This window comes from Phyllostomus hastatus, unplaced genomic scaffold, assembly GCF_019186645.2.
Source record: "Phyllostomus hastatus isolate PE091 unplaced genomic scaffold, TTU_PhHast_1.1 phas_contig_196, whole genome shotgun sequence".
Lineage (NCBI taxonomy): Eukaryota > Metazoa > Chordata > Mammalia > Chiroptera > Phyllostomidae > Phyllostomus > Phyllostomus hastatus.
In genome coordinates, this window is record NW_025333709.1 from 34482350 (window position 1) to 34554438 (window position 72089).

Here is a 72089-nt window from a genome sequence, read left to right on the forward strand (position 1 = left end):
GGGTCACCTGTTAAAATTCATGCAAGGGAACCAAAGGACAAATTTGAAAAGATAGATATACTCCTATGTTTATTATAGCATTATTTACAATATCTAAGCTATAGAGCAATCTAGGTGTCCATCAATAGACAAATGGATAAAGAAGATATGATATATATATTGTACATATATATATATAGTACATATATATATTCACATATATATATATTGTACATATATATATTCATATATATATGAATATTATCCAGCAACAAAACAGAATAAAGTCTTGCCATTTGTGATAACATGGATGGGCCTAGAGGGTGTTATGCTAGGTGAAATAAGTCAGGCAGAGAAAGGCTAACACCGTAAGATTTCCCTTAAATGTGAACTCTGAAGACACCAAAACAAGTGAATAAACTACACAAAACAAATGCAGACTGGTAGATACAGAAAACAAACTGATGGTTGCCGGGGGGGTGGGGTGTGAGAATAGGTGAAGAAAAATGAAAGCTTAAAAATAGAGAAATGGTATTCCAGAAAATGACTGTGGTGGCCATGGAGATAAGGTGACAAGTGAGAATACATAAGTGTCACAAGTCTCAAGGGCCAATATGTACTAAAATTTTGGTGGGGGGGATTATAACAATAAAGTTATTACCAATGAACAAAACATAAACAAGCAAAATACATATAGTATGCTTTGAGACCAACACTGTGAGCTTCAAGTAAAACAGAGCTAAGGGGGAATCTGACCTGAGCGAGGGTCAGAAGTGTTTGGCCTCCACTTGCTGTTCGAGATTTGGAACTCCCATAGGTACTCTGTTCTTCTTTCCCCCCTTTTATTTATAGCATCCTTCTCCACCAGTGGGAAACCTGGACCTCATTTTTTCCCATATATTTGCACATTTGTTCAAGCCTATAATACACAGAATGTAGTTTGGGAATTACCACTCAAGAAGCAAACCTATGCATGCGCACATGCACCCACTATTAGGGTACAGAACATTTCCATCACCCTAGAAAATTGCGCTGTGCTCATGCTCCATGAACACATTATCTCTTAGTATATTTCAGCATGCTTTCCTTCTCAAGGTTCTTTGCATCTGGGTAATACACAAAATTGCTTCACACTGAGCTAATGCAGGATTTTAAATCAAATGAATCTTCAGAATTGAGGGACATTCTACAAAATACCTGACCAATATTCCTGAAAGCTGTCAGAATCATGAAAAATAAGGAAAGTATGAGAAATTGCCATAGCCCAGAGGAGACTAAAGAAACATGATGACTAAATGCAATGTGGCATCCTGGGTGGGATCCCAACATAGAAAAAGGACATTAATGGAGAAACCCGTAAAATCTGAGTAAGGTATAGAGTTGAGTTAACAGTAATGCACCAACCAATGTGGCTCCTTTGATTTATCAGATATAAGATGATAACATTAGGAAAAACTGAAAGCAGGTAAGAAGTATACTGGAATTCTTTCTATAATTTTTGCAACTATTATATAAATCAAAAATATTTCAGGCCCTGGCTGGGTAGCTCAGTTGGTGAGAGCATTGTCCCATATGCCAAGGTTGTGGGTTCAATCCTTGGTCAGGGCACATGAAAGAATCAACCAATGATGCATAAAGAAGTGGAACAACAAATCAGTGTTGTTCTCTCTCTCCCTGCCTGTCTCTGAAGTGTATCAATAAAAAAAAATTCCAAGTAAAAGGTTTATTAAAATTATTCAAAACATTGGGTACATAGAAGGCTCATGTAGATTTTGGAGATTAAGAAGCCAGGACTTGAGTAAGACACATCTGAGGTTAAATATCAGCTCTGTTACAAACATAACCAGGGCTGATTTTGACTATATCACAATCACTTGCTTTCAAATATCTCCGCACCTTTTAAGTAGCGAAAGCAGTTTTAAATTAAGCATAGCAGAACATGTACAAGCTGGGACTATCCTGAACATATTAACCTGCCTGAGCCATTGCTTTTACATCTCTGCAATATAAGAATAATCCTTGTTTCATAGGATTAATTTGAGGGCTAAATAGAGAAAATCCATGTAGAGTGCTTAGCTGAGAACTGGATACATAGCAACTGTTCAATAAACAATAGCCAATATTATTATTATTAGTTGGAAAGTTCCATAGTGTGTCACACACACATCTAGATCCCTGTGTTTATCATAGTTTATTGCTCAGTTCCCTCATTAACCCATTAGTTTCTTAGGGCCAAGGGTGCTTTCTTGTTCAATATTGTGTCTCTATAACTAGTGTGACTGCATATTATGAATACATAATGGAAATTTGTTGGTAAATAAAACTTTTATCCACGTGAAATGAAAATATCTCACAAGTTACTTTTCTAAAATCCATTGTCATTATGATTATAATCATAATCATGATTCTGACTGTGACATTTCTGAAGCATCATGGTATTTGTGGGCCATTCAACACTGCAGTATTTTGCCCTCCTTGAGATATAGATGCAGCTGTGCTGTGGGCCAGATCTTTCATATTCCCTTTCCTGATGCAGGATGATTCTGCTATGTCTTCTTAATGACAAAGGTCATCTGGGCCCACGATTGGGCACATTTTAAAGTTATTGTGTCTCTCTTCAAAGTTTAGGCTTGAAAACATTAAAACAGATGGTGGTACTTGGAGGGTAATTAATTTTCCTTTGGAGAAATAATCGCTTTCCTTAAAAATAAATTAATGCCTCCCTCTTTTTCCAAGAGGTAATGGTTTAGTAAATTGAGCAATAAACTAGGCTGCCCTTGACCGGGATTTAGGGGGGAAGGGGAAATCTTTTGTAGTTCTGCCTCTGTCTGGTGTGGACTGGGGAGCCTCAGTTCCTTGGGTGATTGGGAAGATTAGATAAAACAGAACAGTTTAAGCACTTAGCATGTGCCTGATGCAGAGTAAAGCTTTAGAACTGTTAGCCAATATAATTATTGGAGGTAGAAAGGAGACATTATTAATGGATCTGGTTGACTTTGTGTGGACACTGAGAGTCTTATCAGAGCACTACATTACAGCACCATAGATTCTGGTACATAGACTCTGTTTGCATGGGCAGTGTTTTTAAAATTAATTATTAATGACCAAATTATTCTCCTTTTCCATGCTATAGTAAATCAATGGGGAAGTAGTTGAATTTCCCTCTTCTTTCTGAGCAGCAATGCACAGCACATCTCTGGCCAACATGCCATAAAATACAATCTTACCAGGATCCTATGTTTTAATATTGTTAAGATGTTTGTAAAGGTTTCTTGAAATAAAACTTCCTATGTGTTTATATTTCAAAATTTTAAAATCCACCTTTGAACTTCTAACAAGTCTTTGATACCAGGTATTCTGTGAAATGACATCTTGTTTTTTGTTCGCATCCATAGACATATATGTAGCTGTTTGCCATTTGAATTTTCACAGTTACTTAAAAAAGTGTAGTCTAATGGTATCCAGCAGAAAGTTATTGGGAGAAAATTCTCATGAGCTTCTTCTGGATTAAGCTTCTGCTGGGGGGCATATTTATTGGGTGGAATTTATCATGCTATTCATAATTTAACAAAATTGGAGACATATTTTATTTCATTCAAAGCAAGAAGTGATTATTTCTGTAAAATGTATTTTAACTTCACTTTCTCTTACTACAATGCATAGAATAATACTGGCCCCTACAGGGAGAATTGCACTGGAAAAGTACCTACAGAGAAATGCACTTAGCATTCAGCACAGATCTCCCAGGGCTACAGGAACAGCAGCTCTAATTTGCCTTTTGCAGAGTATTAGAGGGGAAAAATGCATTCTTTCAAAATTGTTTGACAAAGACTGTTTAAAGGTTTGCTTAATCAAGTATTTAAGGGAAGACATACTCAGGGAACCAGAACCAAGAAGCAGAGCTGTCAGTACAAATCATTACTGGTGCTCCCAGGACTGGATAGCATTGGCCTGTGACACAGAGGAGAGGACCCAAGATGAAGCTGGACTGTGTCTCTCCACACATCGATTAAGGTGTATCTTCCTTATGAGGATGAATTGGAGATTGATGGGAGATCCCATTGAATATCCTTTTAAGCTCATTTGTATATTGGTCTTTAGAATCAACTGAATTTAATTCTCATTTTCCTTTTCTCAACTATGGGGCAGTAATCCTCAACAAATAGTAAATCAATATCATTTGTCATCATAATAAAGTTTTAGATCAAGGAATCCTTTCACAGATACTGTTTTATGAATTAACTAACACCTTGACAAATGAAAACTTGTAGAAATAGTAGAAATTCAATTGTTTGCTCATTTTGTTTTAATTTCACCTTTCTTTAAAATGCATTCTATGAGGAAATGTCTTGCTAGGCCTCTGGATGAGATTTTAGTCAGTCCCAGAATTTTTCTGAATATTCTTAGACAACAAAATCCAATGATTAATTCAAGGTGAGAAACACAGTCATAGAAAATGGAATTCAGAAAACTCTACATTAGAATTTTAAATCCTATATATGGACTAACTCTTTAATCTTCATTCAGAGGTAGGACTTCTGAGCCCTTTCCGCAGTGAGAGCCAGCTACAGATCATGGCTTTACCCTTTGGGGAAGGTGGGGGTGTGTGGACCTTTGTTTCTTCTCCCAACTTGTTAACGGAGTATTCTGGTTTCACCAGGAAGGTTTGGACTGTGGGAGGGAGAAAAAAGAAATAGGATCCCAGGACATCTTGAGTAAGATGTTAATAAGCTGGCTTTGTTCTTTCTGGCCTAGTTGATGCTTTCAGTTGACACTTTCTCTCCTGGGTGATTCTTTTGGGGAAGCTCACATCCAAGCCAGGCATTGACTGCTCAGAAAGATTTTCCTTAGAGCCTTTGGTGGGAACACAACCCTCCTGACACCTAGACTTTGGACTTCTGGCTACCAGAATTGTGAGAGAATAAATTTCTGTTGCTTTAAGCAACCCATCTTGTGGTAGTGTGTTATGATAGCCCTAGGAAACTAATGGACACGTTTTGGCAGGACATTACCTGGTCTTGTATAGTTACTGCTTAGATACAGACTCGTAGTCTGCTAACGTAGGCTGCATTAGCCAGCCTCTGCACTAGCGACTCCCAAGGCTTGCATCTGACACCTTAATGTACATCCCAAACTCCAGGGAGCAAATTGAACACATTTTCCTTTGAACACCATCTCACCGAACTTCTGGTAAAAGGAAAGACAGCTTTCCTCACCAAACCTATTTCCTTGGGATGTTGGAATGACGTTTACAGCACAGTTCTATCTAATAAACTCTTCTCGAAATCTTTTCTCCATCTCTCCCTTTCTATTTATTCATTTGTTACCTATTTTTCCTTGAAATTTTATCTAGAGTTATCATACCTGTTCTTGGTCACTAATTTTGAAAACTGAATTTTCAAAGCAGTTGTTTCTTAGTTAAAACTACCAGTTCAACATCTTGGATTACATGTAGGTATCTGAAATGTATTAATTCTACTTCCTTATCAAAACTCTAGTGCCAAAGCAGATATAACTAGGTAGCAAGGGTCCTTACAGAATTCTATTTTATTTTTTAAAATACTTTTAAATTTTATTGTTGTTCAAGTACAGTTTTCTGCCCCCCCCCCCAACATCGCTCCCACCACCCCAGCCATCCCCACCTCCCTCCCTGGATTCCAACTGTCCTTAGTTTTGTCCATGTGTCCTTTATAGTTGTTCCTGCAAACTCTTCACCCTTTCCCCTCCATTATGCTCTCCTACCTCCCCTCTGGTTACTACTGTCTGTTCTTAGTTATAATGTCTCTGATTATATTTTGCTTGCTTGTTTGTTTTGTTGATTATGTTCCACTTAAAGGAACTTTTATGGTATTTGTCTTCTACCACCTGGCTTATTTCACTTAGCATAATGCTCTCCAGTTCCACCCATGCTGTCACAAAGGGTAGGAGCTCCTCCTTTCTTTCTGCTGCATAGAATTCCATTGTGTAAATGTACCACAATTTTTTGATCCATTCACTTACCGATGGGCACTTAGGTTGCTTCCAGCACTTGGCTATTGTAAATTGTGCTGCTATGAACATTGGGGTGATAGGTTCTTTTGGATTGGTGTTTCAGGGTTCTTAGGATATAATCTTAGCAGTGGAATTGCCAGGTCAAAAGGCAGTTCCATTTTTAGTTTTACAGAACTCTATTTTAAAGAGACCTTTTTCTTATTGTTGTAAATATAATGCTTCAGAGGAACTGTCTTCTGTGGTGTTTGTCCAGACATTTTAGGGCAGCACTGGAATTCTGGCTGCAGACAGCCAGGTGCTCATGGCGTTCTGTATTCTCTTCGTCCTGGGTGGATGCACTCTTGCCCTATACATTTTCCTGCAGGGCACATCTCCCCCAGTTAAACCACAACTCATGGCTCCTTCAGCAGCAACATTTGTGTCTCCCTTCCCAGGCTCCCTCTGCATCCCAACCTGCCTCCTGACTGGGGAATGCTAATTTGTGGTTGTTCAGGAAACTCTGCAGGCTCTCCCTGGCTCTGGAGCAGCTGGAGGAAGACAGGAAAATCCTCTAGTACCTGCCAAGCTTGCTTTCTTCTCTGTTGGCAGGGGAAGCAAGTAACAGATTTTTTTTATGAGAAAAGGCAGAATTGTAGCTGCATTGAGGTGTGAAGTGCTCTTTAAATAGCTCGATTTATTCCTAACCCCAGGGTCAAATTTAAAATATGAAAATCCATAATAAAATAGCTTAGAATTGCTCTCCAGTGTCGACTTTTGCTGGCTTTCTTTCTTGTATATAAACTTTCAAGTTTATCCTATAAACAATACTCAAGTCCAGACAGAGCTCTCCCTTGGATCAGGCAACATTGCCCATTTAGGCTCAGGCTTTCTGCAACTTTCCCCAAATCTAAATAACAAGCCATTCTAAGATGAGCTTATCACATGGAGGCGAGAGTGCAAAAGAGAAGGGTGATTGGAATTCATCAAATTTCAAAGCACAGTTCATCAGGTCGCTTTTAAAGCCTGGCCCAATGAAAGTTGTGTTTTGATCAATAATATTACCAACTCTCTTCATTGGGGTAGAGTAAGGGAGTTTTGCTACAGAGAAGAGAGGACATAAGGGTATTAGAAGGAAAAGACTTGCCTCCTTTCACAATTATTAATGCTGTTCACACATATCTGATTGCTCAAGTCCCCTGGAATCACAGAGATATCATTTGCTAGAGATTTCTCATGAGGCAGAAGGAGTAATTCTTACTATTAGAGATATTGTCCTCGTGAAATGTGGAGGATCAACTTGGGTTTAGCCAGGCCCTGACATGAATGCCCCTCATCCACTGTACCCAGGGGGCCTTGGTAAGATTTCTTAATCTCTCATGAGTCTCAGGCTCTTCAGTATAATGGAGCAAGGATAATGTCTGGTAGAGCTGGTATGATAGTTACTTGATGTGATTATTCATGAGAAATTCATGCAGATTGCTTGGCATGGAGTAGTGATTCAGTCCGTGATCACATTATAACTATAACTGCCTGATCGACGTTGGAATGCACAACCTTCTTGTCCCTAGTCATCTTCTGTGCTACTCCATGAAATTCAGGTCTTTCACTGTTAGGCCCAGATTTCCCATCATGAGCTTTGGTTCTTGTTAGCCCTCCCTCTGCCTTCCTGGAAACTATCTCTTCTCCTTTCTTGTACATACTCACCATTGCTCTACCTCCTCTCAGGCAAGGAGAGTCTGCAGAACAGCTGTGGACAGAAGACAGGACCCTGGGGAACCAAATGTTTGAGGTAGAGGAGAAAAGACATCTCATGAGGGATTCAGGGAAGGACCAAGAAGTAAGACAAATTCAGAAAAACAAAACAAAACAAAACAACAAAACACATAGGGCAAAATTTTAAAAGGGAGTCTGTAATAAGGAACAAAATGTAGCCCATGGGTCTCGAATGAGAACTGAAAAGGAACTTCACTGGGGCCTTGGAGGCTTTTCGCTCCGAGCCTCTGCGACCAGTGGCCCACGTGCATGTGCAGACGGCAGTTCCCCACAGCCAAGAACACATTCAAATGGGCCACTGAGATGCGATGGCCTGGGTGAGCACGGTGAGGGGGATGGCTCAGGCCTCCCAGACTGGGCCATGGAATATTGGTATCCAGCGTATTTAAAATGAAGATATTTGTGGCATTTGTCGAATCGCACAGACAATGCCCGTATAGAGACTTCTTGCAAAAGGTTTCCTGAGGCCCAGGATTGTAGGGGCTCCAGAACTAAGGTACACAATAAAGGGGAAGTAGGTTACTCTAGGCTTGCTCTATGAAGACCCTAGGTTCAAACGCACTTATCCTTCTCTGCAGAGAATCGTGTATCCCAGTGATCCTAACCCAGTGGCTCAAGTGAGGCATCTATCTTCTGAACAGGTTTATAAAGTTGGGCACATGTACTGCTTTGTGGGCCATAGTCTCTGCCTCTCTCTACCCAGTTTGCATTAATCATTTATGGCCTCTGTCAGGCCCCTGTAGGCATCTGATCAATTTGAAAGCTTGATCTAGTCTAATCTCCTGATATACCTTTGCTTCTGCAAGCTGCAAGAGAAGGTCTTTTCTTACATCCATTAAGGCTGCTGCAGGTGTTCCTTTTACCTCATTTTACCCAGATAAGGTGTTTTGCCCCTGTAAACTGTGATTGGCCTCAGGTGGTGACATTTCCTATCCTCAGGTGGCATTCACCAGAGGGGTGCTAGTGCTTCCTTTTCGTAGGCAAAACCCTAGCGTGAATACCACATCTTTTTCTGTGAAAACATGCTGGCACGGGAATCTCTTCTGTTTTAACAAGAATCGTGCCTTGCACTGTTTTGTGTTGTTTTCTTTCTTTTCCCTTTTCTCAGAAATGCCATGGTAACGTGAGTCTATTTCTCACATTAAGTTATGAAATGGTTTTCTTGACCTACTGCTTTTATAGGAGGCAGTGCTTATAACCCGATTTTGATTTACACAGAGTCACAGGAAAACAGAGCCATACTTAACAAACTCCATTTGTTAAGCAGTGTACCATACCATGTACACTGTTTGCTGGAAGGGGCCAGTGCTAAGAAAATTTCCATAGAGGCATCTCTGGGCTTTCCATCTGTGAAGCAGGATGAGAGAGGAAATAGGACTTATCTCTCTAGGGACCAGTTTCCAATTAATGCTGGAGCTCTATGCTGGGGCAGGGTGGTGCTGCCTCAAGTTGTTATTTAAAGACTGGAGTTTCTTGTGCAGCAAGATGAAATAACTCAAGGTGGGAGCATTCCCCCAAAAGACTTTCTCTTCCCCTCCCTCCGCCTCCTCTTCTCCTACTTCTCCTCCTCCTTCTTTTTTTCTAAGTTGTTGGTGCTTGGTTTAAATTGTCTATATTAGTGGGAACTTTGTACATCTTAGAAATCCTGTCTCCATCGTAAAAAATGCATATGGAAAATCTACTATGCTCTTAGATAAGTGCTGCTCTGGCCCATCCATCTTCCTTGTGTAGATGCTATTGGAGAAGTAACAATTCTCCCAACAAAAGACATCTCTATGGCATTGTAGATGAAGGAGAGAAAGAGAGAGAGAGAAAATAAAATTTATATAGAGTAATCATTAGAAGAATTACATGCATTAAAGTAGCATGAAAATGACTATGAAGTCTGGACAAAATCTCACATAAATGTATATAATGAAGTAAAAGAAAGAACAATGAAAACTTCTCTTTTCTTCTTGAGAGATGAATGGATGCTCCTGTGTTTTCTGTAAACCTCCTGAAAGAGTTAATTTTAGAGGTACATGTTTATAGTTTCAAGGGTCAGAAGGCCTGTGACTTTGCACTATAAAATCAAAAGACAGGGCCTCTGATTGAGTCTATTATGATTTCATGGAGTACCTAAGGCCGTGGCTTCCCTCTTCAAAGAAAATTTTATCATTTCACCCTTATAAGGCCCATGTTAGGTTTGCAAGTTGCTTCTTTGATTAGACACTAAGATAAACCTTGGTGTAAATGGGATGATTTAGAGAATGTCCACATACTATACACCATAAGTTTCTGTTAAACTGATTAGTGATGGTATGTGTCTGCAGGATGTGTGGTATCCAGAGGTCTCAACTGAGTGTCATCCTGAAAATGTTTTAAGGAGAAAGATTAATACAATGTTAGACTACAGTCTGATCTCAGTTCTGTTAGGTTGCAGTGTGTATAGATTCATCTAGTTATTCACCTACTGAAGTCTTCTTGGCAGAAGTTTACTCTTGTCATTCTTGAAGGACCGTTTTTATTCAGATCATTGACTGCACCAGTGATTCCATTGCTATTAAGTCTCAGGGCCTTGTCAGACTGTCAGGATCTTATCTTGGAAAATGCAGGCCAAATAATCTAATCAGAAATTCTTTTAAAAAAGATCTTCTGGGAATGGTCATATGCAATTATAGGTGGAGGCTTTCTTTGGCTTATAGATGAAAGTAAGGAGATGGTAGCATTCATTCATTCATTTATCGAACTGTTTTGTAAGATGTTGTAACAAAGGGGAACACAGATGGAAATTAATCCTTATTTGAAAAAAGCTTATAATTTAATAATGAATATGTTCTATATGCAAATGAGTATAGTACAAGAAAGTCTGTCAAAAATTAGCACCTCAGTAATGCTACATGAGTGGTCCAATGACAAAAAAGATGACATTTCCCCAGCTATTGGGAAAAGCTTTGTGGAGAAGGAGGCATATGAGCATTGAATGATGAGGCTGGTCTCCCATGGAGATGACAGTAGGTATGAGAGGAATCAGCAGTGTACAGCTAAGGAATGGCATACAGTAATTTTGGCTGGAACACAATCAGGGATCCTAGAAAATGAGGCTGGAGATGTATTTTAGAGCTGCATTATGAAGAGTTATAGTCTAGACTAAGATGAAATATCATACATCAGAGTCATCTAAAGAAAGGCAATGGCAACCTGGCCAGTATGGCTCAGTTGATTGGAGAATTGTCCCATAGACTGAAAAGTTATGGTTTCCATTCCCAGTCAGGGCACATACCCAGATTGTAGGTTCAATCCCCAGTCAGGTCACATATGAGAAGGTAGCCAATTGATGTTTCTCACATTATTATTTTTTCTTTCTTTCTCCCTTCCTTTCTCTCTAAAAGCAATGAAAAAATGTCCTCAGGTGAGGATAAAAAAAATAAAGGCAGTGGGTAGGACACAGTCTTTGGAGTTAGAAAACCCTGGATTCAAATTTTAGTTCTTTCATTTTCTATCTATAGAGGCTTGAGCAATTACTGCCATAGCTTTCTCATCTTCAAAATTGGGGTGAAAATGCCTACATGGCATCTTTCTATAAAGTTTAGAAATTACAGTAATTTAGAAAACACCATATAAAATGTCCTGATATTTAGACATTACCTATCTGAGACTTCCTCAATACACAGACTCATTACTCTTCTTCATCTGAGAGGGCAGAGCTGTTGTGATTTATCAGTTTGAAATGAATCACATCAGAGATTAGCGCTTAGCAGAGATCACCTTATGGTGCCCACTAGGAAACAGAAGTACTTTTGACTTGTTTCCCCATTTCAGCTAACATCTTACATTTTGGTCCAGGATATTTTTTTCTGTTTAATAGTGTTCTTACTGTGGCTGAACTAATTTTACTTCTTATGGTTAATCCCAATGTGGTGTTACTTTTACTTTTTGTTTTTCCTACAAGTAGCTGTTTGAATGAATTGACTTTGGAATGAGTCCAATTCCTTTATTTACCTCTTAATCCTTTCATGTCACTCGGAAGTACTGCTTCGAGACAAGTCCCTGCAGAGATGGCATTTCAAGCAGCCTATGAGGGTTAGCTTTGGGTTTATTTATTTTTTTCCCCAGCACACAAAGTAATTTACGGAATTATCACCTCAGGCATAAGGATGATAGTTCTAGAAATGTCAGTCAGAAAGGCATTTGGAATAGTCCAGCTCCGTTTTACCAATAGTTTGGTGGGGAGCGAAATACCAACTCCATCAATGAGGCAGTGGGCGGACAGACCTTTGAAAAGTCTGCAAAACCCTCTACTAACTGCTAATCTTCTCTCTGTAATTTCACTGACATAAGCAATAAACCTTGTAATTATATTGCACTAATCAAGAACACTGACAATAATGGAATAGCAATCACAGCGCTCATATGTAAACCCAGTCAGGTTCAGAGTCTAGCGTTGGCACCATTTGTAGTTTCAGTTATAACCCAACTAAAAGGAGCTGATGGATGCAAGCTGGCTGAATGAATCACACGTAGCTCAACTGTTTCTCTGACCTATCTTGAATATGCTTTTCAAAATGCATCATTCACTAAGTGAAATTTCTTGTGCTGATGTTTGAGCCTGTGCAGTTTTCTTCATTTAGAGTTTATAACAGCAATAACATTGTCGGCACAGGGCATTTCCTAAGGATTAATGGCCAGCTGGGGTTAATGGCTGAAGGTAGAGCCAAAGACCATCAATTCCTTCCCTCCAGTCATTAATTCTTAGGAGATGACCTGTCCTTTCATCATTATTGCTTGAGTCTGACCTTTATATGAAGTGATGTGGCACCATAGGAATTAATCCTGACTTGGGGGCTGCAAAAGACACAGCATCAAGCTGGAAGCTTCTTTTTTTTCCCCCACCTAAACTCTTTTTTTGGACAACTGCCTTTTACCTGCCTATCAAACTATGTCACATCATGCTTGGAATCTGTGTATATCCCATAAGCAGTTGTTCAGAATCTTTTATTTACATTTTTTTCAAGCTTCTAATGAGTGGTCAGAACTGATATTCATAAAATTTCCTTATTGTATGATGGCTCCTTTTTAAAATGTTTGTCTCTGCCAGGCGGCTCCTTTTTTTGAGAACTGTCTCATGACATTACGTTTCATCATTGTGTGAGAACCGTTACATGTTCTCCCCGGAACCCTTAATTCAAATGTGCACAAAGACCCTTCCCCTGGGGTCTCTGTGTGTCTGTTTGTTCTGAGGAGGCGGAGGGAGTGGGTCTGCAGGGAATCTGAGGGTATGGAACACGAACCAGGCATCCACGGAGCACTCTCGGAAGATTTTCTTGTTTGCAGGGACAAGGAAGCTTCTTTCTAATCAGCTCTTCATTATTGTTTCCCTAATTATCACAGTCCCTGAAGATTTTCATTTTTGTATTTTCCTTTGAAAGAATAATAATGGGTAAATTATTTAATAATATTGCTTTGTCTTTTATCTGGTCTGTCACCCAAGCATCTCCAGGTGGTTCACAAAGATTAATTACGATTTACAAGGCTCACAAAGTGGATCTCAGTTTAAAGCATTTTGAAAGTGGTGAGGCCTCAATAAATGAAGGAAATAGAAGCAGAAACCTGGAGTCAGAGTTCATTTGTTTCATTGTAGGAGAAAGAGATTTCCTTTTCAGTAATCCTGTGACATTTATTTTGCTCCAGAATTAGAATAAAGGATGTAAGGTTAGATTCATGAAAGTGAATTAACTTCTCCTAAGCACTCTACCTGTGCTATTTAATACTGGGGGAATGGTTTAGAGCAGTGAATTAATCAGGATTCTTTGGGTCATAAGTAACTGAAACCCAACTAATAATGTTCTAAGTAAAAAGAAAAAAAATGGCTGATGTAACTGGCAAGTCTAACCATCGTTTACAGTCAATGATTCAAATAATTTCTTGTGGACTCTACCTCTGGGCTTTGCTTTCTTGGATGCATTTTATTTTCAGGCTGGCCTTTTCAATTGGTACCCATAGCAGCTTCAGACTTACATATATAAGTTTAGCAAACTTGGTTAAAAGAGCTTCTCTTTCCTAAGAGTTCCAGCAAAAAAAAATTGTGTTAACTTGACTTCAATCATGTATTCACCCCTGAATTGATTTCTATGTTCAGTAGGATAAAATATGTTGATTTGCTGGGCTCTTTCATGGTACTTCTCTTGAAGTCAAAGATAGGACCAACCATATCTAAACTGAGTAGATCAATTTGGTGGGTAATGATGGTTTCCAAAAGGAAAATCAAGGAATTATTTCAAAAGGAGAATGGGTAAGTATTATGAAGCCAGAGGTAAGAGATATATACAGAAGATAGCATGATTTCAGCATTTACATTTGTTTTCAGCACAGGTAATTGAAGACTTTAGATATATAACTCAAAATATCTGTTCTTTATGGATAGAATTTTTCATCAACATACTGATTTCAAAGTATGTACTCTGGAAACCAGTCCAAAGAGGTATTTCTTAAAAAAATTATTCACAGTTATATAAATTTAAGAAACATAGAAAACTATAGCCATCTTTAAGTATATATTATTATTAAATAAGCCAGTAAGTATCCCCTTATAACACAATCAACAAACTTCTCATTCATACCTGTATGAATCTATATATATATGCATATGTATGTGTATTTACTTCTAAATTTGTTATGTCAGAGATCAAAAGTGTGATGTAAGGTATAATGGTACTCCAAGAGAGAAGAAAGCACCAATGAAGGTGGGTTATGGATGAAGAACTAGTTATGGAAAACTGGTCGAGCTGCAGAAACACACATTGGGAATTAGTGGACTCTGCCAGGAAGTGTCCTGAAAAGTACACTTCCAAAAGTGGTTAGCACTGGATTTACCATTGGAAAGAGCACACACCAGCAGGGAATCTGCAGGTCAGTCTTTGGTTGTCAAGAGAGAACATACTCAGTAACCATGAGCTATGGAAAAAATATGTCTGTCTGAGAATAGCGCAGGTTAAGTTCAGGGTCCCAATTCTAGGGAACTGGATTAGCATGAATTAAGAGCAGCTGGGCCCTCTGCCATCAGTTAGAAGTCCATGGACTTCTTGTCTAGTTCTTGTGATTGTGTTAACACTATTGCCATGATATAGTGGATGAACCTTGGGACAAGAAACAACTGAGTGTGAATCTCAAATCACAGAAATTACCAGCTGAACAAGTTGTTTAATTATGTGGAAACTTGGTCTCATTTTTAGTGAAAATTATAAAATAATATTATTTTTCTTGGAGGAATGTTGCATAAATAGTCAGTACGACATTTCACTGTTGCAAAGCAGAGTATGCAAAGGCTTCTTGTTCTTTATTTCTTTAAGACTGAATGTAACTAAATGTGTGTTTCTGCTCAGGAGAAACATAATCAACTTTATCAATTCACAATAACTCAGGTTCTTATAGTTTAAAACTATCTATTCTGAGTAAATATTCAGGTGAAAAAGAGATTTTTCTTCCTCTGTTCACTTTTTTTCCATATCCCTGGGAGATTCTATGTTTGAAAGAAACTTATGTAATATAAAGGCACGCTGTTGATGAAAAGTGAAGCATCTGGTTGGTGACCTTGCTGGCATGGGTGTAATTTGTCCCACTAGGTCTTAGGCATTACCTTCTGGTCCTATACCATCAGCCTTGAATGTGTTCGGATGTTCCATAGCTTCCAGTTTTGGAGTCAGCTCCCCTATCATGCTAACTCTGAGGAACTTTCTGGTTCACCGGTCTTCTTTTCTATTTCCGTGTCCCTCTCACAGGTTTAAGAGCCCTTAGGTTCTTCTCTATGAGGTTTCCAGTAGGTTTTTCTTCTTTCTTTACTTCCTTCCTTTCTTGCTTTCTTTCTTGATTCATTCATCCATTTATTTATCCAGCTTCACTGAGATATAACTGACATATAACATTGTATTTGTTTAAAATGCACAGAATTTCTTTTTTAAAAATATTTTATTTGTTTTCTTTTAGAGAGGGAAGGGAGGGAGATAGAGAGAGAGAGAGAGAGAGAAACATCAATGTGCGGTTGCTGGGGGCCGTGGCCTGCAACCCAGGCATGTACCCTGGCTGGGAATCGAACCTGCGACACTTTGGTTTGCAGCCCGAGCTCAATCCACGCCAGCCAGGGCAGAATTTCTTTATTAAAGGCTGGATAACATTCCATTTTATGCAAATATCACATTTTCTTTATCCATTCATCCTTTGATAGAGATTTAGGTTCCTTCCACGGTGTGCTTATAGTGAGTAATGCTGCAATAAACATGGGGATGCAGATATCTCTTACAGACACTAATTCCAGTTCCTTTGGATAAATACCCAGATGTGGGATTGATAGGTCACATGGTATTCTGTTTTTAATATTTTGAGAAATCTCCATACTTTTTTCCTAGTAGCTGCACCATTTACACCCTCACCGACAGTGTACAATGGTTCCCTTTCTTTTCATCTTTACCAGTGCTTGTCTCCTTAGACACCTTTCTCAGCCACTGCTCTTTTTACTGCTATGTCAGATATGAAGCATTTCTATAAGGCTTAAATCCTCTTTTGGTATATCCTGGAAAGTCAGATAATTGCTTTTTAAAATATATTTTTAGTTTTGTAAAATACACATAACATAGCATTAGCATCTCAACCATTTTAAGTGTACAGTTTAGTATTAAGTACAACTATGCTCTTGTGCACCAGTCTCCAGAACTCTTTTCTTGTGTAAAACTAAAATCCTATACTTATTAAACAACAACTCCCCATTTTTTCCTTCTCCCAGGCCCTGGAAATGATCAGTTTAGTTTCTGTCTCCATGAATTTCACTATTCTGAGCATGTCAGATAAGTGAAATGATACAGCATTTTCATTTTTTTTGAGTGGCTGATTTTACTTAGCATAATATCCTAAAGGTTCATTTATGTTGTAGCATGTGTCATAATTTTCTTCCTTTTTAAGACTAAATGATATTCCATGGTATGTATATACCACATTTTGTTTATTAGGTAATTATCTTTTTAATTATCTTTTATACTTTGATCTTTCAAAACCTATCTGATGGTCTATTGAAATTGCTATCATTTTACCACCAGAAATGAACTTCTGTGTGGTGGTGAAGGGGTCAGGGAACTGGATTTCCCACCTCATCTCCATCCCACCTCATCTCAATCCCAGGCATATGACCCTAGTAAAACAAGCATTTATATCATCCGTGTTTTATTTCCCTTCTAAACAATTTGTGGTTAATGAGTAAATTCTCAGCTATTAACTCTTTTGGATTTGAATCTTGGTAAGTAAAGGCAAATGGTTAGAATTTAAGAAGGGAGAAAGAAGGGCGGGGGAGAGATAGAAGAGGAGAGAGAGAGAGAGAATTTCTCAAACACCTGGCTCCTGCAACTGAAAATTGTAGGTTTCAATATTATTATCTCTGTTACATATTTATAAGAGTCTGCAGAAGTGCTTCAAAGCCGTGATTTTCACTAATTTTTCCTGTGCATCAAATGCATTGCTACTGTTTGAGTGGTAGAGGGAAGACTGTGGGTAAAGGAGATTAAAATAAACAAAAACAAAACAACCACTATATCGATTTTGAAGTTATATAAGAAATGGAGCTAATGCATACAAAGCATCTGACACATCGTAAATATTCAAGAAACGGTGGCTGTAGTTATAGTATATTCACCTTGTTAGTGAGATTTTGAATGAATTTTAACAGTAAATTTTGACATGGTTCAGGGTTATACCCTCAAGTGCAGGCCTGATGGTTTGGAATTTTGAGCTGGTGACTTAAGTATGTGTATGTACTTTGAATCACAGATATGATAGTGGAAAAGATGATGCTTTATTTTCAAAGTTGAGAGAACAGATGCTTTAATCTTACAAAAAGGAAGAACTACCCAATTCTTTTTTATCTGAAAATGGTAATTTATAGTTACATGTAATATCATCTTTGATTATAATAATTTCATGCAAAATATCCATATGTATGATTAGTTAGGTTTAGTTGTATATTAATGACTTATATTCCCCTATGTAAAGACAATACTACTATGTTCATATTTTTCTTGTCTAAATGGAACCCCAGGCTGCAATTAAGAGGCAATAAGTGTACAGGCTGAAAGTATGGGCTCTGGCATCAGAGACCTGTGGGTTCCAACTAGGATTTACTATGTACTAGCTGTATGACTTAGGGAACATTATTTGAACTCTTGATCAATTTTCTTATCTGTAAATAGGGATCACAAAGGGTCTACCTTCTGGAGTTCATATGAGGAATAAATGAAACAGTAATAAAACATTTGTTTCAATACTACAGTATATGACACATGATAGAGGGCAAAGTTAGCTGTTATTCATAACTCCTACCATCAGTTTCACATTGCAGGTTTTAAAATATATATTTTCTTTCTTAGATCTTTGCTCTTCAGAGTATTACACGAGTTCTTATTTCCTTCCAAGAGAGCCATCCTCAGTTACTCCTGTGTAGGTCACCCTTAGCCCAGTGGCTGAAGTTGCCTGCCCTTTTTACAAGACACAATTCTCAAGGTCAAGCTTGAAGGACTATAAAGTACTCCAGTGGTAAGAAGTAAGCCAACGTGATGCTGATAGCACATGTACTGCTTGAACTGATTTGCTTCCAAAGCCATTCTTAATCCTGGATGGCTTCTTTGCCTGGTGCAGTTGTCTTGGTTGTGACCACTCAAGGTTGTGAGTTCTACTAGACAGTACTAGCTCTCTGAACAACTTCTTCACTGGAATCTTTTTCTCAAATTAGAGAAGCATTATGTACTCATGCTTTGCAATGTAGACTGTTGTTATTTGATTGGTTTGATTGAAATCTTCATTTTAGAATCTATCTTTTTTAAAAAGGAATCTCTTTGTTCTATTGAGTATTTAAAGAGAATCAGGCAAAACAAATAGACCAACAATGACAGTAAATAGCATTTCTAAAAGGTTCTTGCCAGAAAAAAAGCTATTAAAGATCATAAACAATTTATTAATTCTATTTTTATTTTGGATGGAACTATTCCCTGTTATTTAAACTAAGTTAGGCCATGGCAATTAATCAAGCAAAGAGCAAAAAATAGCCTGGGAATCAGCTTTTAGTAGGTACACATTATAGTTAATGAAATTTTTTTTGTTATTCAGAACACATATTTTGAATATCTACTATTTATGTAGTATTGTGGCATTTCCCGAGAACTGCCCTAGATGAAAAGAAAATGTGAATTTCCAATAACGTACAGGTATGTAAGAGTATTATACTTGGAAGACAGCAAATACATGGAGATTTAGTTTCACATCATCTCTATTTGTAATCTAGAGCACACATGATTCCACTTGTCTTTGCTTCTGCTTTAGCCTGTGAAGATACCAGTGGGTCAGCAAAACTTAGTTCTTCATTTTAGCATTAAAAAGACTTTTTTGTGTTGGACCTGTAATTTTTAGTTTGGGAGCCAAGTCTACTTTGCTTAGGTAGACGGCTACTATTGTCATGAGTACCCAAAAATGAAGCAACTGATTCTGAACCTAGTACAGTTCAACTTGGAATAACACATTTTGAAGGAAACTACTTGAGAAGAACAATATGAAAATATCTGGAAAGTTTCAAAGAAGATCGGATAAGGGAAGAAGACAATAAAATTGGCCACAGGGTATAGAGGCAAGGCAGAAAGCAAGACTCTTCTCATCCTATTATTTTCTTTACCTGTAGAGTCAGCTTTACTGAGTGAAGTCATAGGGATGATCAGAGTGATATTTTATAACACTAGTTCAACAGAGAGTTTCTACTGCTCATATGAAGTGAAACTTAAGCTTCTTGATTTGAGTGCAGTTTTTTCATATTTGTTGTTGTACAGCTCTGTATATAATAATTTCCAGATACAATGATTCAAAAGCAATTGCTTGATTTGATACATGTGAGACATAGCCTGACACGGATCGAGAAAAGAAGTTTAGTTTACAAGAAGACCTCTGTAAATGGAAAGCTAGTTTATTTCAAAATGACCTCTCTGTGGGAGTTAGGTTTCCAAACGTATGGAGAGATATAGTTATCTCAGCTAAATTGGAAGTTGTCATTTCCCTGCCCCCTATATACCTAATTATGCCTTGTTTTAAGGAAATACAATGACAAGAAGAGTGAATGGAGTATAAGATTAAGACTTAAGAGCTGAGTACAAAAATCTGTCTCAATAATCACCATTTGAGTAATCTTGGAAAAACCATTTGATATCTGTAATATTTTTAGTGCAAAGTGTTCCCAATTCTTCCTTTGCTGCTTCTCCCATTAAGAAGAGGTGTCTATTTCCTCATCCATTGACTCTGAATTTGGCCTTGCAATTGCTTTACCAACAGAATGAGGTGGCCAACAGGGTAGGTGGCTATGTCACAATTCAGAGCTCAGACCTTTCACCACAAGTGAGGAGAGCTGGTGAAAAAGAGGGGTCCCCAGCTGGTGACTGGCTATTTCCTAGATCTAGTCTTCTGGCTGACCTACAATGACCACAGATACTTGAGGGGACCCTGAAGAGATGAGACATTCGGTCAAATAAACCTAGACTCATTATTGACTTGAGGAATTGGAAATAGATAAATTATTATTGTTTTAAACTAAGTTGATTTAGTGAATCTCTGAGATTCACTTACCCCATCTGTAAAATGGAGATAATTATGCCTGCCTCAGGGGGTTGTCATGAAGACTGTGCCACGAGAAATGTTATGAGCCCATCACCTTGGCTGGCACATGGCATGTGATTAATTAATTTTAATTTTCTTAATGCCCCTTTTATCAGCTCCGCTCTCTTCTTCACCCCTTCCCTCCCTACAACTTTTCCCCTTGAGTAGAAAAAGCAAATAGTCAATCTTTTGCATAATTCAGTTGCCACCTAGATGGCTGAGGTGCTATGAATATGTAATTAAAATGATGAATGCTCGGCTCACATTAAAATAACAGGCGTGGTGAGTGCACCAGAACACATCTTGATTAAGCTGTTTGACCCACGTGCTTTCTCACTGGCTGCAGACCAAATACTGAGTGGTGCTATGTGAGGTTGACTGGCAGGCTCTGCGTGACTCACAGAGAGATGATACAGAGGGGGCTGGTTTCATTAAATGTCACCCATTCACATTTGGTATTTCTGGATCAGTTAATTATTGAAATTTGTTTCACAGCACAGCTTTTATTAATTTGCAAGTATACGTTTGAGCTAACTTGGGTATATTTTGAAAGTCAATTAACACTAGTTGATCCTATCAATAATTATATCTTGAAAGCCCAATACGTATTGTGGTGAGGGATACTGTCTGGACATATAACTTTTCCTTATGGAGCTTAACAATGTTCTGTTCCTAAAACACTTTCCAAATGTGGGTCTCTTATCCCCAGGGGCTCTGAGATCAATCTTTTCTGTGGAAGGGAAGACTGAATTTCATTGATTCAGCATTGACTCAGTCTGGTTTTTAGATCTGTTATAACCATATAACCAAAGTTGAAAGTAACTGGCTCTAGTCTTCTTGGGACTAAATTACAATGAGATTGAATAGTGCCTCCAGGGCTGAATAATGTGTATTGTCCAATGACTTCATTATACTTCTATCTGCTGTTAGACAATTCATTTGCTTGCACTGCCTGCTATTTGGAATTTTTTCAGGTGCCCTGAATCTTTTATTTATTTTTATTCATTTATTTCCATAGTCATCCATTTACTCATTCATCATCCTATCAAACACAAGTGCCTTTGATGTGCCAGACATGTGGTCTTTGCTGTATAGTAAATGCTGGCCTAGTGAATTGAGGCAGACATGTAAAGAACAAACTGTTCAATCAGATACAAGTTTTACATATCACTTGAGCTCAGAGAAAAGGAGTCACAGTGACTTTAACCTGGGACAGTTTGTTTTGATCTGAGATAGACTCTCCCCTGCCTGAATAAATTTGTCATCGCCCCAGGAAGCTAACTCTGCAGCTTCTTCTTTTGGTATTTCTATATCCCAGACCTGGGCTTCTCCAAGTGGTAGTATAGTGCCTGCAGTTCCTGGATGTATCAATTCTGTCCCCATGAGGCGGTTATGGCTCTAAAGGTATGAAGCACTTGGCCAGACTTATAAAGAAGACACATGCACAACAACAGATTGTGTTACTTCAGTTTTATAAGAAACCCTCTCAGTTATATTCTCATTTAATTATAGGTGATATTTATGAACAAGTGGTCTTCACAGCAATACCAGGATTTGTATTTAGGAAGCGCTTATTGCCCCACATTCAGGAAGTTAGTAGTTGTAGTAATTTGCCCTGGATAACATTACAAAGTATCACAGACTAGGTAGCTGAAACAACAGAAATTTATTTTCTCACAGTTCTGGAGGTTAGAAGTTTATCAATGTATTCGCAGAGTTGGTTTCTTCTGAGGCCTCTCTCCTTGGCTTGTAGCCTTGTCTTGGCTTTTCCCTGCATCTTCACCTGGTCTTCTCTATCTCTGTGTCAGTTTCCTAATTTTCTTTCCTTATACGCGCACCAATCATATTGGATTAGGGCCCACTCAGAGTGCTTTGTTTTCATCTAATTACCTCTGTAAAGACCCTGTATTTAAAAACATCTACATTTTGCAGTATGGAGGACTAATGCTTCAGCATATGAATTTAGGGGAATATACAACTGAGCCCATATCAGTAGTTTTCACCAAAGTAGCCATTGAAATCTGAACATTCATATGCACCAAATGAACTACCATTTTATTTTTTAACATAGCTCATAAGATGCACCCGACTGTGTTAGGGAAGGGGCCTGCTGTTTCCTGGCACTCAGTGTTTGTTTACACACAAGCTCCACTGGCTGGAGTGTAAAGCAGAGAGCAGTCTGAAGTTTGGAGCACGTCAGAAACAGTGTGAAAGTCCTTAGTTTGTGCTGAGCTTCTACATATTCATTTTCTTAGTCCAGTAATAAAAATGATGGCATATGATTTGAAAATAACTACGTAAAGAATTTTTTCGAGTTGAAAATGAGCCAGCTTTTTTCTTTGTGTACTGTCAGGAGCATTTTATCTTCTTTTTTGCTTTATGAGCTCTCAGTTTGATTTCTGTTCTAGCAGTGCATTCATTAACTAATGGTGTTTCTCCCTGCCTCTGTCATGCATGTGGGTGTGTGCATGAGAGCATGAGAGAGAGAGGGAGAGAAAGAGAGAATATGAATAGCAAAGCACATTTGCTTTGGACCAATACAAGTCAACTGTTGTTATCCATCTGGAAACTTAGAGAGAGACTTATCTGAGAGGGAAAAAAAGGACTTTTATTGAATTCATACACAGGATAAATAATACAATATTTGTGCGGTGCTGCTCTTTTAATTGAATTCATTGGAGTGACACTGGTTAACAAAGGTATACAGGTTTCAGGTGCACAATTCTCTAACACATCATCTGTACACAGTATTGTGTGTTCACCAGCCCAAGTCAAGTTTTTATCCACTGCCATTTATCCCCCTATGACCTCAACACCCTTCCCGTCCCCTACCCCCAGCAACCACCACACTGTTTTCCAGGCTGATGAGTTCTTTCTCTCTTTTTAAATTTTTTCTCGATCCCTCCACCCACATACCCAGCTCCTACCTCGACAGGGGTCAGCCTGCTTTCTATCTATGAGTCTGTCTCAATTTTGCTTGTCATCTCATTTTGTTCATTAGATTCCACATGTAAGTGAATTAAATGCCATGGTCTTTTAGCATTTGAAATTATGCTAACATTACTAACATTTAGAAGAAACTAGAAGAGCTTCAGGAAATGATGATACACATGAAATGATCTTATATGAAGAATTAGTTGTGTCTTATTTCACATTTAGTGAAGTTATTTTTTAGGTTTGTTCCTACATAAACATGTTAAAGATTCAGATGACCATCTTGAAACTATCTGTGATTATTGTTACAAATTTTTAAAACAAAAGGGGTATCATAGAGGAGATGTCTCATAATCAGCTCAAATTGGATGTTGAAAGGCATGTATCTTCTTTTGATAACCATATTCCTGATCCGTTGAACCTTCTTTCTGTTGTGCATCCCTCCACAGAACCTGGTGGATTCAAACTTCTCTCCCTTCACACATGTTGAATTGGGGCATCTGGTGCCATGGAATCACAAAATGGTTCTGACCTCTTTCTGGATCTTAGTTGTTTTAGACAAGGCATCATGATTTTACTTGAACTTCATTCAGCTATTGTCACCAGCACTGAAATGAAGAGGTTCCTCTAAATGGCTTCAGCAATGCCCACATTCTACAACATCATTGGTACTGGTTGTTTGTTGCCTTCAAGGTGTTTTCCTGTGAAAAGAAACAAAACCCCATCAGTTTACTTGTAGATAGGAGTTATAATCAACATTCTATACTTCAAAATACTTTTTCTATCATAATTACCATTATCAAGAATTACACTTTTAAGATCCATTTTCTGAAATTATATCTCTTTTCACACTAGATCCAAGAAGCCCAGACAGGCCTCTGGCCTTTGGCAGACCTAACAGAGTGGCCTTGAGCATGGAACTGCTGCGTTGTGTGGCTTTCCCCTTTCTCTTACTTTAAGAATGCCAACTGTTGGGTTGCAGTGGAGCAGTTGGCTCATGCGATAAAACCCAAACTGCTAGTGTCATTTTCTCTTTACCCCCATAGAAGCGCAAAGACGGCTTGAGTAAATTGGATTACTGCCACATCATATAAGGATAGAACAGTGACAGGATACCATGTGGTGGATTACATTTAATTAGGGGTCTTAGACAAATTTAGGGAGAGACAACATATTTGATCTGGTCACCATAATTGGATTTATTTGATAGGAACTGATATAGTTCAGAAAATGTTATTAATTTACTACCTTAGTGTTTTGCATAGGTATAGGTACACTTGTAGCATAGGCATTAGCTGATGCAAAAGCTATCTCCATTGAAGTTTCAGGAGAACTGAAGGGCTGATGAAATGCTCAGTAGCAGCCTATTGATTTAAAGGACTGAGTAATGCAATAGACAATTGACATTCACAGAAGACAATTGAGGTGCAAGGAAATAAGTCAATGCCAGAATACACATCTCAACATCTGCATTCCTTTTCCTTTCACTCTTTCTAGTCTAGGCCAGTATTCCCTTGGTCGAATAATCTACTTCTATTTTTTCATCCTTCAGTCTATTATCCTTCATTCTCATCACAATAGGCAAGTTGATGTTTCTAAAAGTTACAGTGTCACATAATTCCCTTGTTTGCTGCCATTTGCTACCCATTGCCCATCTAGTGCAAAGTTTTTTCTCTGGCCTATAGGTCCCTGCATGATCTATTCCCTGCTTGTTTGTCTAACGTCACCTAATTCACTCATGCCATAGCTCCCTACTTCAAGTTTTTTGGCCTCCTTTCAGTTCCTAGAACAGAACAAATTCTTTTTAACCTCAGGGTCATTGAGCACACCATTTCTTCTGCCAAGAAATATTTCTTACTGCACCTTTTTTCCCCTCTGTGTCATATTTTTGAATTCAGCTATAGTGTCACCCTCACAAAAAGGCTGCCCCTAGCCTCTAAAGAAGGCAGAAAGGTAGATCTTCTTCATTTTGTTCTCTCCCAGCATTATGGTGTTTTATAGCTTATCACGATTTGTAGTTATTTCCTTTGTGTGTGTGTGTGTGTGTGTGTGTGTGTGTGTGTGTGTGTGTGTGTGTTTTGGGGGGGGTGTCTACCTGCAAGTTTTATGACAACAGAATCCTTGTCTACCCTGTTTTCCCTTGCACCCCAGTATTGAGAACAGTGCCATTAAATAAATAAATATTTGTTGGAAGAACCAATAAGAGAATGTTATTCAGTCTAAGGGAAGACTATTTTATTTAAATTTGTATAGAGTATGAAAGGTATACCAGTAGCTGTAGCAGGGGAGTTATCACCATATACTTTTCCTGATATGAGAAGGTTCAAAAGATGTTGGGCTTAACTTAATTGATATTGTTTATGAAATTGTAGCACCCTAAACATTCAGAAATGAATGGAATCAGCACCCCTGTGGTGAGCTTCAGTGGCAAAGCTGCTCATGGCAGGTTTGGTAACAGCACAAAATAGTACTTGACCTGAAGCATGAAAGGAGAAAACAGGTGTATTCTGTAGAATTGTGAAAAGGACCCATCTGATGAGAATCAGTTTCTGGGGATCCCCGGAACTACCTGGATGGAAATGAAAAAAAGTGTGGCTAGAGGGCCCAGACCTTGTTTATTCAATATGAACAAATGTACTTTAGAAACTATCTGTTGTCTGCAGGTATAAGTATTGTCCAAGCATTACATTACTTTTAGGATCCCAACATCTTCTCTAGTTTTTTGTAATTGTCTGTTACTATACAAAACCATTTTTGCATGTAGGACAGTGAGGGAGAAAGAGAAGCAAGAGGGAACTAAGGTGGAGTGTAAGTGCTGGGGTAGGAGAACAACAGTGTGTTACAGGAGCATGCAGGATGGGCATCTAGGTTGAAGAATAAACAGATCAATGTATTGACTTATGGACAACAACCATATAACTTACTGTTTTCTGGGTCAGGATTCTGAGAAGAACATTTCTGAGCAGTTCTTCTTCATGTGGAATTGCATGAGGTTATGGGATGGCTGGAAGTTTAAGTGACCTTGCTTACAAGCTGATAATTGATGCTCCCTGTCAGCTGGGACCTCAGTGGGGGCTGTCAGCCATGAGCCTCAGTTTTCCCAGCAGTTCTTTCCACATGTCTGCTAGTGCTTCCTCACAGCATGGTGACTGGGCTTCCAGAAAAAGCATTGTAAGCAGTAAAGCTGGAAGCTGTGTAGACCCTTAAAGATCTTGCAAGAGAAGTTACACGGCATCATTGCCAACACATTTTTATAGTTCAAAACAGATCACAGGACCCACCCATATTCAAGGAGAGAGGAAATAGACCTTACCTGTTGAGGGGGAAACAATAAGACTATGTTGTAAAGGAACACGTCAACTGGGAGGTATTGCTGTGGCTGTCTTTGGAAACACAACCTACCACAAAGGGCTAAAGTCTTTTTGTATTTAGTTTATTGTTTTGGCCTTGAGTTTCAGAGGGGGACTGACTTTCCTCTTGAAAATGACCTTTCACATCCTTGAAGAAAGTTATGCTGAAAATTATCTTTATCTTCATTTATCTTCTCTTTCAACTCTGTCCCATCAGGAATATTTGATTAGATCTTATTTTATAATTTAAATTAGTTCTGTTCTATTGGAAGATGGCAAATTTATTTAATATCTTTAAATCAGCACATTATATGGGACACTTGACTCTCAATAGGAATTGAAAAATATTAAGCAAATGCCAAAAGACACAATCCCTCTGTAGTTTATACTAGTAAGTGCACCCCACTGGCAATGTGATGTCTTAAGATGAACAACATTGTTGTAGTTGGGGACCCGATTCTAGTCCTTGTCTCTGATCACCACTCTCTCTTACTGTGGGCAAGTCACATATCTTTGGGGTTCGGTTTCCTCTTGTGTAAAGCAAGTGCTTTGGATCTGATGATAGCAAAGACCCATTATGACTTTAAAATTATTTATATTTTCAAAGAAATTGGGTAAGGTTTAAGAATTTCTGATGACTATTTAAGAGTGTTTGTTCAGTAAGCCAAGTTGGAAAAAAGTTACTCATCTACTTCTTGTATTCGTTTTAATAAAATAACACAAATATTCAAAATATCCTTTTTTCCCTTTAGATTTGACTGTCAATTATTTTTAGCTAATGTTAAATTTATTGGAGGCCTTGATTATTTTCAGTTGTTGCTATTAGGTGTGAAATACATTGCTGTTTCAAACTGAAAGTCAGATCCCTTGCTTTTGTTTACTGGTTGAGTTTGGGTTTGGGCAATAAAGCATTGCAATGGCATATGCAGGTGGTCGAAACTCTTTGAATTTAGAGATCAAATGCAGTAGAAACATATTCATGTGAATGTTGCACTGTTTATTTTGGCCATTTGTTTCTTTTCTCATAACAGACTTACTATATGCCATCATTTAATAGTCATTGCATAATTTATTTCTCCCAGGAACTCTATGAAGTAGGCAATATTATCTTTGTTTTACAGATAAGGAAATAGAAGCATACTAAGATTTAGCAAGTTGTCCAAGGTTGCATATCTTATACTTGGTAGGGCCAGGAATCAAATCTAGGTTTTTTAAAAGATTTTATTTATTCATTTTAGACAGAAGGGAAGGGAGGGAGAGAGGGAGAGAGACAACATGTGTGGTTGCCTCTTGCATGCCCCATACTCGGGATCTGGCCCGTAACCCAGGCATGTGCCCTGACTGTAAATTGAACCAGTGACCCTTTGGTTCACAGGCCTGCCCTCAATCCACTGAGCCACACCAGCCAGGGCAGGTTTTTTTGTTTTTGTTTTTGTTTTTAAATTTCAGAGTATATTTCTTAACCACTGTGGCATGCATTCCTGTCTAATCTTGGAATTATTTTTTTTTTCAAAATTCTCTCTGTAAATTCAATACGGTGATTCCAGGAAAGAGGCTGTGACACTAGGGCACTAACTGGAATGCATTTTAGAAGTACTGAACCATTTGTGTAATGAATCCCAGACTGAGTGATGAGACAGACATCACGAGGTTTGGGGGCTTAATGGGCTTCATCTCCTACGTGTGGAAGAACTTTCCCTTGTACATCTGTCATCCTTTTACAGTCCTGTTAAAACATCATTCTTCTCCCTCTACTCCTACCCACTGTCTGGCCAGAAGCTTTTCTTTATTTCAGTTTTTCATACTTAGTGTTGCTTCAAAGGAGTAGGATGATAAAATAACTTAACTCAAATAAAAAAAGCCATCCAGTAACAGACTATTAAAAATAGTGCAAATTGCATAGGACTGCAGACATGTTTTATCTTGAAAATTTATCTGGGACATTTGCTTAACTGGAACAATTTTGCATATTCACTTCCATCTGCCTATGAAATATTCCCTTGGATAAAACTATTCCTTCTTCTGAATATTCAATGTTAACTTTTTTCCTTGGCTCTTTAATAAATTCACATATTTATTACAAACACAAATCAGGCATTTTAGGTACTGTGAATATTAACCATTTGTATGGATGTGTATAAAATCTTTGGTTTATTACATTTCCAAGTTTAACCTACCATTTATTAACATACATTAAAACTGTATATAATCATTCACCTAAAAGCAGTTTCCAAAGCATTGCAACCAATATACTTAATCATTCTGTGGCATTGTTTGGATGGTTTGCTGTGTCTTACAATGTGGCAGCTAGTGTAACACACCCTAAAGCTGCTATTGATCAGAATATTTTCTTGGGTTGTTTCATAGTCTGAAGACTGATGTTTTAGTTCTCAATTTATCCCCATTAGTTTCTGTTTGTGACATTAAGTCACATTTGTCTTAGTTTTAGAGATGTAGTGGGACTCAAATAAGGTATTGCAAGTGAAGGTAACTTCACAATTGTCCGGCCTTCTTTATATCTTTAACAGTTCCTCTAACCCCCAGTTGTGAAATGAGAGCTGCTCTCATTCAAGGTTACTAAAACATGGATTTCTAGACAGAAGAAGAGTTCCAGGTCTGCTTCCAGTCTGCTGATGTAATCCACTTGCCATAGCCTTGACTTTCCCCTCTCTTCTCTCTGTGCCTGGCTTTCACTTGCCCTGTGCCAACACGCTTGGATTTAACTGTTTGCTGGATTGCTCTGGACTGTCTGCTCAAGCAATCAATTTTGGATCGTTTCTGATGCTGCTGTTTGACCCTATCTTCTCTTTACATTTAGCTCTTATAATTTTGTCCCAAAGGACCTGTGCCATGAATCTTAGAACCTGCTGAAATTCTGGGAACTGTTTATCTAGGAAAGAAGACAAGTGCCGTGTTTGGTACTCACACTATGAAGGAGACTAGAACACAATCTCTGCCGCAGGAAACTTGCTCTCCTGTTACAGTTGAAGGGAGCAGAAATACAGACTTTTTTGGGCATGATAAATGCAGTTCAAGTTCATGGATAAATTTTCTGAGAACACAGAAGAAGGCCATGAAATCAAGCTTCCCATTTAGAAAAGATTGTTTGAAAGACTTGTCACTTGAAATGATGCTTAATGATATGAAGGCAGCAGCTAGGTAGAATGTGTGTCTGAAAGGGAAACTGCTTTTCTTTTAAGGAAAATCATGGAGTACAGAAACAAGATAGTGTTAATAAAGAAATGCAGGAGTTTGGTTATTGCCAGAAAGTACAATGTAAAAGGTGAAAAAGTGAGAGCAGAGAAGGCAGAGGTCAGATCATGAAAACTCTGTATGCTAGAGTGAAAACATGGACTTATCTCCTAGGAAACCAGTGTTCGTAATGATTTGTTGTTTTATCTATTTATATGCCAGGTGGCATCGTTTATTCTAATGCTAAGACTAGCACTCTAATTTGGTTTTGGAGTCTCCACCACTTCCTCATTTTCTAGTTGGGCAATATTGGGTCCCCTCCAAATTCAGGCACATTATGCAAAGCAGACTGGTAAGAACATCCTATTTATTTATTTGACCACAGCTGGTCACTTCTTCAGGTTTCCTTCCTGAAAATATTCAATACTTTTAGCAGTTACAGAGGTGTGTATGTGTACGTGGGGGGATATGGAATAAGGATGGCTGAATTGGAAGAGATGGAAGGAAATAACCATCCTACTGCTGGCTCTACAAGTATTTCTACAGGAGAAGCAGAACTTCCCAATACCTGGCTGGTGGTGTTTCTGTGGCTCTCAGCTAGTCATTCCCACTTATTCAATCTTCTCAGTTATTCCTACTTTTTTCAGAATTGCAGGTTTTTGTTTCGGTTGGCTAAGTGTGGTTAGATCTTCAGACTGTGTGTTTTTTCCAACTGTATTCATTATAAGTCTTATTTTATAATTATTTTCCTGGCATGTTAGGGGCATCTAGGATATTTACATAGGTCCTCTCTGGAATATTCCTCATCTGACTTAAAGGCAGTAATCTAACATTTGTAGTAGCAATTCAGAGTTTACAAATCGGATTTTCCATCTTTCATTTGTATGTTAATTCTGTGAACTAAGTATTATAAGAATTTTCATTTTATAGATGAGAAAAAAAATGAGCTTCTCTGTAACTAAACGAGTAGCCCTAGTTCATGCAGCAAGTTGACTGGTGACTAGAAGAATTCTTCAGAGTCTGGAGTCTTTCTCTGTAGGTATCACAATGCTTCTTTTAACACTAACGGTAAATGCAGGAGATGAGTCTGGGAAAATGTTCACCCCCTCCCTTTGCTAATTAGGTAGCTGAAGCATAATAGAAAACAAAATAGTGGGTGGAGCTGAAACAAGAGACAAGTGCATGTCTCAACTTGCCAGCTGTCAAGTTCATCCATGACTTCTTTTTACATAACTGTATAGCTAGTTTCTTGACACATACATTACAATGATTGGTTTTATCACTGCTGGCTGCTCCCCTCTAATCTGTCTATGACTGGGACACAGGAATACTGTTCGCAGTGTCTTATCAGCCAGAATATGAATATGACCTCTGTAACCACAGAAGAAAAATGATAGCTATTTATTCTGTACTTTATATTTTATCTGCAACTTGCTTGTGATGAGCACCCAAAATACACAGGGTGGCACATGTAATGGTAGCAATTTGACCAATAATTCACATATATGAAACTTCTAAAATGGACTTAAATTGAAATAGGTTTGGAACTATAATTATAAGCAGAGGCTTCTTTGGCTCTCAGTTAACCTCAGGGTCATAATTTATCTTTCAAACACTCTCTCAGATGGGTATGACTGCTGAATGGGATTTCTTACCAGCTTCCCTGTTGAACTCCGGTGGGTCTAGCAGGTGTCATGAAAATGTTTTCACTCTATCCTATTTCTGCTTCGTTAGAAAACATATTAATTTGTGGGAAGCTCACATTTTGTAAATGTGGGTTATAAAAGTAGTTTCTTTAAGAGAAAAAGAATGCCATTGCTTTCTAAATGTGAAAGAAATTATATGGCTTACAGACATAATTGGCAGTTTTATGTCAGCACAGCCATCTCTGGAAAGTGCTTACTATTCATGAATACCGTGTCTTATCCCAAGTTCAATGAGTAGGTTCAATAAATAGATATCAGAATGATGTATACAGTCATATGGAATGTTCTTTTAAAAAAGACTTAATAGAAGCTCCAAATATTTTGAGGATCAAAATAATTATATTAATGTCTATGGCCTTGTTGTTGAGGGGTGCACCACATAATCAGAGGGCAATAAAATGTGTTATGTATGATCTTTGGAGAACATATGCATGATGTGTTGCAAACAAAGAATAATTCCACCTTTCCTGTTTCTTTGTTAGATACCATGTGGTATTGATCTTGATTTATTTATAAAGTATTTTTCTATTACAGTTTCATAATTAGAATGTTTATTTTCAAGTTACTATTTTTTTGTACATAAGGGCATTTCAGAAGGAAAGCCCACCTGAGGACTTTGAATTTGAATCCTGTTTTTGGGAATTATTAGATTTTCCCAACTGGATGGTGTTTGTTTCTCTTTTGTTTTTTACTCACTGAAGAAAAGGCCTCTTTAATTATGGTATCCTGATTAACAACAAGAGTTTTAGAATTCCAGAATGTTAGAATTGGTAGTGATCTTAGGAACTGTCTAATCACTGATCACACCTTATATAAAAATACACTTTATTTTGCAACAAAATGTATACACATAAATACACACCCCCCCACTATCTCCCCATACAAATGTATGCATGCATGTGCATAAAACTGGAACAAGCCTTTTGTGAAAATATTTATGCTTTGTGTGATATGCTTTGACATTTTCTCCTCTCAACTAGTATATTAAGAAAAAATGCTCATCTCAGCCTATCAAACTGACCTCATTACCAGGACCCCCTACATGCCATGCAGGGATGAAAACAAAATGAGACCATTGGGTTTTCTTGGATAATTATTAAAATTTTCAAGATAACAATAATCCATGGGCAGGGCCCTTCCGAGCACGGGGCCCTGTGACCCTGTGCAGGTTTTTACTCAAATGCAGCCATCCCGGCTCACCACGTGTGAATGGGCTGTGGCCAGTAGTTAAAAACACAGTATTAGAGCAACTCTTATTTTACAGGTGTGAAGACTGAGACCCATTGAAGTTTAGTGACTTGTTTAAGATAAAAAATGATTAAGTGCCATAGAATGGAAGTTCTCTAGCTTCTAGTCCAGTGTTCTTACCACTAATCTCAACTCTGGGGAGCGAATAATGGTGTTATAAATTTTCTGGCTTTTTGTCGGCTTTTCCCTCTGATCCCCGATTTTTTTAAAATTTAATTTTGATTCAGATGTTGTTGCTGTTTCTAATACCACTTAATCTATTTTTATATCTTAATAAGAGTGAATAATGACATTTTCTTCCTATTATTTTTATTTTTATTTGTAGGCTTTTTCTGAACCACCAGCTACTATAATATAGTACTACAGTTTTTTGAAGGCAATGAAGGGAAAGAACCTGATGTAAGTTTTAGATTCTGGGTCAAAGAAGAAAGTTGTAAAAAATAAGCCTAGTGATGCCCTACAGAAATTGAGGAAAGATATGGATGAGTGAAATAGAAGGGTTATATTTAGAGAGGGAGGGGAACATTTATTTCTGTCAGCCTGAAGGGAAGGATGAAAGGGCAACTGTGTACACAGGATATTGCTTCCAAGGAGATAGAGAAAAAAATGTGTTCATGTTTTTTATTTCTACACAGACATGAGACCCAGGGACATCCTGTGGTAAGGATGGGATGCCTGGAGGCAAGCAAAAATAGAAGGGTTAGAAAAGCTACCCAGTGAGGCTGGGCAGCCTGAGGGGTCATGGTTATTCTGCAACAGATCTACGATATGGAGAAGTTAAATAATGTAGTTAAGGTCACATAGGTATACATCCAACTAAATTTAATAAGATATTTTTGAATTATAATCAAATACTTATAATGTAAAAATTATTCTATTTTATATTAAATCATTTTTTATTATTATTCTATTACAGTTGTTCCAATTTTTCCTTTTTTGCCCTCTTCCACCTATCCCACCCTCTCACTCCCACAGTCAATTCCCACACTGTTGTCCATGTCTGTGGGTCATTCATACACATTCTTTGTCTAGTCTGTTCCCCTTCTATCCGCCATTATTCCCCTCCCCCTTCCCCTTCGGTCTCTTTTAATCTGTTCCATATTTCCCTGCCTATGGTCCTATTTTGTTCATTAGATTCCTTTTATAGGTGAGATCAAGAAGGTAGAAAAATATCGAATGAACAACCTAACCCTACATCTAAAAGAATTGAAGGAGCAACAACAAAAATGCCTGTAGGGAGTAGAGGGAAAGACATAATCAAAATCAGGGCAGAATTAAATGAAATAGAGACTAAACAATTCAAAGGATCAATAAATTCAGGGACAAAACTGACAAACTTTTCACCAGACTCATAAAAAAAAAGAGGACCCAAATAAATAAAATCAGAAGTGAAAGAGGAGGAGTTATAGCCAATACTACAGAAATACAAAGGATTGTAAGAAACTACTATGAACAACTCTATGCCAAGAAATTGGACAACCTGGGTGAAATGGACAAATTTCTAGAAGTACACAGTCTGCCAAAACTGAATTAGGAAGGAGCAGAAAGCCTGAATAAATTGATAACAACTAGTGAGATTGAAGCAGTAATCAAAAAACTCCTAGCACACAAAAGCCCTGGACCACATGGCTTCACAGGTGAACTTTACCAAACATTTATGGAAGCACTAACTCCTGTTCTTCTCAAACTATTCCAAAAAATTCAAGAAAAGGGAAGCCTCTCAAACACTCTTTATGAGGCCAGTATCATCCTAATCCCAAAACCAGGTAAAGGCACAACAAAGAAAGAAAACTATAGGCAAATATTGCTGCTGAACATAGATGCTAAAATCCTCAAAAGAAAAAAGAAGCCTGACAACCTGGATTTAGAAATACATAAAAAATATTAATAATAAAATTTTTGAATATTAAGCTGAATCCAGATTGTTTTAAAGCAAAAGTGAATCTGAGCCTGTTAAGCAAAATGGGTTATATAAAATACGGTCCCTCTTCTTAATACAGACTATTTTTTGTGTTTTTGTTTGGGAAGTTAATTAAATTATTTTTGTGTTTAGATCCAGTCTTTTTTTCCCCTAAGATTTTATTTATTTATTTATTTATTCTGTTTATTTATTTATTTTGGTTGATTTATTTTGTTCATTAGATTCCACATATAAGTGAAATCATATGGTACTTCTGTTTCTCTGACTGGCTTATTTTACTTAGCCTAATACTCTCCAGGTCCATCCATGCTGTCATGAAAGGTAAGATATCTGTTTTTATGGCCAAATAGTATTAAACTCTTTATGGAGCCTTTCAAATGTTGAATGCCCAGACATCCCATGTATATAAAATATTTTCTTCAGCCCTGACCCAAGTGGCTCAGTTGGTTGGGCATTGTCTGGCAAAATAAAGGGTCGCAGGTTCATAGATATTTCTCTCTTTCTCTTCCTCCCTCCCTTCCTCTCTCTCTAAAATACATGAATAAACTCTTTAAAAATTTTTTAAATTTCTTCTCTAATGATCAGAGCAAAATATAAAAATAATAAATTGAATGTTTCCTACTGATAGCCCTACTAGTATTTCAAGACAGCTATTAAAGAGTCCCCCCAATAATCTTCAGATTAATACTCTGACATAGTCACTCTATTAACTTTAAATCCTAACTGCCTATGACAATTTGCTTCAATGATTTTAGCAATAGCAATCCCTTAAAAAATATCAATGGTGAACAACATTTAAAATCTAAATGACTGCCTTCAAACCCTCAAACTATTTTTAGTAGTTTACTTAATCTAAAAAAATACTTTAAGGGTCTTTAATGCTTTGATTAAAATTTAAATAAGTCAAGTTTCTAGAACATTGTTTCCTTAATATGGTATCTGTAATTTATAGTATTAAAAAAAACTCTCTGAGTGAGTCATAGTTTAGTGTTTTTGATGAGACTTCTAAGAACCTTTAAAACACTGGTATTCATTGTGAATCTTGACAGGCAGGGTGGGGAGTGGTTAGGGAATTCAGTATTTTCCACATTTGTTTGACTCGTTTTGAGAAAAGATGCCTCAGGGGACAATTCTATAGAATATGTTTTGGTGAAATCTGATATAGAGCATGTTTGAGTTTCTGTTTACACATTCGAGGACATAGTCATCGAATATATAAAGAGTGTCAAATTTTTCCAGGTTGTGAAAAAAAATGTATTTCTTAGGGTGAAGCAATCTCATGAGAAGTAGATGGAATGTGAGATATTTCCAAATTTAAAATGAAAACAAACCCTATGCCATAGGTTTTCTGTTAGCTTGTGAGGCAATTATTTAACATTATCTTTGAACATAGTTTCTTTGTATGCACTTCATTGAACATAGAGGGTGAAATGGAAATTCTGGCCATCTTAGTTCTGAGAAAATTGTAAGTGACTCAGGAAGATGAGTGTTCTTGGGAAAGGGGACTTGTGTTGGGCAGCGAGAGGAGAGCTGTACTTTGGGAATCTACATGTTGAGACACGTGACCTTTGAATCACTGGGTTGCAGATGATCTTGAAAAGACATGACTATCCCAATTTAGACTGAGATTATACCAAAATCATTTTCCATAAGGGAAGAGAAGATAGAAGACCTCCAGGATGATGTTGATTGATAATATAAAAAGTAATAAAAATAGTAATCATCTCACTTCTTTTGAGTGCAATAGGTTTGGTAATGTGCCAAAGTGCTTTATGTGGATCATTTCATGTAATATTAAAAAATACATACAGTCAGTATAATTTCTATTCCCATTTTTAGATTAGGAAGTTTAAGGCCAGAGAAGCTGCATATCTTCCCACATCTCACAGCTAATAATTGAATGAGCCAAGACACATAAAAACAAAACAAAACAGGAATTCAGTTCCAGGCCCACATTTCTAAACAGAGTTTGCCTACTGGTTTGCATTTTACCATCAGTAATAAATTTTCTAGTAACAAAGCACGCCATTGGCAGGTTCCTTCTTTATTAAATAGAGGCACTTCTGTTGTGAGAGATGTCCTGTGTTTGTTGGACACACTGTTTGCTAGTTATTGTTTGAATATGAAATTTTCTTCCACTCTCTTGTTTTCCAAGATATGACACTGTAACTTGTATCTAAGATTTGGGGGGTAATGAATAATCTTAGCTAAGGAGACAGAAATGTTTGTTAGGAAGAAATTGAAGTCCCTTTGGAATAAAGCAGAGAGAGAACCGGGACAAATTAAATGTATTTTAATAACTTCAAGGATATGCAAAAGAGCACAATGAGATAAATGCTGCAATATTGTTGTAGTGTGTGATTTTAAATTTAAGTCAGACTGTGTGGGTGGCCCTGAGTAGTTGAATCGTGCATGCAGATGGTGGCAGAACAAACTTGCATTTGCTTCAGGAATGCCTCTGAGGACCAATCAGTTCTTCTGCTCCTGTAGACATGATCCAATAAAGTTAATGGAGGTGTCATTTATGCTGTGATCAGATCAGCTATTGCGGGTGATTTCTAATGGGTTCAGAGATCAGCGTTCTTTACCAATTTCTCATTTCCATTCCCATTGCCACTGTTCAGGCCCTTACTACCTCTTGTCTGAATTACCAGCTGGTCTGATTACCTTTGGTCTCATATCTCTCAAAATCACCCCCCAGAGTTTAAGGTTCTTGAAGTCTCTCTTTTTATGTCATGTCATTCCTGTAATCAGAAGTCTCCAGTGGCTTCCCATCACATCCTGAATGCAGAGTTGACTTCATAGCCTGGCATCTAAGACTATCCTGAACTGGCTGTACCCACCTGTCTAGCTTACCCCCTAGCTATTTACACTGTCCTTTCTCTGTGCTGAGCAATAGCTGCCTGTTGCCTGTTTCCTCATGCCATTCACATTTGCTTTTGCTTTTCTGTCAACTAAAATACCCTTCTCCTCTATTTTCTCCATCAGTGCTCTATATAGGTGCTTTTCATTTTTTATAGACTGGTTTACTGAGGTATGATTGACATGTAAAAAACAGCACATATTCAATGTATGCAACTTGGTGAGTTTGAGGCTAAGTACATATCCATGAAGTTTCACCACCAAGACTGTAGAAATATCTATCACTTCCCTGGGTTTCCTCCCAGCTCCTTTATTATTATCACTATCATCACTATTATTTGTATGTGTGCTAAGAATACTAAACCTAAGATCTAACCTCTTAACACATTTTAAGTACGCAATACGTTATTGTTAACAATAGGTACTGTGGTCTATAGGTTTCCAGAACTTATTTATTTTGCACAGTGGAAACTTTGTACCCTTTAATCATTACTTCCTTATTTGCCCTTGCCATAGGCCTTGACAAGCACCATTCTACTCTTTGCTTCTATGAGCTTAACTATTTTAGATTTTCATAGACAGCATAGTGAGATCACACAGTAGCTCTCTTTCTGTGTTTGGCTTATTGACTTAGTATAATGTCCTCTAGGTCCATCCATGTTGTCACAGATGGCAGGATTTCCTTCTTTTTTATGGTCGAACAGTATTCTATTGTATATGTGTATGCCACAGTTTCTTTACCCATTCATCAATCAGTGGGCATTTAGGTTGTTTCACGTATGCATCCTTTAATGCCCATTACAAATATCTCTTCGTTTATAAAGCAGTATGGTCATTTACAAAATCCTCTGAATTTTATGAATAAATTTGTGATGCATCTTTTATGCATCTGATTTTTTTCTTTAGATTATATCTAGAGCACATGCTTATTACTGGATTTTGAGGTTATGAGTACTGAGGCTGCATCTTAGTCATTTGTGTACCCCACAGTGAGTAACTGAGGGCCATAAAACAGTGAATGCTTAAGAAATAATTGTGGTACTCAGATGACCTGGTTCCTGCCGTTCCTGAGAGTATTATCCACAAAATCCTAAAACCCCCAAAGGCAAGTGGTTACAATATTTCTTTTGCTCTATTTACTCCTCTAGTGCCCTCAATTTTTCTCTTGAAAAATTATCACAATTGGAATTAAGGTCTTATTTTGTGTAATTATTTATTGTTGGTTTTTATAAAGACAGAGACTAAGCCTGCTTAGCTCATCATTGTATCCTCAGAATATGCACAACAGCTGGAGTATTAAAGTCCTGTAATAAACATTAATTGAACAAATGAATAAGTCTTCAATCTGTTTCCAAAACACCTGAATAATAGCTATTCATTCAAAATATTTATTGGGCCCTTATTATATCGAGTGCATTACCAGGGCTAGGGAAACAAAAATCGAAAAGGAGTTTCTTCATATTCAAATGTGTAAGCTTTTATTCAATCCAGTCTAAAATAAATTTAGATGGCCTCTTTTGTTTAAGTGACACTAAAAAAAAAACCTGACCCCTGTCCGAGCTGGTCAGAGCAGCTCTCCAAGCCTGACATGTGGTCCTGGCAAACCAACATGGTCTGCCTTCTTGTAAGGGCTATTTCACACCTTTAACTTATGCCTGACTTTTTAGATATTTGGACCATTTCTTCTGCATAGTAGATTTAACCCCATGTGAATCCTGTCAGTGGACAAGCATCCACACTGCGGAACGCGGTCAACAATACGGAATGTATGGACTTGAAATGCTTGACAGCATCCCTGTATTTAATTGATCTGGTTAAGAGCCCTGTCAAAAGTTCACCTGAGACACTTGATGTTCAAATGGGTACTCTAAGAGCTATGTCATTCATACAATCCCCCTGAGTCTGAGCTTGCAATCTGTGTCAGATTAGATCGACATGATAAAACTGTGCCCTTGGATTTTATTGGAGTTGTATGATAAAAGAAGATCATGTGATCTTCTTTTGTAGAAGATCTCCACAGTTTAAATAAAAGCAATTAAGGATAGTATTTAACATTTATTTGAAGAGGACCTATTTTCTCACATATATTTTTCAAAATTTAGGAATAAGGTAAACGTTGTTTACCATTATATTACCTTTCAGTAGTCAATGAAAGATTTGCAAGTTATTTTATATATATGCAAATTATATGTATAGTATTTCCATATATAAGTACAGTACTTGCATATATATATATATATATATATATATATATATATATATATATATATATATGCCAGGGAAGTTCAAAGCTAGGTTTTTTGTTTGGGTTTCTTTACCTTGAGTTTTATTCTAAAATTACTTTTGTTCTTCTCTTATTCCCACTTATTGTGTGACTCAGTTTTTTTTTTTGTGCTTTTGAAAAAAGTTTTGTTGTATTGATTACTTGCATTGTGATTTGAATCAATTATTTTTGGCTGCAGTTGGAAGCATAAATAAATAATGCCTAAATAAATAATAGACTTGTCTTTAGGCATCCATAGTCTCTCTTATAAACATTCATTGCAGGAGTTAATTGGAAATGGAACAAATATTACTTTGATTAATTAGTGCTCATTAAGTTCCCTTGGTGTACATTACAGAACCCACGAAGCTCATGAAGCCTGCTGTAACACAGTTTGAACGGTATTTTTTGGGAGACAGCCTTGAATTCTTCCTGTATTTTAATGAGTATTATATATACAGATTAATTTTTTTGTTTAGCTTTGCATATTGTTCCTTCTGCTTTAAAATGAAATTGCAAATGCTTAAAAAATTAATTGAAAAGTTGTTTACCATCACTGTAACTCATGTACGTTTTCCTGTCCTTAGCTGAAATGCAATTTCCTAATGCCTGACACAGGTAATACTGCTTAATGAATCACAGCCAAGTTCATGTTTAGCTCTTTCAGACTAGGTAAAAGAAGGACAAGAGTATTGTCCATTCTTCAGCTATATGAATGTGCAAGCTGCTCATGATCTAGAGTGCAATCTGAGACTTACTGGCACATCTGTTCTTCAGATCGCCGTTGGTAGAGCACACATCTTTAGAACATAAATGTCAGTCCCATCTTACATTAAAGCAACAACTGATAGAAAGGAATATTTGACTATACAGACAGGGTTAGTCATGGACAAAACTTGACCCTTGTATTCCATCTCTTCTGCTTTGGGGGCACTTGGCTGTCATGAAATTTATCATCCTTGAGTTGTGTTTCCTGGAAAGTATTCAGCAAAACAACTTCCTGAAAGATACACTGTGGAAATGGGGAGTCTTGATCAAATACACGTGAAGAGCTCAGTATATTATATCCACAAATCTTGGAGAGCCTCAATTTCTATTAGTACTAGGGCTCTGAAAATTCCTCCAGGAAAGAAATGTGTTATATTGTTAAATGTTGCATTTTCCTAAAAGAAAGATTTTTCTACTGAAAATAATCAAAGAAACAACATCCCGATGAATCATTCTAGTTGCTATTGTTGTTGTTTTCAAGGTCGGTGCAGGACCAGTGAAGTACAGTAGTGGGGGATGCTCTAAGAATTTTCTTCTATAACCTGGGGCTTATTCCTGGGCTCTCTGTTTCTTGCAGAATCATGTAGTGTTGGAAGGGTCTCAGGGGATTGTGTAGCCCAATGTTTTTCAGACTGTAGCATGCATATTAATCACTTATTATGGAAGTTATGTTAAACCATAGATTGCTAGGCTCCATGCCTAGAATTTTTGGTCCAGTAGGTCTGAATTAGGAGGATAAAAGTTTGCAGTCTAATAAGTTCCTAGGTGATTCTGGAGCCACTGGTCTAGGACAATCCTTCAGATACCACTGATGTAGTCCACATATTTCCCCCCTTTTCAGTATTTGACATTTCCTTAGACATTTTTTACGCTCAATTTCCTCAAGTATCCTTAATTATCTATAACACATTACTTATCCCCAAATCACTAGGCTGAAATATATAAACCAGGTGGTCACTCATTAGCTCTGGAGTTATTTCTGGAAAGAGCAACAGCTTGCCCTCTCAATGAATTCCACTGTCTCTGGCTGCCTTAGTTCTTTATTTGTTTATAAGTCTGGGTGCTCATTTATTTCCTTTTTGCACAAATGCTTACTGGATGCATACTCTATATTGGGTACACTTTTAGATGTGGGTATACAGTAGAAAACAAAACAGACAAAGTCCTTACTCTCACAGAGCTTACATTTTAGGAGGGGAAACAGCAAATAAACAAGTTAACCACATAAATAAACACAATAATTTCAGGCAATGATAATGAAAACAAACAAAACCAAAGTGTGGTCATGCTAGAGAGAATGTTTATGAGAGGCCAACAGACACCATGGTCAGAAAATGACCTCTCTGAGGAAAAAGCATCTGAGGCTCATCTTCCTTTCTGGATTATTATTCTTCGAATTTGACCACCTAGTGTCTGCATTATTTCACTGTCTGCTTCACTGCTTCTTTGGACATTGATGCTGTTTGGACTATTTGTTGCAGCTTTGCTGCTTTGCTAATGGCTATGAGTCAGAGGTGTTTTTTACCCAAGAGGACCTCCACTGCATCAGCTTTGTCACTGCTGGTCCTTTCTCCCTTACCACATCCAGCTCTCTGTCTACCTCTTTGACCCTACCTGCAAGAACAAATAAGATAGCTGTCTGCTTCACCACCTCTGCTCTTGAACCCTTCCTGAAATGGAATGGCATACATTTTGAGGCAGGCCTTGTCATTTCAGAAATTTCCTTTAAGAAAACTTTTTAAAATATAATGAGCTGAATTTAGTTTTCCTTTGATTTCTCCACCTAGTTTACCCACTGGACTATTATAGGTCTAATTTAATTCCTTTTCACATGACAACTCTCAGATGTTTAATGGCAGCCATCGCATCGACCAGGTTTCCTGTGAGGTTCTTATTTCTTGACCAAACTACCCTATTGCCGTTGAATCAATCTTACTCACTATACTCACTATTTTTTACTCACTATAGCTGGAATGTCTTCTCTGTCTTGCTTTTGCTCCTTCATAGGCCTTTTACTTTGTCTTTAACCAACCCTTCAGATGTGGTTTGAATGACAGAGAGTAAAGGAGGACTGTTGCCTCTTGATCTAATTACTGTTCATCTATGACGTAACCTACATGCATCTTACGTGCTTTTTATTTCTTTAATTTTGAATATTAATCTCATTAAAAACACAAAGTTTATTAACTTCTTCTCCCCTAATTATGTTTCTTGCACATTTGCTTCAGTGAAATCATGCCCCTTCCATCACTACAGTTATACAACATGAACTTTATATCAGGTACTTTTCTAAATGCTTTAAACACATTAACTCATTTAATTCTCAGACAACCTTATGAAATTGAAAGTATAATTAACCCCATTTTATCAATAAAGAAAGCAAGTCACAGGGAGAATAGTAACTTGTCAAAAGTCACGCATTTATTTCCAGGTGATGGCACTGGGATCTGAACCCTGACAGCCTTGCTCCAGACTTTGTGTTCTGAACTACTGAGTTATATTATTCTCAATCTTGTTGCAACCAAATATAAGAGATTTTATAATTCCTGTGATGTTTTATATCTCATGACTTCATTCTTTTCAGTCTTTCAATATTTTTTGTGGCCTCCCTGTGTCGTATAATGTCTTCATTATCCCTAACAAGTTCATGTCTTCCATAAATATAAAAACAATCCAATAAAGTACTCCATCTATCTACCTACTATCTATCTATCATCTATCATCAATCTATTTAGAAATGCCGTATCATCCATCATCTATTCACATGTTCTGAGAGCCATCAGCTGATGAGAATTTTACTGCATCTCAAGTTAAAATGCATCTGCCTGTGACTTCTCTTCCTGTCATCTATTTCATGTTCTAGTTAAGAATTTTGGCCTATGATATCTGGCAGAAGGTTCCCTGGATCTCCCACAAGGAAACGAAAGACATATATTGAGCTGAATGTCAAAAGGCAAGTTGTCAGGACTTCAGATTTCCTTTCAGGCAATGATCATGAAAATAGAGAGTGAAGGTGGGCAGGCAATTAAGGTTGGTGGAGTCCTTTGAATTAAGAAGGACATGACAAACACCTTTACAGTTTGCAGGGATATGGCCAACAATTGTGTGGAAGGTAGCTAGCTGGAACAAATGATTGAGTCATGCCATAATCTAAAGGGTTAGGAGAAAATGTAAAAGCTATTGCCAGTGTAGGATGCTGGGACTGTAACTTCATAAGGACTCTACCATAATGTCCTGAAAAGGTGCTGATCCAGTTAGAAAGAAGTGTATACACTGCAATGCAAGAAGTTTGAATATGCCTCATAATATGCATCATTGTGTGTGTAGCATTTGGCCGAAACAGGTGGTCAATAACTGTCAGTTTCTTTGACTTTCTGTTAAGTCAAATATTAATATACCTACCATTTTGGAATTTCATAGGGTACAAGATGGCAGCTAGACAATCTTTAAAAGCATTCTGTTATAGAGATAGTGGGAGATAACAAATACAGAAAAAATTACTCATCTTCCTTACTATCACATTATAGAGCATGGCTTCTAACAGAAGCACTGTTGATATTTGGATCTGGATAATTCTTTGTTGTGGGAGCTGCCTTCACATTGTAGGATGTACATAGCAGAATATCAACCTGGTCTCTAATTACTCGATGCCAGTAGCATCCTCTCAGCTGTAATAACCAAAAGTGTCCATTGTCAAATGTCCACTGGGGGAGAAAAATTGTCCCCTGCACCAGAGTCACTGAGCTAGAACATCAAACATAACAGACACTCAAATTTTATTAAAATTTTGCTCCCCCAAAAACAAAATTTCTCATTCATTCTCATAAATGAATAAGAAGCTGAATGAATAAAAGGTTTTCTGCTATCCACATTCATATTAATTCTTTGTTGTGTAGCACATTAATAACTCAAGAGAGGGCTTAGAAATCAGGTTATGAGGAGAACATTTTTGTTATATACTATTTCCAGCTAAAAAGAACATGCATTTGGGTCCAAATTCTGCACATACACATACCAGCACAAATTGTCCTTGTATCTGGTGAACCTTTGGATTTCTCGCCTTCCAAACCTCCTGTATTTTTCCACCATGTGCAATTTACTCCTTTACTTTGAAGTTTTTCTCTTCCTAAAGAACTCCTTTAGAAAACAAATATTCCAGGAAGCACTGCTTAATCTTTATTGTTAATGAAAATGAGATCATGCACTTGATATTTTCTCCTACCCAATTAGATATGAGCACTTGGAAAGCCCTTGCACCTTTAAATCACATTAGGTAGTGTGATTCTACCAACATTGTTATTCTTTCTCAGGATCACTCTGTTGTGTGGGGCCTTTTGTGGTTCCATATAAATATTTGAAATATTTGTTCTAGTTCTGTGAAATATGTCATTGGAATCATGATAGGAATTGCATTGAATCTATAAATTGCTTTTGGTAGTTATGGACATTTTAATAATTTTTTTTCCCATTCATGAACATGGTATGTGCTTCCACTTATATGTATCTTCTATTTATTTCTTCAGTGTCATAACTTTCTGAATATAGGTCTTTTACATCCTTGATTAAGTTTATTCCTAGGTATTTTATTCTCTTTGTAGCAATTGTGAATGGGATTGTTTTCTTTAAATTTCTTTAAGAAAAAGACTATTGTCTTTTTAATACTTTACCTGAGGAGTCAGATATTTATCAAGTAGTAGAGATGAAGTCACAGAAACAAGGCTTCCCTTTTTTCAAAAGATTGTATTTATTTATTTTTAGAGAGGGAAGGGAGGGAGAAAGACAGGGAGAGAAACAGCAATGTGTGTTTGCCTCTTGCATGCCCTGGACTGAGGGCCTGGCCCACAACAAAGGCATGTGCCCTGATCGGGAATCAAACCTGCAACCCTTTGGTTTGCCCGCTGGCACTCAATCCACTGAGCCACAGCAGCCAGAACAGGAGTTACTTAAATGCTGCAGAAACTAGAGTGCCGCTCCTAGGACCATGATTCCTAAATGATAAACAACCAACTGTGAGAAAGATGGCTCCCGTCTTTGTGCTCATTCCTCTCTTCTTACTCTCCCTTCTGGTTTCTGTGCCAGTGAACAATAAATATATTCAATTACTTCTTAAAATCAGTAACTCTGGAGAAGGTATTTGGTAACACAAAATTGTGACTGAGACATGGGCCAATTGTTTGTTCCTGTTTTTTGGAGGTGATTTATACCAACGTGATCAATGTTTGCAGGAGGTGTGCTCCTGCCCCTTGGGGGTTACTCAGTGGGGACATTCATTTACATACTTAGGACCAGAAAAGAAAACCACACACTTCCAATGACTTGTCTGCAGAAATTTTTATGTTGTGTCATCTTACTGACAAATGTTAATATCTTTTAGTGGAGTGGAAATATAGGTAAAAGCTATTTTCAGGTTGGCCAGATCTGTGTTTGGAAACACAGTTGCTTGAGGACAAAGTGTGTGTGCAACTGGGAATGTATGCTTAGTGGATTTAAGAACTTACATCTACTGTGAGGTTAGGATCAGGTCTCCAGTGAGTACATTAAATGCAAGCCAAGAAGCAGCATCTTTCCCCTGAGTTTTGTGACACACGTCAGTGTGAAGCCCACACAGTGGGGTGAGGTTGTTTTCTCTGCCTTCAGTAAATGAGTGTCAAACCTGTAGCCTGTTTTTTTCCTTTGCAGAAATAGACTCATAGTATTAAATAAATCACGTCTAGATTATGACATTCATTCCACAGCCTAAGAGCTTGTTTTGAAAGAGGGTAGCTTGTGTGCTGTATCTGAACCTTAGCTTGCATGTTATACACCACACTTTCACAAGTATAAGCCAAGGTAAACATCATTTCATTGTAACCTTTTAAAATTCTTCAGCATAATGACTAGCTATGACATGAACGAGTATGCAAAAAAAAAAAAAAAGAAACCTTCAACAAACCTATTCTCATGCTTCATTTACATTATTCCCAGAACACAAATAGTGAGATTAAAACTGGGTAAGACTGTCAAATGAGATTCGCTCACCTGACAGTTTTGTCATTTTAAATTGCTTTGTTGTTTATGCCATGGTTGCAATCTCAGCCATTGCTTGTTAACTGCTTAGTCAATGCAATTGTATTACAAATTTATCAGAATTTTAAGAGAAGAACTGTCTCTCACTTGGATATGAAATTACTTTGATGGGCCATAGGAGATTATTATCATTAAATGTGACAAGCACAAAATAAAAATTCTAGTTTTAAATTCCTCTGTGAGAAAGGCCCAATAAAATTCTATTTGGAGCCTTCTGATGAAGGAATGAAGTGTCAGATGACCATCAAGTCACAACCAATGAAATATTTATTGAATAATTCAGAAGGGCAAAGCATGTTAAGTTTTGGCCGTTAAAAACAAAACACATTGTACTTATTTCCATATAATTTGTGAATGTGTGTGTGGGGAGAGGGGGGGTGGGTGTCAGATTTGCACATTAGCATTGGCATTTGCATTAGCATTCATGACTTTGAAGGATTCTTTAGACCCTGGCCATGGAATTATCCCTCTCTTCATTTTGAATTCAGCCTTTATCATGTATAGACTCTTTTTCTATTTTGTATCTATATTTGCATTGACCACTTTCAACTAAAATGAAGTCCTAAAGAATGTATACCTTTTGCAAGTAGCAGAGTATAGTAGAAAGGGCACCAGATTATATCTAAAACTGAAGCTGTAATCTTACCCCATTCCCACCTTCTCCTGCATTCTCTCAAAACCTGTTTCTTTTCTTAAATATGCATGCTACTTCTAAATATTCCATTATTAGATTATTGACTCAGCCCCCAAGCTTATCTTTTATTTGTCTCTCTCCCTAATCTCACCTGTGCATCTCATCACCAGATCTGTTCTATTCTAGCACGTGCCTCTGATACCCCCTCTGCATACCTGCAATCATCGTAGTTCAGCTCCTCCCACCCTCCCTTCTGGTCTGGACTGGTTTCTTGGTTTTCTTGAAACACCACCTCCAACTCATCTTTATGTTGCAAAACCATAGGAAAATCCACAGTACTATTGCAACCCCAAAATTTGTTTCTGAATGACATATATGATCATGTTACTCCTTTTACCTACAGGGTCAAATGGAAATTTATCATTTTGGAATAACAGGTTCTTCTTTGTATTGGACCAGTCCATTCCTTTTTTTGTGTTGTCTTCTTTTCCCAGTGCCCTTATCTGTCTCTGTGTTACAAAAACATTCACATAGTTTTGATTCCTTGAGCTAATCCTTGCATTTCAATACAAACTTTGATTCCTCTCTCTTCCTTCTTGTTAAACTGTGGGTTCCTCTGGTAATCCATGGCACTCTTATTTTCTGGGGCATAGTTAATTATTTTATCCATTTTACCTTGAATGTTCATCCTCTAGTATTTATAGTAGCAGCTGATGTTTAGCAAGCACTGCTATGTCAGGAATGGTTATTTGTGCTTCACTTACTCTTCACATTTAACAAACAAAGTTCATAGTATGCTGTCTGTTTTCCAAATCACTGGGAAAACTAAAGCTCAGAGAGGGCCAATAACTTGATCAGCATGAAGGACAGAACTGGACGGCAGCGATAACTGTATTTAAACCAACTGGTTGGGCACTAGAACCTGGGATCTCAATCCCAGCATTATGTGTTCATCCTATTGGAAATGATTTTGGAGACAGATATCTCCTCTACTGGTGTGTAAATTCCTTATATTCAAAGACTGTTCTTTATATTTTTAGTCTCTGAGTCCAGGACAGTGCTGGATTTAGAGGATACATTTCGTATATATTTGCTGAATAAATGATTAGGAGCTAAACATGGGCTCACCTCTTACTTTTTGCGTCATTGGAAAAACTCATTCAACCTTCTTGAAAATAATGTTCTTCATCATATACAAAGTTGCATTTACAACACATACCAAGCTATTTTAGAGTGCTGATATGAGAAATAAATCAGATGACACACATCTTTTTTTGATAACACTCATCTTTGAAAACATTAATAATCATACAGTGAGAGGGAATAACATATTTTATAAGTATGAATAAATTGAATACTATGTGCAAGATATATACAGTGAATATGATAAAAGTTCTTACCCTGCAGGTACTTAGAATGGGAATCATCACCTAAAAATTATAAATGACTTTTCTAATTACACACTCTTAACAGAAGGCTGCAGACCATCTAAATCAATAATAATTTGATTCATTCATTCATTTAAGTTTTTTTCATGCATTTAACAAGTGTTGTCTGTGCCTATGATGTGACAGACATTTCCTAGGCCCTGAATACAGTGATGAGGAAGTTAGACAAAGCCTGTGCTCTGTGAAGAGGAAAGAAAATAGAAATTATAAACTCATCCCATGGGAAAAAAGAAAGTAAAAAAAATAGAGAGTGATGGCATAGGTGGGACTGTTTTAATTAGGATGTCTCTTCTTTGAGAAGACGATGAAGGTAAATATTCTTAGATAGATATTATTAGACTCTATAATGCAATGTCCTTTTGGTGTGACCATGGACCTAAGAAGGTGCATGCAGCAGACACTGTACGTGCTCTGCCAGTATTCCCTCTCATCTAATTAGCATTTTTGTGCATGCCAACTTGGTTTGAAATGGCCAACCTCTATATCCTTGGGCTGCTGGAATGCACTTTGCTGGCTCAGGCCACCGACCAGAAGCACCTGGCCATTGGTGTCCCTCCAAGGCAACCCTTAATAACATGGGTATAGAGGCATAAATACTCCAACTCTCTCTTGTCCACGGCCAACATAATTCTGAGGCATGAATTTTACACCATTTCCCAGATGTAAAGCTTTAGTTCCCCACTGTGGCAGCTGCCTCTACAATGTATCTCTTACTTGCATCAAGCAGTCAAGCAATCCCTAAGCAGTAGTGTGGTGGTAACTACTAGGTTGGCTTGCTAAATTTCCGTAGATTTGGCTGCTTAGGAGAAAATAAACCCAAATTGATTTAGAGAGTTTATTACTTACATAGACAGCAAACGCAAAATGAATGTATCAGCTCCTCACATCCCAGGACATTACAGGACAATTTAGAACAGGAGCAGCAAGTCACAGTGTCATTCAGGAGCCAACTCTAAATCACAGCCAAGCAGTTTTATAGTCTGGAGCTGTACCCACAGGGAGAGCAGAGTGGGAAGTTTCATGCCTCACCAGAGCCAGACGGGCAGATGAGAAACTGCTTCACAGTAGCCTTCCACAGTGTAGGGTTTTTCCCTCAAGGCAGGGTTTCTTCTCCAAGATAGGATGTGGATAAGACAAGACTGATTATCTTGTCATTTGGCAGGGTGGATCAAAGGATGGTCCACTGAGACTTGGGTCAGACTGTAGTTGAGCCTTGCCTGTGTGGCCTATGTGGAGATATCCAAAGTCATCATAGCACCTAGAGGAGTCATTCCCTTATAATTTGGTAAGACTCTACTGTGTTAGGTAACTTTGTGCCAACTTGACTGGGCTAAGGGATGCCAAAATATCTGTTAGAACATTGTTTCTTTGTGTGTGTGCCTGTGGGGGTGTTCCCAGAAGAGATTAGCATTTGAACTGGTGGATTGTGTAGAGCTGATTTTCTTCCCCAATGTGAGTGGGCATCATCCAATCTGTTGAGAGCTTGAATAGAACAAAATGTGGAGGAGAAGTGAATTTGTTCTTTATGTGTGAGATGAGATATTTATATTCTCCTGCCCTATGATGGGGTGAGTTAGAGTTGGCTCCTACATGGTATTGTGACTCACTACTCATGTGATATTGAGGCCCCTGGTTTTCAGATTCTTGGATTCTTGGGCCTTCAGACTTGGAGTAGGATTTACAATATTGGTTGTCATGATTCTCAGTGCCTCAGACTTGGGCTGAATCCCACCACTGGCTTTCCTGATTGTCCATATCGCAGATGGCTTGTTGCAGGCCTTCTGATCTCTATAGTTATGTGCACCAATTCCTATACTAAATCTCCTTTTATCTATGTCTATGTCTATATCTACCATCTGTTTTTATGAAGAATGCTAATATGCCCCCTACTCCCAACTCCACATCAGCTGCTTGTGTTTCTGCACCTCCCGATTACCCTTGCTGCAATGGGTCTTAGTATTGGGTCAGGGGACCCAGCCATGACACAAAATTCCATCTACAACCACTATCAGGAGAGCTGTGTATGCAGAACTGTCAGAAGGATTTTGTTGGAGTTCAGTTCTCAGCCTGGGCACAGAGGTTGAAGACTCACCTTGATTTCAGCTACCTAATGCACATTTGATATTTATTTTGAGAAAGGCATTATTTTTTTTTTTGTTTTCTGAAAGAAGAGCATGGCTTGTAAATGGCAACTTTTGATATAGAGGTTTAAATATGAGTGCAAAAGCAGAGTTAGTATCACTCTAAAAAAAGTAGATGTGTACAGGTATCAGTGTAGACATTTACAAAAGGTTGTGTTTGCAAAGTTGGAGCAGGGTTCTTGAAAAGTCTATGATAAGAACAGGTCTCTTTTTAAGCAGAGAATGGATTTTTTCCCCTAACATTGCCAACTCTTGCCACACACAGGTGGTTTTGGCAGCAGGGAGTTCTTATATATAAGTATTACTTTACAGATCCAAAATTAAACATACAGATTTTACATCTCCTAAGGATTCCAGTATTTGAACTACATAGTTTTGACTTCAAGGTACCTACCCTTTGCATTTCATTATACTTCTTTCTCCTATCTAGATCTAAAACAATGATGATGATAATGGCTAACATCGATTGCACATTTACTTTGTGCTAGCACACTTCCAAGTGTTTTATGTATATCAACTCTTTTAATTCTCATACCAACCTATGATGCAGGATCTATTGCTACTCCATTTTTTTCATCTTAGGAAATCAGAGAATAGAAAGACTAAGTTACATGCCTAAGATCAAAGATCTAATAAATGGTGAAGACAGTATTTCAATCCACACAATCTGACACAGTCTTTGATCTTAAACACTAACCTCATATTTCATCAGCTTCTTTTCAATGCTCTATTAAAAGTACAGTTTAAAAACTAAGTTTGAAAAGTGTAGAAATTCTTCTCCAGGGTATGTGTAAAAACACTTTAAATTTAAGATCTATGTCTGAAATTCAAAACATAAGATCATTTAAAACAGCTTTACCTAATATGTATTAATATCTATGTGCAGGAACTTTATTATTTGAAAATTGACTTCAACTGGTAGGACCTCAATTAGTGCTGACAAAATTATATAATAATGATGGAAAATAGTGAAAACTAATTTAAAAGCCCACCATTTCTTTTGGGATAAAAAAAGAATTACTAAAAAATCACCTGTTTTTAAATTCAAAATGTATTAATTTATTGTCCCTGTATTGATAGTAACCCAACATTTAAAAAGTAATCATTTCCTAATATCTGTTTGAATTCAAAGTTGTTAATTATAAAACTATTAGTTAAAATAAATTTTTTGTCTGGTTTTGGTAAGATTAAGATTACTAATTTAAATGAATGTACTTTTTAATATAAGAGCATATTTCTGCGTATAAATGTCAAATATCAAAAGTCAAATAATGGCCATGATTCAAGTCTGGGTAGGGGATGGGAGGAGGAAGGCCAGACTATAGTTATTACATTATGGTAATATAGATAATATGGATATAATTAATATAGATAATAAGGAGAAAAAGGTTACCTAGGTATCAGTTTTCTTGAACCCAATAATCTGAACTTGGAAACATTCTCCTTGAAACTGCAGGAAGGTGATTTGTAGCTGATCTTCACCATATCAGTGTGTAAGATTTAGGGCTGAGCATTAGCTTAGCCAATTTTCTTGGATCCACTTTAACACCTGTGATCCTTAGGAACCATATTTCCCAGTAAGCAACATATAGATGAGTTGGGACAGAGTGAAATAATTATTTTTGTATCACTTAATTCATCATAAAAATAGAGTAATGCTAGAAGGGAGAAGCAGATGGTCTGAATCTAATTCATGGATAAAAGGAAGAGAAAGTCCCCAGGATAGACCTGGAAAAAGATCTTTGACATTCTGACTATGGACTAATAATAATTACTGGAGTTAACAATACTTAATGGAGATAGACATTCAATAAATGATCAATTTGACATTTCTCTTCTGATTCAGTAATTCTCCATTACTGCCTGTTAGCAAAAAGCCTCCCATTGTTCCTCTTCTAAAATAGAGACAGACTTTTGTATCAACAGTTTTTCAGTAGCAAGGAACAGAAATAAATTCCAGCTAATTTTAGTAAGATAGAGACTGACTAGTGAGATATTAGAGAATGCTCAGCATAGTTAGGAGACTGGAGTATGTGCTTAAAAGTAGGACTTATACTCCAGCCATCCTTCAGCACTGGCCTGGTGATGACACTGGTGCTGCCTTCATTGAGCACCAGCTGCCACAGTGTGGACCCTGCCAATTCAACTTTATAGCAGCTGCTACTGCTGCCAACTAGAGAGGCTAGCTCCTGAATTAAAGTCTGGTGTGTATGCATCTGACTTTCAAGGGGGCCTGGGAAGTTCCTGTCTTATATATTTTCCACTTCTGGGATGGGAATCTATTTCTCCTGCGAGGAAGACCGATGAAGTGTGGAATTGGCCCACATAGGAAGGATGCTGAAATACTAAGTGGGTAAAAAGAATAATGATTGTCTAGTCCATGACATCTTTATGTAAAGCCCTTTTGCAGAGCTCTGGCCTCCAGCCTTGTCAGAAAATCAAGTTAAGTAGCCTCTAAATTTGCTCCAAGGATCTGACTGATAATATTGCTTTGTTGTTCAAATAATAGATCTCTCAGACATACTGCAATAATCTTGAATGAAAATTTCCTACTTATTCGTATAGAGGTGAATATCAGTAGTTCTATCAGTGTGGAGAGAGATTATAATAATAGTATATTTGACACTAGTACTTGATGTCAGTATGAACATGAGGAATGACCAAATGCTAAGGCTAATTTTTTTGTAAAGAAAAGAGGCGATATTTTTTCTTGTATATTTTATCCATAGTCCTGAATTCTCCAGTTTTTTTTTGAAGTTGTATTTCTAAAATGTTCTCAAAACAATACAAAGAAAAGAATATATTTGGTTGACCAGTGCAGTAAATTTTCTTTATACATGGAGTATATTTGATTTGACAAAAAATTTGTCATGAACAATGAATATTCAATGTTTACAGTGTCTGAAGTTATACAAACATAGTCTGAGAGTTTGATCTCCCACTGGAAGCAATAATTATTTCTTTAAGTGATATGTTTCCATAATATTGGCATAGGAAAACTGCCCATTCAACAAAATTTGTGCAAAATGGTAGTTAGGTTTATATTGGTGATGCTTCTATAATTCATTTTGTGTGCTTCATTTTAAAAAAATTCTCATACTACCAGCTTGTCAAGAGAAGGCCTTAGTGAGGAAAGAACATAGAATATAGAATCGATTTGTTTTCCAACCCTGGATCTTCTAGTTAAGAGCTCCTTTTTAAAAATTTATTTAACCACTTTCAGTCTGTTTTCTTGCCTATAAAAGTGAGAATAATAAGTGTTATGGCCTGAATGTTTGTGCCCTCCCAAAATTTATACGTTGAATTCCTAACTCTCAGTGTGATGGTATCAGGTGGTGAGGCCTTTGGATGTGATTGGGTCATCAGCCTGGAGCTGTAATGAATGGAATTAGTGTCCTTACAGAGAGACCCCAGAGAGCCCTCTCTCATCCTTTCTGTCATGTGAGGATGAAGTGAAAAGACACTGGTCTCTGAACCAGAATGTGGGCCCTCACCTGACACTGAATCTCTCAGTGCCTTGATCTTGGACTTGACAGCTTCCAGAATGATGAGCATTAACTCTCTGTTATTTATGCACCAAATCTACAGTATTCTTTTATAGTGGCCCAAATGAACTAAGGCAGACACATTTCTTAGAGGGCTGTGGGGGAGTAAGTGAGAGAATGAATGCAAAAGCACATTGCAGGGCACAAGCGCTTTGTGGTCTCAGTAGTGCTTTAGATGAGGATCCTTTTATGCAAACAAGGGACAAAAATAACATGAAAATACTTTTAAGATACTATCATACAAACTTTCTTTTTCCTTAATAGGAATGAAGAAACATTGCTTAGAAACTTCAGATTCTTTATAAGGATAGCTTGGGCATTTTCTGTAAGATTACGTTAGGGTGTACACAGCAGAGTCATTATCGAGAAACCGACCTAACATTGAAAAAAAACTAAGGTGAAGCAGGTAACCATGGGGTTAGAAATGGCCAGTTAATAGACAGTATGATTATCATAATTGTGGAATAATTATTTGAAACTTAAGTAGCCAGGCCAATGGAATTGCTGTGACTTTGTGTGACAAAAATGTCTGAATTCTCATATCAGAAATTTGATAAACAGAGTAGTTCACCAGCCCCTTTAGAAAATGATTCTATTTAATAACCAGTACAAGAGGCAGCAGATACTAAAGTTAAAAAGACTTTGAAACATTTGTGTGTTTGTCCATACATGCATGTTATGTGCCCGTGTGCCTGTGTGTGCTGTGTGTGTGTGAGAGAGAAAACAAGACATTGAATTCACATTAAGGAGCTTGACTTGAAAGTCTATCTCTAGCCCTGGCTGGCGTAGCTCAGTGGATTGAGCGCGGGCTGGGAACCAAAGTGTCCCAGGTTCGATTCCCAGCCAGGGTACATTCCTGGGTTGCAGGCTATAACCCCCAGCAACCGCACATTGATGTTTCTCTCTCTCTCTCTCTCTCCCCCTTCCTTCCCTCCCTCCCAAAAAATAAATAAATAAAATCTTTGGAAAAAAAAGAGGAAATAGTGAAACTGAGCGAGCATGCCCAGTTATTCCAAAAAAAAATTTTTAAAAATTATAAAAAAAAAAGAAAGTCTATCTCTTACTTAATGGATGGATATGGTTGGTACTTTATCATTTTTCCTATTATTATTAAAGCAACAGTAAAATAATGTTTTTCAGGAAAATTGCAATAAGAATTAATTGTGTTCAGAAACCTGATAGTACTCAGGACACGACTGGTAAACACTGGGTGTTCAATAAATGCTGAATTGTGAAATGCTATATTAGTGTAATAGCTGTTATTATATGAGGGGAAACCCACCAAAAAAAAAAACAGAATTAACTTCTGGTGGGTGGGCCCCTTGTAGTACAGGCTGCCCCCATTAGGTAGGCGAGGGTTCTAGGAACCCGTCTGTGTCAGTGTACCAGCTGGCGTTGTTGTGAGAGACTAAGTTTGGCTTCAGTGAATTTGTTTTGAAGACTCTTCAGTACGTCGGCCCATTTCACGATGGGTGGTTTACTAGCATACCTGCCCATACCACGATGAGTGTTCAGTACCTTTTGACCACAAACAGAATGACTCTCGTGCCCCACCCTCCCCATTCACTCAATCATACCCCAAGTGATTTTTTTGTTTACCCAGATAAAAAAAGTCCTCAAAGGGAAACGTTTTCCTGATGTAGAGTAGGTGAAACAAAAAATGACAGAAGCACTAAAAGACATCAAAATGGACAATTTCAAAAACTGTTTTGAGCAGTGGGAAAAAGGTCTTGATAGGTGTATTGCATCAAATGGAGAGCACTGTGAAGGTGACTGAGGTTTAAATATGTAAGAATACATAATTTTTATGAATAAATTCTGTTTGGGGGGCCCCCCTTATATATCTCTTTTGATTGATCAGTGCCTGTGATGGACAGGTGTCTAAGAAGTTCATATCACCTGATCATTGATATCGATTTTAGCATTTTGCTGTACTTTTTCCCTAAGAGTCAATGCATTCCAACTGACATTCAGAGTCAGTGCCAAAAGTTAATGAATTTTTTCTAGAAATAAACCAAGTGGTTTTCTCCCAACAGGCTGTGTTCCACTTTTCCCCTCTTCTCACAGTACATTTATCCTATACCCAGATATTCTTATTATATTCGGGTTCTTTTATCACAGCCCAGCTGCCATTCCCACAGAGGTTCCCTTTGTGTGCCTGTCTCCCCCTACACCTCCTCTGTGAAATGCAGTTGAATTATTTTTGTGTGCCGTGCTCCACAAGGTGGGGCCACTAACATTCATTCCCCAACTGGTAGAAGTCAGTAGAGAAAAAAAAAAGATAGCCCAAATAAATTACCTAGTAGAATGAAAATCAATGACATCTTTTATCAAATGCCATTAGCTCAGGCCTTCAAGTGTCAGCAAGAAAACATCTAAAACATTGGTCCACTCAAGTGGAGGACAAAAGATGCTCTTTTAAGGGGCCCCAAGGCTGAGGAATCTCTCGTTAAGTAGAACCAGGTGTAAGGAGCTGACTGGATTTCTAATCCTGCAATTCCTTTGATTATACGCATGGATGAGCCCAGTAAGAACTCAGCTCTTGATGACAGGGCTTGTCAGTTGGGCTGTTTGCTTTTGGAGGTAATAGATAGAAAGGTGATGAAGTCCAAGAAGTTAAGAACACTGCTGAAGTGATTTTGTCCATCTGTGGAGGGGATTTGAGAAAAAAAAATTCCTCTGTGATGGATAATGGCTTCTTGTTTTTCTTTGACATCTGTAGACATTTATTTGCTTAATATGGAATAGAAACCTAGTTAGAAGATATAGTTATTTTTAAAAATAGACCTGAAGATTCTCTATAATGCAGAAACTCACAGTCACTCACAGCCAAGGCCCCAAGCAAACAGAAGGGGAAAGTTTTTGTAGTGCATACTTTTTTCCTGTGAGATTTTGAAGTACAACTTCAAAGTATTAATTACAGTCAAGTTTGATGAAGCCAAAAGGCAAACCATTGTGTTGATTCAATTTCACAAGGGAGTAAGGTTTCAGTGAGAATTTAATTAATTTTCTTTCTTCTGCAGGTTAAGTTACTATAGGTAGACAGTGGACTTAGGTAACAGGGGTCTATTTTTTTTTCTTGAATGAGTTTTGCAAAGTTGCCTCAGAGAATTTTCAAATTGAGAAGTTTAGATGTGGATTGGTACTTTTTCTAAACAGAGTGCTTCTAAATACAGAAATCATGGCTGGATCAACATACGGCTCTTGCTACCCATGGGAAATAATGCAAAAGCGCATGCTTGACTGAGAGTGGGTCAGGAGCATTCTCCTCCTAAGAAAGAGCACATTATGCTTATTTCCCCTTTTCACTGTTAATTCTGTGTTACCTTAGGGAAGTCATCTGGGAGAAGGAATTTAATAATAAAAAGAAGTATGCACCCAGAGGGTATTGTGCTCAGTGAAACGTCAGACAGAGAAAGATGATTTCACTTATACGTGGAATCTAAGAAACAAAATAAATGAACAAGCAGAACAGAAGAAGATTCATAGATACATTTTCCAGATTTGGGGGGGATTGTGTGAAAAATATGAAGAGATTAAAAAGTACAAATTAGTAGTTACAAAATAGTCACAGGATGTAAAGTACACCATAGGGAATATAGTCAATAGTATTGTAATACCTGTGTATGATCTCAGATGGGTAATAGATTTACCGGGGTGATCACTTTATACTTCATAAGTTATGTAAATGTCTAATCACTGAATTGCACACCTGAAATTAATATAATATTATATATCAATATAATAAAAATGAAAATTATTTTAAAAAGATGAAAAAGTACCTAATAACTTCCAAAAAAAAAAAAAGGAGGTATGTGTCCTTTCTTTCCTAAGCTGGCCAGGGGCACATTTTACTGGCTTGAGTTATTCTATCCAGTAAAGAAACCATTTAAACTCTTTGCTCCTGCCCAGTTTATGTTACACTAGGAATTAGAGTTTAAAAGGACCTACTTGTTATGCTCACTTTAATTTTTGCTTGATATTTTAAGGTATAAATTTATGAAGTTATCTTTAAGCCTATAATCTGTAGAAAAAATTGATTTCTTAATATATACTTCATCATACACATATTCTATTATCATAATGCATTATGTTGGGATGTATATGTTTATTATCCTGTAACTTGTAGTGTTCTATTTTATTCTCTTTGCATGATTTGTAATTCCCTAAAATTAATTAGAAAATATTCTCAGTGAATGTTTCATGGATAGAAGATCCACACTTTCTTTGGTTTCTCAAAACAGAGCTCCCTGTTGCTTTTTCACATTCCCTTTCCGGACAGACCATTCTTTCCAGAGTCTCAGTTAACAACTAATGTCTGTGACTCTTAAACCTGTATCTTGGGATTTTGTTTTCTGAGCTTCAGGCCTTTATATAAAAGACATATCAGCATGTTCAAAACTAAATTTTTGTCCCTTCCTCTTTTCTCTCCCTCAAAACACCATGGAACTTATAAACCTAAACAAAACTCTCAATGGTTCCTTGTTTCTCCACCCCTATGTCTAGTTACCACTTTCCCTGGAGTCCACTATCGAAGTAATTTTCATTGCCTTTCTCTTTTTCCCTTCCCTATTGTGCTTGTTTTCATAAATATCATCTAGTCCAGCAATCTCCAAAGAGGTATACACGCACACTCAAGGATGGCCCACGAGAGTCAGAGGAAACATTTTAGAATTTCTATGTCTGTTTATTTTTGTATCCTTTTCAATTCCTGTATGAACTTCACATGTACTTTATATGAATATGTCAGTATGTGTTATGAGATATGCATATAATCTGGGGTACATGTTAGTTTTTTTACTGATAAGACTTTATAATCAGAAAGATTTGGAGGACACTGACCATTGCTGAAAACTTGTACCTGATTGTCTTTTCCCTGCATTTACATTCTTCAGTTCATTTTGTGATTATTAAAAATAATTCCCGTCCAATTGGATGGGATCAGACTTTGTTTTTGACAAGACAAACTGTACCCTTCTTTATCTACTCTGATTTTACTCTTTTGGTTTTATTGTTCACCCTTTTCTCCATCATATATCCTTTGTACAGACAAGGGGAGCAAACATTAGTAGTGTTTGTTCAGTTAGTTCCCCACTCCTGTGGTTCTCTCTGTGTGGGCAGAGCCTTCAGTTCTTCACATAGCAATCTCCTGCTCTTTCAGACCCTGTCTGAAACAATGTCTCTAAGCAGTGCTTCACATTCTTTCTTGTATACAGGACACAGTTTACCCCCAGTGCTATTTTAGCGTGAGTTGGATTTCAATTGAGGCATCTGTTTGACATTTCTCTTCCTCTAGATTTGTCTCTAGGTTCAATCTTACTCATCCTTATACTCTCCAACACTGTTAGTTCATTGATTGACACACAAGGCAATAATATTTTATTACATGCATTATGTTAGCAGAAAAGTAAGTACCAGAATTTATAGTACCAAAAATACACAAAAATACTATGCATATTTTTACAAATTTCATAGTATTTTGATGTATCAGCTAAGTATTAGAAGAGATCAGATTTTACATTAAGATTAATGAAATAATCCAGTGGTACCATCTAAAAACAAGAACTCAAAAGAGTGCTTGAAAAATCAGTGTATTAATCTAAGTAAAGTCTGATTTTTCTATTTTAAGGGTGACTTTAGAAGCATGTGGTCCTTTACCTCTTGCCAAGTGGGCCTCTTTACAGAGATGCCTATCTATGTAGGGTAAACTATGTTTTTGATGGCTTTATTTTAGTTTACTGTGAAAAAAACACTTAACATGAGATCTACCCTCTTAACACATTTTAAATGTACAATACATTACTGTTGACTATAGGTATAATGTTGTACTGCAGATCTCTAAAGCCTGTTCATCCTACTTAACTGAAAATTTTATGCACATTGATTAGTAACTCCCCATCACCTCCCACTTCCCACACCAGACTCTGGCAACCACCGTTCCACTTTCTGATTCTATGAACGGAACTATTTTAGAGAGCTTGTATAATTGGAAACACGATATTTGTCTTTCTGTGACTGGCTTATTACACTTAAAATAATGTCCTCCAGGGTTATCCACATTGTCATGTATTGTGAAAGTTTCTTCTTTTTAAAGGATGACTCGTGTTCTATTGCATGGACATACCACATTTTCTTATTCCATTCATTAATTGATGAACATCTGGGTTATTATCTTATTTAGGCTATTATGAATAGTACTGCAGTGAATGTAGGAATACTAATGTCTCTTTGAGATCTTGATTTCAATTCTTTTCATAGATACTGAGAAATGGAATTGCTGGGTCATATGGAAATCCTATTTTTACTTTTTTTTTAAAGATTTTATTTGTTTATTTTTTTTTAGAGAGGGAAGGGAGGGAGAGAGAGAGAGAGAGAGAAACATCAATGTGCAGTTGCTGGGGGTCATGGCCTGCAACCCAGGCATGTACCCTGATTGGGAATCGAACCTGCGACACTTTGGTTCGCAGCCCACGCTCAATCCACTGAGCTATGCCAGCCAGGGCTTATTTTTACTTTTTTGAGGAAACTTTATACTGTCTTTCATAGCAGCCACACTAATTTGCATTCCCACCAATATTGTGCAAGGGGTCCAATTTCTCTATATTTTCACCAGTGCTTACTGTCTTTCATGATTATCTCAAAATATAAAGGGATTTCTACAATTCAATGGTGAAAACAGAAACGAAAAGTAATAACTCCATTTTTAAAAGTATGATATTTAAGCAAACATTGATACTGTTCCTTATTGTGTACCAAGACCCAGTGGGGAAGCAAGAAGTGGACCAAAGAGGTAAACCCAAGGGATTCTGATTTCCCAAGTACACTAAACTGACATTAAAGAAGGAGTACCTACAGGTACAAACCATTGTTCAAAAGCCATGCGTTCTCAGAATATTTGTTTTTTTCCCTTCCAACGAGAATAGATTCAACTGTACACTCACAATCCCAATAAATACAGTGGAACAAGATGTGTGTTCTGTTTTTTTCAGGACGTCCCAGGGACTAAGTATTACAGGGCTAGATCAGTGTAGGCAAGAGTCACCAGCATATCCAAGCAGATCAAGGATGGTCAGAATCATAAAACTTATTGTTTACTTTAAAACATAGGGCTAAAATTTATTTATACCCTGTGAACCTTTCAATTATAGTAGCAATATGCAAAATACACTGAACACATTATATCTGCAAGCTTTATGTCTCTAGTCTATGGGCTGGAGAACTGTGGGAAATGGTCTGGTAACCAGGGAAAGTCTCACTGCAAATAATTATTTACATAAAATGTACTCATACTAGGTCCCAGGTAAGGTAGGAAATATACAAAGAATAATTAAGAAAATGAGTCAGAAACAGTCATTTTGGTTTGTCTCTCAGAGCAAAATTTTTGTTGAAAGGTGAGGGGGTAGGTATGTGTATTTAAATGTCTTACATCTATATTCTATTTTCATGATGTCTCATCTTTTTTTTCACTATCTGTACATCACTATACCTCACGTATTCTTCACCTTTCCTAATAGTTAGACAAGGCATTTTATTATGAGAAGCTGTTTTTTTTTGTTATAAAGATATCACTATTTCAAGTCTTATGTTCTTAAGATTCACTAGGACATTTTTCTTTTTAATATACTTTAATTTGTATAATAAAGGATTTAAGTGAAATTGCTAAAGTTGCAGCTAACAGCTATTTCTTATTCTGAAGCATTCCTTGAACTCTAAGACAGCGGTAATTATGCCAAATATGATCTTTCAGAATTTATAAATATGCCTATTTTACTATACCCATTATAGTTATTTTTATGTTAGACATCACAATCCTAATCTTCATAAAATTAGATAATGTATTTTATTCATTTCTGTGTTTTTCTCAGTGTCTGACAGTACATGTTCAATAAATATTTATTAAATAAATAAGTAGATACTTGAATACATAAGCATGAAAATGTGATTTCTGTATTTTCCAGAGCATCATAAATAGTATCATGAACATTATAAGCACTCAATAAATATATGAAACATTATTAAAATATTTCATGGATGAGCCTTAACTTTTATTGATTGAAATCCTCCCCGCAATGATTGTTCTTTGATCCTTTTAGTTATTTAGGCAGAGGGAAGCAATAGAAAGAGTGCTGAACTAAGAGATGATTTTTACCTCTTGTCCTGGAGTTACTTCGGTATGATTTTGGGCAATTCTCCTTTCCTTTTACAAACCTCAGTATCTCCAGGTGTAACGCGAGTGTAAGACCTGCCCTGCACTCTTCCTGTGTTGTTCGAGAGTGAGATGGGGTACTCCACTTTGTAAATAGAAAAGCCCTTACAAATGTAAAACGCTAAATTGGCAGATGGGTCTGTAATTTTGTTCCCCTCAAATTAACTTTCTTCACTGAAAAAATGATTTGAAAGACATTTGTGTGTGTGTGTGTGTGTGTGTGTGTGTGTGTGTAGTGGTCAAACCAGTTAGGAATATAGATAAAACTTTTGTTTAAGGTTTGAAAGTATGTGTTTAATATTATCTTAAATGTTTTGATACATTTAAGAAAAATATATATGCTAAAGATTAAAATTCTAATCCATGCTAAATTATGGATTTCAGGAAAGTGTTATATGTCTAAGTATTTGTTCTCCAGCCACAAATGATAAGTAGGGGCCCTTACATATTTAGTTTTCTTTTTCACCAGAGGAAAAGTCGCATTTCTAAATTCCAGATTCACAGCTCAATGAGAGGTAGTTAGGTTTTGGGCAAAACGTAAACACCGAACTCCAGGCCTAGCACTTGATCATGTCAGAATTTCCCAGTTTCTCCTGCAACTTTTTTTTACCCTTTGTGGGCATTTTGAATGTTCATATTTAAAGTTGTCTTCAAGTCCTGAAAGTAACTTTCAGTAAACTTAGTAAATTATCTTCATTAATTATCTCAATATTAAAATTTAAGAATTTTAAGAAAATTAACACAAAATTTGAAGCAGACGTCTAAATGTATGTTTTTCGAGGAATGTCTGAGCGGTCAGGAGGGGCAGTGACAGCGCAGGCGACCTGCCGGAGCGTTGCGGTCCTTCAGGTCCGCACAGGGCACAGCTGCTCGTGATCTGGCCGTTCAATTAATATCCATTCATTATTAGAGATGGTATTTGAAGATTAGCGATTTTGATGAAATGTACTCTATATTCAATCGATATTTCTATTGAATATGTTTAAATAGGTATTTAGTAAAAGCTCCCATATTCTTAGGAAGGTTATATTTTATATTAGTATGTTCAGTAAATTAAGAAAATTTGTTGATGTAATAGGATGTATTATAATAGCAATTACAAAGTACGCTTTTGAAAAGAGTTAGTATTTAAGTTAGTGTTTAAGTATGCAGTGATATTTTAGTTAGTTTCAGGTGATATATTATACTCTGACAAATGCCAATTTGAATAGTCAGTATTTTTTGGACACCTGTTAGATACTACGGTATTAAAGCCATACTGAAAATATCATGAAGGACTCAAGAATGTAAAATGTGTTTTATTTCGTTTCCAAATCCTTACACCAAAATAGGAGGAATGCAAAATTGAAAGTAATAGGAACCAAGGTAAGCCAGCTACCACACTAAGGTTCTTTAGAAAAAATGGAAAATTATAACTGATTGGAGTGACTGAAGGAGATTCTATGACAGGACATTTTAATTAGTCCTTAAAAGATAAAATATCAGAACATAAAAAAATGGAGACAGGAAAGGCCAACTAATGTTGAGTAGTTAGAACAAAGTTAAAGCAATGTATAAATATAAATTTATAAAGCAAATTAATGGAGAAATAATTATTTTAAAGCTGAAGGAATCCCCCCTCAGCAAAAATTTTATGATAGGTTTTTTTTAATTTAAATTTTATTTTTTTTTATTTTAATTGTTGTTAAGGTACAGTTTTCTGCCTTTCACCCCCATCCCAGCCCACCCCCCACCTCACCCCCAGCCCTCTCATTTCCACTCCCCCTTGTTAATTGTCCATGTGTCCTTTATACTCGTTCCTGCAAACCCTTCCCCTTTTCCCCTGAAATTCCCTCCACTCTCCCCTCTGGTCACTGTCAGCCTGTTCTCAATTTCAGTGTCTTTGGTTATATTTTGCTTGTTTGTTTTGTTGATTAGGTTCCTGTTAAAGATGAGATCATACAGTATTTGTCTTTCACCATGTGGCTTATTTCTCTTAGCATAATGCTCTCCAGTTCCATCCATGCTGTTGCAAAGGGTAGGAGCTCTTATCATAGGTTTTTTAAAAGAGTATCCAGAGCCCTGGCTGGTGTAGCTCAGTGGATTGAGCTCGGGCTGTGAACCAAAGTGTTGCAGGTTCGATTCCCAGTCAGGGTACATGCCTGGGTTGCAGGCCATGACCCCCAGCAACTGCACATTGATGTTTCTCTCTCTCTCTCTCTCCCTCCCTTCCCTCTCTAAAAATAAATAAATAAAATCTTGAAAAAAGGTATCCAAGTAGACTTAAAAATTTTATTAATTTATAAAGTATAGATACTTCAAGGATATCCATTTTGGAAAATGAGGACAGTGATACAATTAACATTAAAGGAACTATACTATTCACTTCTTTCATTTAAATATTTTATTTATTAATTTTTAGAGAGAGGGGAAGGGAGAGAAAAAGAGGAAGAGAGAAATGTCAGTGTATGGTTGCCTCTTACACAACCCCCACTGAGGACCTGGCCTGCAACCCAGGCATGTGCCCTAACTGGGAATTGAACCAGTGACCTTTTGCTTCACAGGCCAGCATTCAATCAGCTGAGCCACATTAGCCAGGGCCACTTCTTCCCTTTAATTTGGGTTTATGAAGATAGAATTTTTGTGTCAAAGTTTTTTACTGAATTGCTTCATCCATTGTTATTTTTCGCAAAACCTAGACTCTAAATAACAGAAGTCAAGATAAAAGGTAAACTTTGAAAATGTAAAATTTTATGAAAAATGGAAAGAAAATAACAACAAAAGGAATAACAATGATAATAAATCAACTATATGCTTTGTGGTTTCAAAGAGATTTGCGTAGTGAAAGGAGCATACATTAGAAGTCAGATCATGGTTTTCCACCATTTCCACAGTTATCCTTATGACCTATGCAACTTACTTAAATTTTTTAAGCTCTGGTTTCCTCAGATGTAACACAGAAATCTCAATGCCTGCTTTACAAGATTAAATGTGTTAACAGCATACAAATAGAATAATTAGTGCACGATACAGGGAAAACATATGCTAATTTCCCTTGTCCACACTTCATATACATTGTCTCATAACCATCTGGTAAAGTAGGTATTATTCATTCAACTACTCTAAAGTAGGTATTATTCATTCAGCTTTTTTTTCTTTTCTTTTTTTTTTTTTTTTTTTTAGCTACTACTCCAATGGGCTTTGTACTGGCCTGGGAAGGGATAGAATAGAGAACAAAAGGTGAACTATCTCACCTTTCAGAGTGGAGAGAATCACTTAAACTTGACAATATTGTAACACTGAGGGGAAAAAACAGAAACAACCTCAGCAAAAACTTCTTTGTATATTGTTCAGTTTTTTAAAAAGTTAAATGGGTCATTTAGAATGTATAAACTCTTGAAACAAAAAAAAATCTCATCTGAAATTCAGCATTTCCTTTTCACTTCCATTTTAATTTCTGAACTTCAAGAGAATAAATTATCTACCTTTTATTTAATAAAATATAGTACTATGTTTTAATTTGAATGCAAATATCTCTGTGTACCTTCTGTATATAGATTTGATATAATGATAGAAAAATTACAGCCTAAACATTCTCTTTATTTAAAATACGCCCACCCCTACACCTGCATCCTCACTCCCTCACTGCCCCCACACACTGGTACTCAATTTGAATTCTCTCTACAGGTGTGTGTATACATATAGATGCATATAATTTACATTTTAAATTAGGATATGTTTACAGCATTTATCTATACAAGGTTATAGATACTGGAAGGCAGGATATATATTTTAGACTAATTTATTTTAGAATACCTTTATTGAGCATAGAACTTTTATTTAATGCCTTGATTTAAAGTATTACTGAGTTATTCTGTAATCTACAATTCTCAAGTGAAGAGACAAAAATCCCATCAAGCTGAAGAGATGCGAATCTAATTCCACAGAACAAAATGTACTTTTAATAAACTGTGACAAGATAGGAAAGGGAAAAACAGAGGTATAGGAGGCAAAAGATCTGAGTCTCAGGCTAATGAAAACATTCAATCCACATGTCACAAACAAATAAAAGAGAAAAGAATATGGCCAGTGAGCAATGACCTTCCAGAATACATCTTCTCTATACCATAGCAACTCACCTACAACAGTGACAAATTCCTGGTAAACATTTATCTTACAAAGAAATAAAATTAAATGGTTTAAGAAATAACCTTTCAATGCAATGTCATAATGAAACCAGCCTGGCTAGATGAATATATTTTGCACAATACAAATATAATACCTGTTGAGTTATATGCCCCTCTGTGCACATGCGAGTGAATGTGGACAGCACAGAGAAGGCCTGGCTGTGGGCTGCTCTGCTTTTCCAAACTCTGTTCTTTGAAACTTAAATTGCAAAATAATTATGATTATGAGTAATGTTTATCCACTTAGAAAAATTGCCAAAAATAGAATGAAAGAAAAAAGATTTATATATTTGAAATAATTACTGTTAATATTTCTGTGCATTCCCTTTGTGTTATTCTTCTTATGTGTCTAGACTGTTTTTGGATAATTAAGGTAATAATTTTATATAATTTTGTAGCCTTCTCTTTTCACTTATCTGAAGATAGAATCTTCCAATCACATTAGAACGTCATAACTTGAAATGAATGCTTGCTATTCTGACAGGTCTATATCCCTCAACACCTAAATATGCCTTCATCATGGGTATTTGGAACATTTTTTTCTAAATAATGTTGCAGTAAATATCTTTGTCTATATAACACTCCCTGTTTTTCACTATATTCCCTTTGTATACATTCTATGAATGTAATTTTTGAAAGCAAGGGCAAGAATATTTTGAAGTGTCTTTGGCTCATATTCCCAGTAGCTTTCCAAAGGTTCACACTGAGTTCTACAGCATTGCATAACGGTCTCACTTTCTCTATGATTGAGATAATATTGGTTATAATTTTGAAATTTATAATTTGATAGACTTTAAAAGTCCCTCTTCAATTTTTATTTATTCTTGATTGTATCAATATTAACAATTTTATATGTATAATATATTTTTGCATACTGTCAACTATTCTCTCTTAATGTTTTACTCCTTTTTATCTGTTGGACTTTTTATATAGGAAGGCCTGTGACTTCTGTCACTGCATTTTTTACTTTATTTCTTTCTGTGATGGAAATTCTATTTTTCTAACCATGCACATATTTATTACTTGTTTTCCATATTTTTTGAGATGCTAAAATTTGAGAGTATTCTGTTTACATTTTCATCCACAGGTGTGTTTCTGTTTTTGTAGCATTAATCATAGAGGTGCTGCTGATGACTGGCATGTATGTAGTACTTTCTGTATATGTGACAGTTTGAAGTGCTTATTCTATTATATAATTTGATCCTTGCAAAAATCCAATGAGGAAGGCCCTACTATTAAATCCACTTGTCACATGAGGAAACAGAGACATATTTAAAAAACTTGCTTAGTGTTGCTTATCAGAATTCTAACCCAGGCAATATGGCCCCAGAGTCCATGTTTTTGCTTATACCATTTTAATAGTATTGCACTCAGTACCTAGAGGATTATGATTAGTCAATTTTCATTATACATGGGATCTTTAATCAATTTCATCCTACTCTGTTACCTTTGGAACCAGTTTAGGATGATCAAACAGGATAAACTCTTTAAAGCACTAATCAATATATGTTTCACTTTCTCCAATCACTAACTTCAGCCACGCTGTATTGAATCTTGCCTTTCCTTTTCTTGCTTACACTTAATATTGCTACTTCAACTGGAGACCATAACGGCCTTGGAAAAATTACTTCTGGTCACCATGATAGTGAAAATCCCATCCACTGCACAGGCTATGTGAGAGAGGACGACTAGCTCAAACCTCTCCTAGTCTCCCTCTTCCCTCTACTGTCCTCTGTCAGTACATCCCACTGCCTCTTGCTGCTGAGCTCTTTAGCTCAGCAGGTGGCCCAGTCTGTGCTGCCTTCTGTGGTGTCCATTGGAGTTGCTGGAGACTCATTCTCTCATCTGACACCAGGTAGATGTGCAGCGCTGCTGTGTTACATGTCCCTGCTCTGCTCTTTTCCTTCAATTTCATTTCAATTAAGTTCTTTTTTAAAACCCTCACCCGAGGGTATGCTTATTGATTTTAGAGAGAGGAAAGGGGAGGGGAAGAGAGAGAGAGAGAGAAGAGAGAGAGAAACATCAATGTGAGAGAGAAACATTGATCGGTTGCTCTTCATACATGCCTGCGCAGGGGATTGAACCCACAACCCAGGTATGTGCCCTGACCAGGAATCAAACCCTCAAACTTTTGGTATGCGAGAGAATGCTCCAACCAACTGAGCCACCCTGCCAGGGCCCAGTCATATTCTCTCTTCCTAATCATGCCCCTGTCTCTTGCTCTTTCACTCTCACTTCCTCTCTGGCTTTTGTTTGGCAGATCGACAGGGCTGGGGAACGGACTGGCTTGGATGATAGTTGAGAGCAGCAAATCAGTTTTTCTACGTCATAGTGTCTGGCTGCTGTTGTTTGCTTTGTGCTTTTTGGAATGGAATATATGTATTATCTTTCTGCTTTAACTTTGGGTTCTAAATGTCAGGTTTGTGTTAACCAGAGAAGTCCTGTTACACATTTACTCATTTTTGCTTGAAGTGTATTTTGGTTTTATTTTTGCCAGCTCCAAATATTTTTATATTTCATCAGTGTGCTTCATTGGTGTATGTCTACATTTAAAGGTACGTTTCTTATAAGCCACATAAAGTTCTATTTTATAAGTCAGCTGAAACTCTTTGGCCTTTTACGGCTCAACAAGGTAAATGACATGCCCAAGGTCATACCCTTAGAGAGAAGAGACATTAGGATTCTGTTTTGGGCATGTCTGCCTAGAAAGACCATTCCTCTAATCATTACATTTCTTACTTTTCTCTAGTAATGTGGAAAATATCATCTGGATCTCTATTTCACTGATTATTGTAATGTTTTTCACTGCTGAAGCTTTAATCACCTAATTCAAGGATAATACCACACGTTTTGATTAGATAAGAATACTAATACACTTCATTTCCTGCCAATTCTGCCCACACAGTTCCCAGTGTCTCTTGATCTTTGCTTTTCTAATTGGTTTAGTGGTTAAACTCATGAGCCTTGGAGTCAAAGAGGCTTCTGTTTAAATCGCTGCCCTGACACAATTTCATCTGCAAAATGAGGATTGAAGACCTAAACCACCAAAATAAAAATTATAGTGAGCCTTGTATTAGTCAGTTGATGGGGTTTAAATACTACTGCCAGGCTTGGAAAACTGGAGGCACAAGCCCAATGAGAGGCTGCCTTTTGAGGTTGAAGATGTTTCTGGGAAAGGACTTATCCTTCACTGCTGGGTTTAGTCTTAGCTGGGTATTTATAATTAGTAATTAAGTCTAGCGAATTTCTCTCTACATGCATGGGACATGTTGTCTACATCTCTGGGGAACAGCTGAACTTGACCCACATTCAGGCCTAATGATTGTGATGTTGAGCACGACTGGGGGCTCTTGCGCATATCTGCTTTCAGCTCAGTCTCCTGAGAATATTTGATCCTAGAGAAAGGGCTGAAAATAAATAAAATCTGAGGAGTTGTTTTGGGAAACTCTTAATTTTGGGCACAGGAAACACTGTTTTTGAGCTCTTAAAAAATATATATGAGGATGCTGAAGGAATAAGAATGGCTTTCCCCCTATGCTCTTAGGCCCATTTTGTGACAGATACCTGTACCCAGTGGCACTGCCCCTGAATAGCAGCATGAGACAGCGTGGAGAGCTTTTCCCAGGTGAGCACTTAGGACCCCAGGTGCTCAGGGCCTCAGCCACAGCTACAGTGAGGAATGAGGAAGGCATGGTGGAGCCTGAGGTGACCGTGTGACAGAGGAATAGCTGCAAGTGCTCCTACTGGCTGCCAGGTGCCCTTTTGCCAAGTGCAGCCATAGTGGCACCTACATGCTCAGTGCCACCAGTGCAGAGATGCTGGGCTCTTCAGAGCAATGAGGAGGCACCAGTTCACAGGCATGGGAGCATGGACTCCCAGTTCTACCCCATTCTGCCCCCAGCCCCTGGTAACTGCCATTCTGCTCTCTGTTTGTACTATTTCAGCTTTTTCATATTCAACACATAAGTGATATTATTCGGATTTGTCTTTCTCTGTCTGATATATCTCACTTAGCATCATACCCATAAGGATCGACCATGTTGTTGCAAATGGTAAGATTTTCTACTTTCTCATGGGTGTATAATATTCTACTGCATACACACACACACACACACACACATATATATATATAAAATCACATATTCTTTATTCATTTATCTATTGACAGGCACTTGGTTTACATCTCTTCGCTGTAGTGAATAATGTGCAATAAATATAGAATGTCTATTTATTTTTTAATGCCCTGTTTCCATTTCCTTTGGACCTAATGTAGAAATAGAATTGCTGGATCATATGGTATTTCTATTTTTAATTTTTTGAGGAGATTCCATACTGTTTTCCGTGGTGGTTGTACCAACTTACATTCTCACCAGTGGTGCACCAGGGCCCACTCTCTTTTCTGCATGTTTCGCTAACAATTATGTCATGTCTTCTTGATGATAGTCACTATGAATCTTTTAAACTGAAATCAGATCATGTTTTTCCTTTATCCAAAACCCTCCGAATGATTCCTCATCTCACCCAGAGTAAAATTTAAAGTCTTTACAATGGGTTATAAGATTTTACATGATTCACTTTCTCTTCATAATCTTCCTGACCTCACCATTGATGATTATATTAATATATAATATACAACATATCGCATGTGATAGTTAACTATATGTTATGATTGTGAAACACATGCAAGATATTACCTCATAGGGTTGTCAAGAGTATTATATATAAAATGCTTAAGTTTCTGACACAAAGTAAGTGCTCAGTAAATTTAATTTGAACTTATTATTGTATTCCTGCTATTAACCAGAAAAGTGGAATCCTGGGGAAAAGAAACACCCATATCAGGAATTAAGGGCAGCTTAGAACACCTGAGAGACTTGCTGAGGGCCGCTGCTAGGATGCAGAGATCGTGACCACGTCTCTCAGCTGCCTCAGATCATCCAGTCTTTCCTGACAAAATAATTATTAATATCCCCTTCAGAAAATGATGTCCTGACTTCATCTTTTATTTTACATTTTCATTTAAACTTCCCAGAAGAAGGATATTAAAAAGTTCTAAATTGCATTTACCCAATATGTCTTACATTTATGTACCTGTGATCATATATTTGTAAATGCTTCCATATTTCCTAAATATTAGACTCTTTGAGACAAAGTACTGGGAGATTGTAATTTTTTATTTTGTAAGATTATAAATCTAAGTCCAACAAAATAAATCAATAAATACAGAGCCATGATGATGAGTTTTAATATATATTTATATTAATTGGTG